This window comes from Leptopilina boulardi, unplaced genomic scaffold, assembly GCF_019393585.1.
Source record: "Leptopilina boulardi isolate dan_hultmark-lab unplaced genomic scaffold, ZJU_Lbou_2.1 LbouV2_29, whole genome shotgun sequence".
Lineage (NCBI taxonomy): Eukaryota > Metazoa > Arthropoda > Insecta > Hymenoptera > Figitidae > Leptopilina > Leptopilina boulardi.
This window is the reverse complement of record NW_026137851.1, coordinates 68,816-140,904: the sequence shown is the minus strand read 5'-3', so window position 1 is coordinate 140,904 and position 72,089 is coordinate 68,816. Positions and strand designations below refer to the sequence as shown.

The 72,089-nt window shown below is 34.1% G+C and overlaps 3 protein-coding genes across 3 annotated transcripts; 1 reads left to right on the top strand and 2 right to left on the bottom strand.

The window, feature by feature from the left end:
• The first annotated feature begins 37,278 nt into the window (after positions 1–37,278).
• Positions 37,279–41,268, top strand: LOC127282185 (uncharacterized). Its single transcript, XM_051306303.1, has 3 exons — positions 37,279–37,606; positions 40,305–40,616; positions 41,210–41,268. The coding sequence occupies exons 1-3, from the start codon at positions 37,279–37,281 to the stop codon at positions 41,266–41,268; spliced, it is 699 nt and encodes a 232-aa protein (XP_051162260.1).
• A 4,334-nt stretch (positions 41,269–45,602) lies between these two features.
• LOC127282184 (uncharacterized protein K02A2.6-like) lies at positions 45,603–46,532 on the bottom strand. The gene has a single exon (XM_051306302.1). The coding sequence runs from the start codon at positions 46,530–46,532 to the stop codon at positions 45,603–45,605; it is 930 nt and encodes a 309-aa protein (XP_051162259.1).
• A 9,365-nt stretch (positions 46,533–55,897) lies between these two features.
• Positions 55,898–57,748, bottom strand: LOC127282182 (uncharacterized). Its single transcript, XM_051306301.1, has 2 exons — positions 57,260–57,748; positions 55,898–56,711 (listed from the first exon to the last, which is right to left on the bottom strand). Exons 1-2 carry the CDS (start codon positions 57,662–57,664, stop codon positions 56,052–56,054), a joined length of 1,065 nt encoding a protein of 354 aa, XP_051162258.1. The 5' UTR covers positions 57,665–57,748; the 3' UTR covers positions 55,898–56,051.
• Between the last annotated feature and the right edge of the window lie 14,341 nt (positions 57,749–72,089).

Here is a 72,089-nt window from a genome sequence, read left to right as displayed (position 1 = left end):
TATGGCGAAGTATGGGAGGCAAAAAAAACACTTTTTTTAAATTTTCGAACTATGGGCCAAGTATGGCGAAGTATGGGAGGCGAAAAAAACACCTTTTTTAAAATTTTGAACTATGGGCGAACTATGGGCCAAATATGACGAAGTATGGGAGGCGAAAAAAACACTTTTTTTAAATTTTTAAACTATGGGCGAACTATGGGCCAAGTATAGCGAAGTATGGGAGGCGAAAAAAACACTTTTTGTTTAAATTTTTGAACTATGGGGGAACTATTGAAGGCGAAGTATGGGAGGCGAAAAAAACACTTTTTTTAAATTTTCGAACTATGGGCAAACTATGGGCAAAGTATGGCGAAGTATAGGAGGCGAAAAAAAAACTTTTTTTAAATTTTTGAACTATGGGCGAACTATGGGCCAAGTATGGCGAAGTATGAGAGGCGAAAAAAACACTTTTTTTTAAATTTTTGAACTATGGGCGAACTATGGGCCAAGTATGGCGAAGTATGGGAGGCGAAAAAAACACTTTTTTTTAAATTTTTGAACTATGGGCGAACTATGGGCCAAGTATGGCGAAGTATGGGAGGCGAAAAAAAAACTTTTTTTTAAATTTTCGAACTATGGGGGAACCATGGAAGGCGAAGTATGGGAGGCGAAAAAAACACTTTTTTTAAATTTTTGAACTATGGGCGAACTATGGGCAAAGTATGGCGAAGTATTGGAGGCAAAAAAAACACTTTTTTTAAATTTTCGAACTATGGGCCAAGTATGGCGAAGTATGGGAGGCGAAAAAAACACTTTTTTTTAAATTTTCGAACTATGGGCGAACTATGGGCAAAGTATGGCGAAGTAAGGGAGGCGAAAAAAACACTTTTTTTAAATTTTTGAACTATGGGCGAACTATGGGCAAAGTATGGCGAAGTATGGGAGGCGAAAAAAACACTTTTTTTTAAATTTTTGAACTATGGGCGAACTATGGGCCAAGTATGGCGAAGTATGGGAGGCGAAAAAAATACTTTTTTTAAAATTTTTGAACTATGGGCGAACTATGGGCCAAGTATGGCGAAGTATGGGAGGCGAAAAAAACACTTTTTTTAAATTTTTAAACTATGGGCGAACTACGGGCCAAGTATAGCGAAGTATGGGAGGCGAAAAAAACACTTTTTTTTAAATTTTTGAACTATGGGGAACTATTGAAGGCGAAGTATGGGAGGCGAAAAAAACACTTTTTTTAAATTTTCGAACTATGGGCAAACTATGGGCAAAGTATGGCGAAGTATAGGAGGCGAAAAAAAAACTTTTTTTAAATTTTTAAACTATGGGGGAGCTATGGGCCAAGTATGGCGAAGTATGGGAGGCGAAAAAAACACTTTTTTTCAATTTTTGAACTATGGGCGAACTATGGGCAAAGTATGGCGAAGTATAGGAGGCGAAAAAAAAACTTTTTTTAAATTTTTAAACTATGGGCGAACCATGGGCAAAGTATGGCGAAGTATGGGAGGCGAAAAAAACACTTTTTTTAATTTTTGAACTATGGGCGAACTATGGGCCAAGTATGGCGAAGTATGGGAGGAGAAAAAAACAATTTTTTTTAAATCTTCGAACTATGGGCGAACTATGGGCAAAGTATGGCGAAGTACGGGAGGCGAAAAAAACACTTTTTTTAAATTTTTGAACTATGGGCGAACTATGGGCCAAGTATGGCGAAGTATGGGAGGCGAAAAAAACACTTTTTTTAAATTTTTAAACTATGGGCGAACTACGGGCCAAGTATAGCGAAGTATGGGAGGCGAAAAAAACACTTTTTGTTTAAATTTTTGAACTATGGGGGAACTATGGAAGGCGAAGTATGGGAGGCGAAAAAAACACTTTTTTTAAATTTTTGAACTATGGGCAAACTATGGGCAAAGTATGGCGAAGTATGGGAGGCGAAAAAAACACTTTTTTTTAAATTTTTGAACTATGGGGGAACTATGGGCCAAGTAGGCGAAGTATGGGAGGCGAAAAAAACACTTTTTTTAAATTTTTGAACTATGGGCGAACTATGGGCAAAGTATGGCGAAGTATGGGAGGCGAAAAAAACACTTTTTTTTAAATTTTTGAACTATGGGGGAACTATTGAAGGCGAAGTATGGGAGGCGAAAAAAACACTTTTTTTAAATTTTCGAACTATGGGCAAACTATGGGCAAAGTATGGCGAAGTATAGGAGGCGAAAAAAAAACTTTTTTTAAATTTTTAAACTATGGGCGAACTATGGGCCAAGTATGGCGAAGTATGGGAGGCGAAAAAAACACTTTTTTTTAAATTTTTGAACTATGGGGGAACTATTGAAGGCGAAGTATGGGAGGCGAAAAAAACACTTTTTTTAAATTTTCGAACTATGGGCAAACTATGGGCAAAGTATGGTGAAGTATAGGAGGCGAAAAAAAAACTTTTTTTAAATTTTTAAACTATGGGCGAACTATGGGCCAAGTATTGCGAAGTATGAGAGGCGAAAAAAACACTTTTTTTTAAATTTTTGAACTATGGGCGAACTATGGGCCAAGTATGGCGAAGTATGGGAGGCGAAAAAAACACTTTTTTTTAAATTTTTAAACTATGGGCGAACTATGGGCCAAGTATGGCGAAGTATGGGAGGCGAAAAAAACACTTTTTTTTAAATTTTTGAACTGTGGGGGAACTATTGAAGGCGAAGTATGGGAGGCGAAAAAAACACTTTTTTTAAATTTTCGAACTATGGGCAAACTATGGGCAAAGTATGGCGAAGTATAGGAGGCAAAAAAAACACTTTTTTTAAATTTTCGAACTATGGGCCAAGTATGGCGAAGTATGGGAGGCGAAAAAAACACTTTTTTTTAAATTTTTGAACTATGGGCGAACTATGGGCCAAGTATGGCGAAGTATGGGAGGCGAAAAAAACACTTTTTTTTAAATTTTCGAACTATGGGGGAACCATGGAAGGCGAAGTATGGGAGGCGAAAAAAACACTTTTTTTAAATTTTTAAACTATGGGCGAACTATGGGCCAAGTATGGCGAAGTATGGGAGGCGAAAAAAACACTTTTTTTTAAATTTTTGAACTATGGGGGAACTATTGAAGGCGAAGTATGGGAGGCGAAAAAAACACTTTTTTTAAATTTTCGAACTATGGGCAAACTATGGGCAAAGTATGGCGAAGTATAGGAGGCGAAAAAAAAACTTTTTTTAAATTTTTAAACTATGGGCGAACTATGGGCCAAGTATTGCGAAGTATGAGAGGCGAAAAAAACACTTTTTTTTAAATTTTTGAACTATGGGCGAACTATGGGCCAAGTATGGCGAAGTATGGGAGGCGAAAAAAACACTTTTTTTTAAATTTTTGAACTATGGGCGAACTATGGGCCAAGTATGGCGAAGTATGGGAGGCGAAAAAAACACTTTTTTTTAAATTTTCGAACTATGGGGGAACCATGGAAGGCGAAGTATGGGAGGCGAAAAAAACACTTTTTTTAAATTTTTGAACTATGGGCGAACTATGGGCCAAGTATGGCGAAGTATGGGAGGCAAAAAAAACACTTTTTTTAAATTTTCGAACTATGGGCTAAGTATGGCGAAGTATGGGAGGCGAAAAAAACACTTTTTTTTAAATTTTCGAAATATGGGCGAACTATGGGCAAAGTATGGCGAAGTAAGGGAGGCGAAAAAAACATTTTTTTAAATTTTTGAACTATGGGCGAACTATGGGCAAAGTATGGCGAAGTATGGGAGGCGAAAAAAACACTTTTTTTTAAATTTTTGAACTATGGGCGAACTATGGGCCAAGTATGGCGAAGTATGGGAGGCGAAAAAAATACTTTTTTTAAAATTTTTGAACTATTGGCGAACTATGGGCCAAGTATGGCGAAGTATGGGAGGCGAAAAAAACACTTTTTTTAAATTTTTAAACTATGGGCGAACTATGGGCCAAGTATGGCGAAGTATGGGAGGCGAAAAGAACACTTTTTTTTAAATTTTTTGAACTATGGGGAACTATTGAAGGCGAAGTATGGGAGGCGAAAATAAACACTTTTTTTAAATTTTCGAACTATGGGCAAACTATGGGCAAAGTATGGCGAAGTATAGGAGGCGAAAAAAAAACTTTTTTTAAATTTTTAAACTATGGGGGAGCTATGGGCCAAGTATGGCGAAGTATGGGAGGCGAAAAAAACACTTTTTTTCAATTTTTGAACTATGGGCGAACTATGGGCAAAGTATGGCGAAGTATGGGAGGCGAAAAAAACAATTTTTTTAAATTTTTGAACTATGGGCGAACCATGGGCAAAGTATGGCGAAGTATGGGAGGCGAAAAAAACACTTTTTTTAATTTTTGAACTATGGGCGAACTATGGGCCAAGTATGGCGAAGTATGGGAGGAGAAAAAAACAATTTTTTTTAAATCTTCGAACTATGGGCGAACTATGGGCAAAGTATGGCGAAGTACGGGAGGCGAAAAAAACACTTTTTTTAAATTTTTGAACTATGGGCGAACTATGGGCCAAGTATGGCGAAGTATGGGAGGCGAAAAAAACACTTTTTTTAAATTTTTAAACTATGGGCGAACTATGGGCCAAGTATAGCGAGGTATGGGAGGCGAAAAAAACACTTTTTGTTTAAATTTTTGAACTATGGGGGAACTATTGAAGGCGAAGTATGGGAGGCGAAAAAAACACTTTTTTTAAATTTTTGAACTATGGGCAAACTATGGGCAAAGTATGGCGAAGTATGGGAGGCGAAAAAAACACTTTTTTTTAAATTTTTGAACTATGGGGGAACTATGGGCCAAGTAGGCGAAGTATGGGAGGCGAAAAAAACACTTTTTTTAAATTTTTAAACTATGGGCGATCTACGGGCCAAGTATAGCGAAGTATGGGAGGCGAAAAAAACACTTTTTGTTTAAATTTTTTGAACTATGGGCGAACTATTGATGGCGAAGTATGGGAGGCGAAAAAAACACTTTTTTTAAATTTTCGAACTATGGGCAAACTATGGGCAAAGTATGGCGAAGTATAGGAGGCGAAAAAAAAACTTTTTTTAAATTTTTAAACTATGGGCGTACTATGGGCCAAGTATTGCGAAGTATGAGAGGCGAAAAAAACACTTTTTGTTTAAATTTTTTGAACTATGGGGGAACTATTGAAGGCGAAGTATGGGAGGCGAAAAAAACACTTTTTTTAAATTTTCGAACTATGGGCAAACTATGGGCAAAGTATGGTGAAGTATAGGAGGCGAAAAAAAAACTTTTTTTAAATTTTTAAACTATGGGCGTACTATGGGCCAAGTATTGCGAAGTATGAGAGGCGAAAAAAACACTTTTTTTTAAATTTTTGAACTATGGGCGAACTATGGGCCAAGTATGGCGAAGTATGGGAGGCGAAAGAAACACTTTTTTTTAAATTTTTAAACTATGGGCGAACTATGGGCCAAGTATAGCGAAGTATGGGAGGCGAAAAAAACACTTTTTGTTTAAATTTTTGAACTGTGGGGGAACTATTGAAGGCGAAGTATGGGAGGCGAAAAAAACACTTTTTTTAATTTTTCGATCTATGGGCAAACTATGGGCAAAGTATGGCGAAGTATAGGAGGCAAAAAAAACACTTTTTTTAAATTTTCGAACTATGGGCCAAGTATGGCGAAGTATGGGAGGCGAAAGAAACACTTTTTTTTAAATTTTTGAACTATGGGCGAACTATGGGCCAAGTATGGCGAAGTATGGGAGGCGAAAAAAACACTTTTTTTTAAATTTTCGAACTATGGGGGAACCATGGAAGGCGAAGTATGGGAGGCGAAAAAAACACTTTTTTTAAATTTTTAAACTATGGGCGAACTATGGGCCAAGTATGGCGAAGTATGGGAGGCGAGAAAAACACTTTTTTTAAATTTTTGAACTATGGGGGAACTATGGGCCAAGTATGGCGATGTATGGGAGGCGAAAAAAACACTTTTTTTAAATTTTTGAACCATAAGCGAACTATGGGCCAAGTATGGCGAAGTATGGGTGGCGAAAAAAACACTTTTTTTTAAATTTTCGAACTATGGTGGAACAATGGGCCAAGTATGGCGAAGTATGGGAGGCGAAAAAAACACTTTTTTTTAAATTTTCAAACTATGGGCAAACTATGGGCAAAGTATGGCGAAGTATGGGTGGCGAAAAAAACACTTTTTTTTAATTTTGGAACCATGGGCGAACTATGAGCCAAGTATGGCGAAGTATGGGAGGCGAAAAAAACAATTTTTTTTAAATTTTCGAACTATGGGCAAACTATGGGCAAAGTATGGCGAAGTATAGGAGGCGAAAAAAAAACTTTTTTTAAATTTTTGAACTATGGGCGAACTATGGGCCAAGTATGGCGAAGTATTAGAGGCGAAAAAAACACTTTTTTTTAAATTTTTGAACTATGGGGGAACTATGGGCCAAGTATGGCGATGTATGGGAGGCGAAAAAAACACTTTTTTTAAATTTTTGAACCATGGGCGAACTATGGGCCAAGTATGGCGAAGTATGGGAGGCGAAAAAAACACTTTTTTTTAAATTTTCGAACTATGGTGGAACTATGGGCCAAGTATGGCGAAGTATGGGAGGCGAAAAAAACACTTTTTTTTAAATTTTCAAACTATGGGCAAACTATGGGCAAAGTATGGCGAAGTATAGGAGGCGAAAAAAAAAACTTTTCTTTAATTTTTGAACTATGGGCGAACTATGGGCCAAGTATAGCGAAGTATGGGAGGCGAAAAAAACACTTTTTTTAAATTTTCAAACTATGGGCAAACTATGGGCAAAGTATGGCGAAGTATAGGAGGCGAAAAAAAAACTTTTCTTTAATTTTTGAACTATGGGCGAACTATGGGCAAAGTATGGAGAAGTATGGGAGGCGAAAAAAACAATTTTTTTAAATTTTTGAACTATGGGGGAACTATGGGCCAAGTATGGCGAAGTATGGGAGGCGAAAAAAACACTTTTTTTTAATTTTGGAACCATGGGCGAACTATGGGCCAAGTATGGCGAAGTATGGGAGGCGAAAAAAACAATTTTTTTTAAATTTTCGAACTATGGGCAAACTATGGGCAAAGTATGGCGAAGTATAGGAGGCGAAAAAAAAACTTTTTTTAAATTTTTGAACTATGGGCGAACTATGGGCCAAGTATGGCGAAGTATGGGAGGCGAAAAAAAAACTTTTCTTTAATTTTTGAACTATGGGCAAACTATGGGCAAAGTATGGCGAAGTATGGGTGGCGAAAAAAACACTTTTTTTAAATTTTCGAAATATGGGCGAACTATGGGCAAAGTATGGAGAAGTATGGGAGGCGAAAAAAACAATTTTTTTAAATTTTCGAACTATGGGCAAACTATGGGCAAAGTATGGCGAAGTATAGGAGGCGAAAAAAACACTTTTTTAAAATTTTTAAACTATTGGCGAACTATGGGCCAAGTATAGCGAAGTATGGGAGGCGAAAAAAATAATTTTTTTTAAATCTTCGAACTATGGGCGAACTATGGGCAAGTATGGCGAAGTACGGGAGGCGAAAAAAACACTTTTTTTAAATTTTTGAACTATGGGCGAACTATGGGCCAAGTATGGCGAAGTATGGGAGGCGAAAAAAACACTTTTTTAAAATTTTTAAACTATGGGCAAACAATGGCCCAAGTATAGCGAAGTATGGGAGGCGAAAAAAACACTTTTTGTTTAAATTTTTGAACTATGGGGGAACTATTGAAGGCGAAGTATGGGAAGCGAAAAAAACACTTTTTTTTAAATTTTTGAACTATGGGCGAACTATGGGCTACGTATGGCGAAGTATGGGAGGCGAAAAAAAAATTTTTTTAAATTTTCGAACTATGGGGGAACTATGGGCCCAGTTTGGCGAAGTATGGGAGGCGAAAAAAACACTTTTTTTAAATTTTTGAACCATGGGCGAACTATGGGCCAAGTATGGCGAAGTATGGGAGGCGAGAAAAACACTTTTTTTAAATTTTTAAACTATGGGCGAACTATGGGCCAAGTATGGCGAAGTATGGGTGGCGAAAAATACACTTTTTTTTAAATTTTCGAACTATGGTGGAACTATGGGCCAAGTATGGCGAAGTATGAGAGGCGAAAAAAACACTTTTTTTTAAATTTTCAAACTATGGGCAAACTATGGGCAAAGTATGGCGAAGTATGGGTGGCGAAAAAAACACTTTTTTTAAATTTTCGAAATATGGGGGAACTATGGGCCAAGTATGGCGAAGTATGGGAGGCGAAAAAAACACTTTTTTTTAATTTTGGAACCATGGGCGAACTATGGGCCAAGTATGGCGAAGTATGGGAGGCGAAAAAAACATTTTTTTTAAATTTTCGAACTATGGGCAAACTATGGGCAAAGTATGACGAAGAATAGGAGGCGAAAAAAACACTTTTTTTAAATTTTTGAACCATGGGCGAACTATGGGCCAAGTATGGCGAAGTATGGGTGGCGAAAAATACACTTTTTTTTAAATTTTCGAACTATGGTGGAACTATGGGCCAAGTATGGCGAAGTATGGGAGGCGAAAAAAACACTTTTTTTTAAATTTTCAAACTATGGGCAAACTATGGGCAAAGTATGGCGAAGTATAGGAGGCGAAAAAAAAAACTTTTCTTTAATTTTTGAACTATGGGCGAACTATGGGCCAAGTATGGCGAAGTATGGGAGGCGAAAAAAACACTTTTTTTAAATTTTCGAAATATGGGCGAACTATGGGCAAAGTATGGAGAAGTATGGGAGGCGAAAAAAACAATTTTTTTAAATTTTCGAACTATGGGCAAACTATGGGCAAAGTATGGCGAAGTATAGGAGGCGAAAAAAAAACTTTTTTTAAATTTTTAAACTATGGGCGAACTATGGGCCAAGTATGGCGAAGTATGGGAGGCGAAAAAAACAATTTTTTTTAAATCTTCGAACTATGGGCGAACTATGGGCAAAGTATGGCGAAGTACGGGAGGCGAAAAAAACACTTTTTTTAAATTTTTTAACCATGGGCGAACTATGGGCCAAGTATAGTGAAGTATGGGAGGCGAAAAAAACACTTTTTGTTTAAATTTTTGAACTATGGGGGAACTATTGAAGGCGAAGTATGGGAAGCGAATAAAACAATTTTTTTTAAATTTTCGAACTATGGGGGAACCATGGAAGGCGAAATATAGGAGGCGAAAAAAATACTTTTTTTATATTTTTGAACTATGGGCGAACTATAGGCCAAGTATGGCGAAGTATGGGAGGCGAAAAAAACACTTTTTTTTAAATTTTCGAACTATGGGCAAACTATGGGCAAAGTATGGCGAAGTATAGGAGGCGAAAAAAACACTTTTTTAAAATTTTTAAACTATTGGCGAACTATGGGCCAAGTATGGCGAAGTATGGGAGGCGAAAAAAACACTTTTTTTAAATTTTTAAACTATGGGCAAACAATGGCCCAAGTATAGCGAAGTATGGGAGGCGAAAAAAACACTTTTTGTTTAAATTTTTGAACTATGGGGGAACTATTGAAGGCGAAGTATGGGAAGCGAAAAAAACACTTTTTTTAAATTTTTGAACTATGGGCGAACTATGGGCTACGTATGGCGAAGTATGGGAGGCGAAAAAAATTTTTTTTTAAATTTTCGAACTATGGGGGAACTATGGGCCCAGTTTGGCGAAGTATGGGAGGCGAAAAAAACACTTTTTTTAAATTTTTGAACCATGGGCGAACTATGGGCCAAGTATGGCGAAGTATGGGAGGCGAAAAAAACACTTTTTTTAAATTTTTAAACTATGGGCGAACTATGGGCCAAGTATGGCGAAGTATGGGTGGCGAAAAATACACTTTTTTTTAAATTTTCGAACTATGGTGGAACTATGGGCCAAGTATGGCGAAGTATGGGAGGCGAAAAAAACACTTTTTTTTAAATTTTCAAACTATGGGCAAACTATGGGCAAAGTATGGCGAAGTATGGCGAAGTATGGGAGGCGAAAAAAACACTTTTTTTAAATTTTGGAACCATGGGCGAACTATGGGCCAAGTATGGCGAAGTATGGGAGGCGAAAAAAACAATTTTTTTTAAATTTTTAAACTATGGGCGAACTATGGGCCAAGTATGGCGAAGTATGGGTGGCGAAAAATACACTTTTTTTTAAATTTTCGAACTATGGTGGAACTATGGGCCAAGTATGGCGAAGTATGGGAGGCGAAAAAAACACTTTTTTTTAAATTTTCAAACTATGGGCAAACTATGGGCAAAGTATGGCGAAGTATGGGTGGCGAAAAAAACACTTTTTTTAAATTTTCGAAATATGGGGGAACTATGGGCCAAGTATGGCGAAGTATGGGAGGCGAAAAAAACACTTTTTTTTAATTTTGGAACCATGGGCGAACTATGGGCCAAGTATGGCGAAGTATGGGAGGCGAAAAAAACAATTTTTTTTAAATTTTCGAACTATGGGCAAACTATGGGCCAAGTATGGCGATGTATGGGAGGCGAAAAAAACACTTTTTTTAAATTTTTGAACCATGGGCGAACTATGGGCCAAGTATGGCGAAGTATGGGTGGCGAAAAATACACTTTTTTTTAAATTTTCGAACTATGGTGGAACTATGGGCCAAGTATGGCGAAGTATGGAAGGCGAAAAAAACACTTTTTTTTAAATTTTCAAACTATGGGCAAACTATGGGCAAAGTATGGCGAAGTATAGGAGGGGAAAAAAAAACTTTTCTTTAATTTTTGAACTATGGGTGAACTATGGGCCAAGTATGGCGAAGTATGGGAGGCGAAAAAAACACTTTTTTTAAATTTTCAAACTATGGGCAAACTATGGGCAAAGTATGGCGAAGTATAGGAGGCGAAAAAAAAAACTTTTCTTTAATTTTTGAACTATGGGCGAACTATGGGCCAAGTATGGAGAAGTATGGGAGGCGAAAAAAACAATTTTTTTTAAATTTTTGAACTATGGGGGAACTATGGGCCAAGTATGGCGAAGTATGGGAGGCGAAAAAAACACTTTTTTTTAATTTTGGAACCATGGGCGAACTATGGGCCAAGTATGGCGAAGTATGGGAGGCGAAAAAAACAATTTTTTTTAAATTTTCGAACTATGGGCAAACTATGGGCCAAGTATGGCGAAGTATGGGAGGCGAAAAAAAAAACTTTTCTTTAATTTTTGAACTATGGGCGAACTATGGGCCAAGTATGGCGAAGTATGGGAGGCGAAAAAAAACAATTTTCTTTAAATCTTCGAACTATGGGCGAACTATGGGCAAAGTATGGCGAAGTACGGGAGGCGAAAAAAATACTTTTTTTAAATTTTTTAACCATGGGCGAACTATGGGCCAAGTATAGCGAAGTGTGGGAGGCGAAAAAAACACTTTTTGTTTAAATTTTTGAACTATGGGGGAACTATTGAAGGCGAAGTATGGGAAGCGAATAAAACAATTTTTTTTAAATTTTCGAACTATGGGGGAACCATGGAAGGCGAAATATGGGAGGCGAAAAAAACACTTTTTTTATATTTTTGAACTATGGGCGAACTATAGGCCAAGTATGGCGAAGTATGGGAGGCGAAAAAAACACTTTTTTTTAAATTTTCGAACTATGGGCAAACTATGGGCAAAGTATGGCGAAGTATAGGAGGCGAAAAAAACACTTTTTTAAAATTTTTAAACTATTGGCGAACTATGGGCCAAGTATGGCGAAGTATGGGAGGCGAAAAAAATAATTTTTTTTAAATCTTCGAACTATGGGCGAACTATGGGCAGAGTATGGAGAAGTATGGGAGGCGAAAAAAACAATTTTTTTAAATTTTTGAACTATGGGGGAACTATGGGCCAAGTATGGCGAAGTATGGGAGGCGAAAAAAACACTTTTTTTTAATTTTGGAACCATGGGCGAACTATGGGCCAAGTATGGCGAAGTATGGGAGGCGAAAAAAACAATTTTTTTTTAAATTTTCGAACTATGGGCAAACTATGGGCAAAGTATGGCGAAGTATAGGAGGCGAAAAAAAAACTTTTTTTAAATTTTTGAACTATGGGCGAACTATGGGCCAAGTATGGCGAAGTATGGGAGGCGAAAAAAAAAACTTTTCTTTAATTTTTGAACTATGGGCGAACTATGGGCCAAGTATGGCGAAGTATGGGAGGCGAAAAAAACACTTTTTTTAAATTTTCGAAATATGGGCGAACTATGGGCAAAGTATGGAGAAGTATGGGAGGCGAAAAAAACAATTTTTTTAAATTTTCGAACTATGGGCAAACTATGGGCAAAGTATGGCGAAGTATAGGAGGCGAAAAAAAAACTTTTTTTAAATTTTTAAACTATGGGCGAACTATGGGCCAAGTATGGCGAAGTATGGGAGGCGAAAAAAACAATTTTTTTTAAATCTTCGAACTATGGGCGAACTATGGGCAAAGTATGGCGAAGTACGGGAGGCGAAAAAAACACTTTTTTTAAATTTTTTAACCATGGGCGAACTATGGGCCAAGTATAGCGAAGTATGGGAGGCGAAAAAAACACTTTCTGTTTAAATTTTTGAACTATGGGGGAACTATTGAAGGCGAAGTATGGGAAGCGAATAAAACAATTTTTTTTAAATTTTCGAACTATGGGGGAACCATGGAAGGCGAAATATAGGAGGCGAAAAAAATACTTTTTTTATATTTTTGAACTATGGGCGAACTATAGGCCAAGTATGGCGAAGTATGGGAGGCGAAAAAAACACTTTTTTTTAAATTTTCGAACTATGGGCAAACTATGGGCAAAGTATGGCGAAGTATAGGAGGCGAAAAAAACACTTTTTTAAAATTTTTAAACTATTGGCGAACTATGGGCCAAGTATGGCGAAGTATGGGAGGCGAAAAAAACACTTTTTTTAAATTTTTAAACTATGGGCAAACAATGGCCCAAGTATAGCGAAGTATGGGAGGCGAAAAAAACACTTTTTGTTTAAATTTTTGAACTATGGGGGAACTATTGAAGGCGAAGTATGGGAAGCGAAAAAAACACTTTTTTTAAATTTTTGAACTATGGGCGAACTATGGGCTACGTATGGCGAAGTATGGGAGGCGAAAAAAATTTTTTTTTAAATTTTCGAACTATGGGGGAACTATGGGCCCAGTTTGGCGAAGTATGGGAGGCGAAAAAAACACTTTTTTTTAAATTTTCGAACTATGGTGGAACTATGGGCCAAGTATGGCGAAGTATGGGAGGCGAAAAAAACAATTTTTTTTAAATTTTCAAACTATGGGCAAACTATGGGCAAAGTATGGCGAAGTATGGGTGGCGAAAAAAACACTTTTTTTAAATTTTCGAAATATGGGGGAACTATGGGCCAAGTATGGCGAAGTATGGGAGGCGAAAAAAACACTTTTTTTTAATTTTGGAACCATGGGCGAACTATGGGCCAAGTATGGCGAAGTATGGGAGGCGAAAAAAACAATTTTTTTTAAATTTTCGAACTATGGGCAAACTATGGGCCAAGTATGGCGATGTATGGGAGGCGAAAAAAACACTTTTTTTAAATTTTTGAACCATGGGCGAACTATGGGCCAAGTATGGCGAAGTATGGGTGGCGAAAAATACACTTTTTTTTAAATTTTCGAACTATGGTGGAACTATGGGCCAAGTATGGCGAAGTATGGAAGGCGAAAAAAACACTTTTTTTTAAATTTTCAAACTATGGGCAAACTATGGGCAAAGTATGGCGAAGTATAGGAGGCGAAAAAAAAAACTTTTCTTTAATTTTTGAACTATGGGCGAACTATGGGCCAAGTATGGAGAAGTATGGGAGGCGAAAAAAACAATTTTTTTAAATTTTTGAACTATGGGGGAACTATGGGCCAAGTATGGCGAAGTATGGGAGGCGAAAAAAACACTTTTTTTTAATTTTGGAACCATGGGCGAACTATGGGCCAAGTATGGCGAAGTATGGGAGGCGAAAAAAACAATTTTTTTTAAATTTTCGAACTATGGGCAAACTATGGGCAAAGTATGGCAAAGTATAGGAGGCGAAAAAAAATTTTTTTTAAATTTTCGAACTATGGGCGAACTATGGGCCAAGTATGGCGAAGTATGGGAGGCGAAAAAAACAATTTTTTTTAAATCTTCGAACTATGGGCGAACTATGGGGAAAGTATGGCGAAGTACGGGAGGCGAAAAAAACACTTTTTTTAAATTTTTAAACTATGGGCGAACTATGGACCAAGTATAGCGAAGTATGGGAGGCGAAAAAAACACTTTTTGTTTAAATTTTTGAACTATGGGGGAACTATGGTCCAAGTTTAGCGAAGTATGGGAGGCGAAATAAACACTTTTTGTTTAAATTTTTGAACTATGTGGGAACTATTGAAGGCGAAGTATGGGAAGCGAAAAAAACACTTTTTTTAAATTTTTGAACTATGGGCGAACTATGGGCTACGTATGGCGAAGTATGTGAGGCGAAAAAAAAATTTTTTTAAATTTTCGAACTATGGGGGAACTATGGGCCCAGTTTGGCGAAGTATGGGAGGCGAAAAAAACACTTTTTTTAAATTTTTGAACCATGGGCGAACTATGGGCCAAGTATGGCGAAGTATGGGAGGCGAGAAAAACACTTTTTTTAAATTTTTAAACTATGGGCGAACTATGGGCCAAGTATGGCGAAGTATGGGTGGCGAAAAATACACTTTTTTTTAAATTTTCGAACTATGGTGGAACTATGGGCCAAGTATGGCGAAGTATGGGAGGCGAAAAAAACACTTTTTTTTAAATTTTCAAACTATGGGCAAACTATGGGCAAAGTATGGAGAAGTATGGGAGGCGAAAAAAACAATTTTTTTAAATTTTTGAACTATGGGGGAACTATGGGCCAAGTATGGCGAAGTATGGGAGGCGAAAAAAACACTTTTTTTTAATTTTGGAACCATGGGCGAACTATGGGCCAAGTATGGCGAAGTATGGGAGGCGAAAAAAACAATTTTTTTTAAATTTTCGAACTATGGGCAAACTATGGGCAAAGTATGGCGAAGTATAGGAGGCGAAAAAAAAACTTTTTTTAAATTTTTGAACTATGGGCGAACTATGGGCCAAGTATGGCGAAGTATGGGTGGCGAAAAAAACACTTTTTTTAAATTTTCGAAATATGGGGGAACTATGGGCCAAGTATGGCGAAGTATGGGAGGCGAAAAAAACAATTTTTTTTAAATTTTCGAACTATGGGCAAACTATGGGCAAAGTATGGCGAAGTATAGGAGGCGAAAAAAAAACTTTTTTTAAATTTTTGAACTATGGGCGAACTATGGGCCAAGTATGGCGATGTATGGGAGGCGAAAAAAACACTTTTTTTAAATTTTTGAACTATGGGCGAACTATGGGCTACGTATGGCGAAGTATAGGAGGCGAAAAAAAAACTTTTCTTTAATTTTTGAACTATGGGCAAAGTATGGAGAAGTATGGCGAAGTATAGGAGGCGAAAAAAAAACTTTTTTTAAATTTTTGAACTATGGGCGAACTATGGGCCAAGTATGGCGAAGTATAGGAGGCGAAAAAAAAACTTTTTTTAAATTTTTAAACTATGGGCGAACTATGGGCCAAGTATGGCGAAGTATGGGAGGCGAAAAAAACAATTTTTTTTAAATCTTCGAACTATGGGCGAACTATGGGCTACGTATGGCGAAGTATGGGAGGCGAAAAAAATTTTTTTTTAAATTTTCGAACTATGGGGGAACTATGGGCCCAGTTTGGCGAAGTATGGGAGGCGAAAAAAACACTTTTTTTAAATTTTTGAACCATGGGCGAACTATGGGCCAAGTATGGCGAAGTATGGGAGGCGGGAAAAACACTTTTTTTAAATTTTTAAACTATGGGCGAACTATGGGCCAAGTATGGCGAAGTATGGGTGGCGAAAAATACACTTTTTTTTAAATTTTCGAACTATGGTGGAACTATGGGCCAAGTATGGCGAAGTATGGGAGGCGAAAAAAACACTTTTTTTTAAATTTTCAAACTATGGGCAAACTATGGGCAAAGTATGGCGAAGTATGGGTGGCGAAAAAAACACTTTTTTTAAATTTTCGAAATATGGGGGAACTATGGGCCAAGTATGGCGAAGTATGGGAGGCGAAAAAAACACTTTTTTTTAATTTTGGAACCATGGGCGAACTATGGGCCAAGTATGGCGAAGTATGGGAGGCGAAAAAAACAATTTTTTTTAAATTTTCGAACTATGGGCAAACTATGGGCCAAGTATGGCGATGTATGGGAGGCGAAAAAAACACTTTTTTTAAATTTTTGAACCATGGGCGAACTATGGGCCAAGTATGGCGAAGTATGGGTGGCGAAAAATACACTTTTTTTAAAATTTTCGAACTATGGTGGAACTATGGGCCAAGTATTGCGAAGTATGGTAGGCGAAAAAAACACTTTTTTTTAAATTTTCAAACTATGGGCAAACTATGGGCAAAGTATGGCGAAGTATAGGAGGCGAAAAAAAAACTTTTCTTTAATTTTTGAACTATGGGCGAACTATGGGCCAAGTATGGCGAAGTATGGGAGGCGAAAAAAAAACTTTTTTTGAATTTTCGAAATATGGGCGAACTATGGGCAAAGTATGGAGAAGTATGGGAGGCGAAAAAAAAATTTTTTTAAATTTTTGAACTATGGGGGAACTATGGGCCAAGTATGGCGAAGTATGGGAGGCGAAAAAAACACTTTTTTTTAATTTTGGAACCATGGGCGAACTATGGGCCAAGTATGGCGAAGTATGGGAGGCGAAAAAAACAATTTTTTTCAAATTTTCGAACTATGGGCAAATTATGGGCAAAGTATGGCGAAGTATAGGAGGCGAAAAAAAAACTTTTTTTAAATTTTTGAACTATGGGCGAACTATGGGCCAAGTATGGCGAAGTATGGGAGGCGAAAAAAACAATTTTTTTTAAATCTTCGAACTATGGGCGAACTATGGGGAAAGTATGGCGAAGTACGGGAGGCGAAAAAAACACTTTTTTTAAATTTTTAAACTATGGGCGAACTATGGACCAAGTATAGCGAAGTATGGGAGGCGAAAAAAACACTTTTTGTTTAAATTTTTGAACTATGGGGGAACTATGGGCCAAGTTTAGCGAAGTATGGGAGGCGAAAAAAACACTTTTTGTTTAAATTTTTGAACTATGGGGGAACTATTGAAGGCGAAGTATGGGAGGCGAAAAAAACACTTTTTTTAAATTTTTGAACTATGGGGGAACTATGGGTCAAGTATGGCGAAGTATGGGAGGCGAAAAAAACACTTTTTTTAAATTTTTGAACTATGGCGAACTATGGGCCAAGTATGGCGAAGTATGGGAGTCGAAAAAAACACTTTTTTTAAATTTTTAAACTATGGGCGAACTATGGGCCAAGTATAGCGAAGTATGGGAGGCGAAAAAAACACTTTTTGTTTAAATTTTTGAACTATGGTGGAACTATGGGCCAAGTATTGCGAAGTATGGTAGGCGAAAAAAACACTTTTTTTTAAATTTTCAAACTATGGGCAAACTATGGGCAAAGTATGGCGAAGTATAGGAGGCGAAAAAAAAAACTTTTCTTTAATTTTTGAACTATGGGCGAACTATGGGCCAAGTATGGCGAAGTATGGGAGGCGAAAAAAACACTTTTTTTAAATTTTCGAAATATGGGCGAACTATGGGCAAAGTATGGAGAAGTATGGGAGGCGAAAAAAACAATTTTTTTAATTTTTTGAACTATGGGCGAACTATGGGCTACGTATGGCGAAGTATAGGAGGCGAAAAAAAAACTTTTCTTTAATTTTTGAACTATGGGCAAAGTATGGAGAAGTATGGCGAAGTATAGGAGGCGAAAAAAAAACTTTTTTTAAATTTTTGAACTATGGGCGAACTATGGGCCAAGTATGGCGAAGTATAGGAGGCGAAAAAAAAACTTTTTTTAAATTTTTAAACTATGGGCGAACTATGGGCCAAGTATGGCGAAGTATGGGAGGCGAAAAAAACAATTTTTTTTAAATCTTCGAACTATGGGCGAACTATGGGCTACGTATGGCGAAGTATGGGAGGCGAAAAAAATTTTTTTTTAAATTTTCGAACTATGGGGGAACTATGGGCCCAGTTTGGCGAAGTATGGGAGGCGAAAAAAACACTTTTTTTAAATTTTTGAACCATGGGCGAACTATGGGCCAAGTATGGCGAAGTATGGGAGGCGGGAAAAACACTTTTTTTAAATTTTTAAACTATGGGCGAACTATGGGCCAAGTATGGCGAAGTATGGGTGGCGAAAAATACACTTTTTTTTAAATTTTCGAACTATGGTGGAACTATGGGCCAAGTATGGCGAAGTATGGGAGGCGAAAAAAACACTTTTTTTTAAATTTTCAAACTATGGGCAAACTATGGGCAAAGTATGGCGAAGTATGGGTGGCGAAAAAAACACTTTTTTTAAATTTTCGAAATATGGGGGAACTATGGGCCAAGTATGGCGAAGTATGGGAGGCGAAAAAAACACTTTTTTTTAATTTTGGAACCATGGGCGAACTATGGGCCAAGTATGGCGCAGTATGGGAGGCGAAAAAAACAATTTTTTTTAAATTTTCGAACTATGGGCAAACTATGGGCCAAGTATGGCGATGTATGGGAGGCGAAAAAAACACTTTTTTTAAATTTTTGAACCATGGGCGAACTATGGGCCAAGTATGGCGAAGTATGGGTGGCGAAAAATACACTTTTTTTAAAATTTTCGAACTATGGTGGAACTATGGGCCAAGTATTGCGAAGTATGGTAGGCGAAAAAAACACTTTTTTTTAAATTTTCAAACTATGGGCAAACTATGGGCAAAGTATGGCGAAGTATAGGAGGCGAAAAAAAAACTTTTCTTTAATTTTTGAACTATGGGCGAACTATGGGCCAAGTATGGCGAAGTATGGGAGGCGAAAAAAAAACTTTTTTTGAATTTTCGAAATATGGGCGAACTATGGGCAAAGTATGGAGAAGTATGGGAGGCGAAAAAAACAATTTTTTTAAATTTTTGAACTATGGGGGAACTATGGGCCAAGTATGGCGAAGTATGGGAGGCGAAAAAAACACTTTTTTTTAATTTTGGAACCATGGGCGAACTATGGGCCAAGTATGGCGAAGTATGGGAGGCGAAAAAAACAATTTTTTTCAAATTTTCGAACTATGGGCAAATTATGGGCAAAGTATGGCGAAGTATAGGAGGCGAAAAAAAAACTTTTTTTAAATTTTTGAACTATGGGCGAACTATGGGCCAAGTATGGCGAAGTATGGGAGGCGAAAAAAACAATTTTTTTTAAATCTTCGAACTATGGGCGAACTATGGGGAAAGTATGGCGAAGTACGGGAGGCGAAAAAAACACTTTTTTTAAATTTTTAAACTATGGGCGAACTATGGACCAAGTATAGCGAAGTATGGGAGGCGAAAAAAACACTTTTTGTTTAAATTTTTGAACTATGGGGGAACTATGGGCCAAGTTTAGCGAAGTATGGGAGGCGAAAAAAACACTTTTTGTTTAAATTTTTGAACTATGGGGGAACTATTGAAGGCGAAGTATGGGAGGCGAAAAAAACACTTTTTTTAAATTTTTGAACTATGGGGGAACTATGGGTCAAGTATGGCGAAGTATGGGAGGCGAAAAAAACACTTTTTTTAAATTTTTGAACTATGGCGAACTATGGGCCAAGTATGGCGAAGTATGGGAGGCGAAAAAAACACTTTTTTTAAATTTTTAAACTATGGGCGAACTATGGGCCAAGTATAGCGAAGTATGGGAGGCGAAAAAAACACTTTTTGTTTAAATTTTTGAACTATGGTGGAACTATGGGCCAAGTATTGCGAAGTATGGTAGGCGAAAAAAACACTTTTTTTTAAATTTTCAAACTATGGGCAAACTATGGGCAAAGTATGGCGAAGTATAGGAGGCGAAAAAAAAAACTTTTCTTTAATTTTTGAACTATGGGCGAACTATGGGCCAAGTATGGCGAAGTATGGGAGGCGAAAAAAACACTTTTTTTAAATTTTCGAAATATGGGCGAACTATGGGCAAAGTATGGAGAAGTATGGGAGGCGAAAAAAACAATTTTTTTAATTTTTTGAACTATGGGGGAACTATGGGCCAAGTATGGCGAAGTATGGGAGGCGAAAAAAACACTTTTTTTAAATTTTCGAAATATGGGCGAACTATGGGCCAAGTATGGCGAAGTATGGGAGGCGAAAAAAACAATTTTTTTTAAATTTTCGAACTATGGGCAAACTATGGGCAAAGTATGGCGAAGTATAGGAGGCGAAAAAAAAACTTTTTTTAAATTTTTGAACTATGGGCGAACTATGGGCCAAGTATGGCGATGTATGGGAGGCGAAAAAAACACTTTTTTTAAATTTTTGAACTATGGGCGAACTATGGGCTACGTATGGCGAAGTATGGGAGGCGAAAAAATTTTTTTTTTAAATTTTCGAACTATGGGGGAACTATGGGCCCAGTTTGGCGAAGTATGGGAGGCGAAAAAAACACTTTTTTTAAATTTTTGAACCATGGGCGAACTATGGGCCAAGTATGGCGAAGTATGGGTGGCGAAAAAAACACTTTTTTTAAATTTTCGAAATATGGGGGAACTATGGGCCAAGTATGGCGAAGTATGGGAGGCGAAAAAAACACTTTTTTTTAATTTTGGAACCATGGGCGAACTATGGGCCAAGTATGGCGAAGTATGGGAGGCGAAAAAAACAATTTTTTTTAAATTTTCGAACTATGGGCAAACTATGGGCCAAGTATGGCGATGTATGGGAGGCGAAAAAAACACTTTTTTTAAATTTTTGAACCATGGGCGAACTATGGGCCAAGTATGGCGAAGTATGGGTGGCGAAAAATACACTTTTTTTAAAATTTTCGAACTATGGTGGAACTATGGGCCAAGTATTGCGAAGTATGGGAGGCGAAAAAAACAATTTTTTTTAAATTTTCGAACTATGGGCAAACTATGGGCAAAGTATGGCGAAGTATAGGAGGCGAAAAAAAAACTTTTTTTAAATTTTTGAACTATGGGCGAACTATGGGCCAAGTATGGCGATGTATGGGAGGCGAAAAAAACACTTTTTTTAAATTTTTGAACTATGGGCGAACTATGGGCTACGTATGGCGAAGTATGGGAGGCGAAAAAATTTTTTTTTTAAATTTTCGAACTATGGGGGAACTATGGGCCAAGTATGGCGAAGTATGGGAGGCGAAAAAAACACTTTTTTTTAAATTTTCAAACTATGGGCAAACTATGGGCAAAGTATGGCGAAGTATGGGTGGCGAAAAAAACACTTTTTTTAAATTTTCGAAATATGGGGGAACTATGGGCCAAGTATGGCGAAGTATGGGAGGCGAAAAAAACACTTTTTTTTAATTTTGGAACCATGGGCGAACTATGGGCCAAGTATGGCGAAGTATGGGAGGCGAAAAAAACAATTTTTTTTAAATTTTCGAACTATGGGCAAACTATGGGCCAAGTATGGCGATGTATGGGAGGCGAAAAAAACACTTTTTTTAAATTTTTGAACCATGGGCGAACTATGGGCCAAGTATGGCGAAGTATGGGTGGCGAAAAATACACTTTTTTTAAAATTTTCGAACTATGGTGGAACTATGGGCCAAGTATTGCGAAGTATGGTAGGCGAAAAAAACACTTTTTTTTAAATTTTCAAACTATGGGCAAACTATGGGCAAAGTATGGCGAAGTATAGGAGGCGAAAAAAAAACTTTTCTTTAATTTTTGAACTATGGGCGAACTATGGGCCAAGTATGGCGAAGTATGGGAGGCGAAAAAAAAACTTTTTTTGAATTTTCGAAATATGGGCGAACTATGGGCAAAGTATGGAGAAGTATGGGAGGCGAAAAAAACAATTTTTTTAAATTTTTGAACTATGGGGGAACTATGGGCCAAGTATGGCGAAGTATGGGAGGCGAAAAAAACACTTTTTTTTAATTTTGGAACCATGGGCGAACTATGGGCCAAGTATGGCGAAGTATGGGAGGCGAAAAAAACAATTTTTTTCAAATTTTCGAACTATGGGCAAATTATGGGCAAAGTATGGCGAAGTATAGGAGGCGAAAAAAAAACTTTTTTTAAATTTTTGAACTATGGGCGAACTATGGGCCAAGTATGGCGAAGTATGGGAGGCGAAAAAAACAATTTTTTTTAAATCTTCGAACTATGGGCGAACTATGGGGAAAGTATGGCGAAGTACGGGAGGCGAAAAAAACACTTTTTTTAAATTTTTAAACTATGGGCGAACTATGGACCAAGTATAGCGAAGTATGGGAGGCGAAAAAAACACTTTTTGTTTAAATTTTTGAACTATGGGGGAACTATGGGCCAAGTTTAGCGAAGTATGGGAGGCGAAAAAAACACTTTTTGTTTAAATTTTTGAACTATGGAAGAACTATTGAAGGCGAAGTATGGGAGGCGAAAAAAACACTTTTTTTAAATTTTTGAACTATGGGGGAACTATGGGTCAAGTATGGCGAAGTATGGGAGGCGAAAAAAACACTTTTTTTAAATTTTTGAACTATGGCGAACTATGGGCCAAGTATGGCGAAGTATGGGAGGCGAAAAAAACACTTTTTTTAAATTTTTAAACTATGGGCGAACTATGGGCCAAGTATAGCGAAGTATGGGAGGCGAAAAAAACACTTTTTGTTTAAATTTTTGAACTATGGTGGAACTATGGGCCAAGTATTGCGAAGTATGGTAGGCGAAAAAAACACTTTTTTTTAAATTTTCAAACTATGGGCAAACTATGGGCAAAGTATGGCGAAGTATAGGAGGCGAAAAAAAAAACTTTTCTTTAATTTTTGAACTATGGGCGAACTATGGGCCAAGTATGGCGAAGTATGGGAGGCGAAAAAAACACTTTTTTTAAATTTTCGAAATATGGGCGAACTATGGGCAAAGTATGGAGAAGTATGGGAGGCGAAAAAAACAATTTTTTTAATTTTTTGAACTATGGGGGAACTATGGGCCAAGTATGGCGAAGTATGGGTGGCGAAAAAAACACTTTTTTTAAATTTTCGAAATATGGGGGAACTATGGGCCAAGTATGGCGAAGTATGGGAGGCGAAAAAAACAATTTTTTTTAAATTTTCGAACTATGGGCAAACTATGGGCAAAGTATGGCGAAGTATAGGAGGCGAAAAAAAAACTTTTTTTAAATTTTTGAACTATGGGCGAACTATGGGCCAAGTATGGCGATGTATGGGAGGCGAAAAAAACACTTTTTTTAAATTTTTGAACTATGGGCGAACTATGGGCTACGTATGGCGAAGTATGGGAGGCGAAAAAATTTTTTTTTAAATTTTCGAACTATGGGGGAACTATGGGCCCAGTTTGGCGAAGTATGGGAGGCGAAAAAAACACTTTTTTTAAATTTTTGAACCATGGGCGAACTATGGGCCAAGTATGGCGAAGTATGGGAGGCGAGAAAAACACTTTTTTTAAATTTTTAAACTATGGGCGAACTATGGGCCAAGTATGGCGAAGTATGGGTGGCGAAAAATACACTTTTTTTTAAATTTTCGAACTATGGTGGAACTATGGGCCAAGTATGGCGAAGTATGGGAGGCGAAAAAAACACTTTTTTTTAAATTTTCAAACTATGGGCAAACTATGGGCAAAGTATGGCGAAGTATGGGTGGCGAAAAAAACACTTTTTTTAAATTTTCGAAATATGGGGGAACTATGGGCCAAGTATGGCGAAGTATGGGAGGCGAAAAAAACACTTTTTTTTAATTTTGGAACCATGGGCGAACTATGGGCCAAGTATGGCGAAGTATGGGAGGCGAAAAAAACAATTTTTTTTAAATTTTCGAACTATGGGCAAACTATGGGCCAAGTATGGCGATGTATGGGAGGCGAAAAAAACACTTTTTTTAAATTTTTGAACCATGGGCGAACTATGGGCCAAGTATGGCGAAGTATGGGTGGCGAAAAATACACTTTTTTTTAAATTTTCGAACTATGGTGGAACTATGGGCCAAGTATTGCGAAGTATGGTAGGCGAAAAAAACACTTTTTTTTAAATTTTCAAACTATGGGCAAACTATGGGCAAAGTATGGCGAAGTATAGGAGGCGAAAAAAAAAACTTTTCTTTAATTTTTGAACTATGGGCGAACTATGGGCCAAGTATGGCGAAGTATGGGAGGCGAAAAAAATACTTTTTTTAAATTTTCGAAATATGGGCGAACTATGGGCAAAGTATGGAGAAGTATGGGAGGCGAAAAAAACAATTTTTTTAAATTTTTGAACTATGGGGGAACTATGGACCAAGTATGGCGAAGTATGGGAGGCGAAAAAAACACTTTTTTTTAATTTTGGAACCATGGGCGAACTATGGGCCAAGTATGGCGAAGTATGGGAGGCGAAAAAAACAATTTTTTTTAAATTTTCGAACTATGGGCAAACTATGGGCAAAGTATGGCGAAGTATAGGAGGCGAAAAAAAAACTTTTTTTAAATTTTTGAACTATGGGCGAACTATGGGCCAAGTATGGCGAAGTATGGGAGGCGAAAAAAACAATTTTTTTTAAATCTTCGAACTATGGGCGAACTATGGGGAAAGTATGGCGAAGTACGGGAGGCGAAAAAAACACTTTTTTTAAATTTTTAAACTATGGGCGAACTATGGACCAAGTATAGCGAAGTATGGGAGGCGAAAAAAACACTTTTTGTTTAAATTTTTGAACTATGGGGGAACTATGGGCCAAGTTTAGCGAAGTATGGGAGGCGAAAAAAACACTTTTTGTTTAAATTTTTGAACTATGGGGGAACTATTGAAGGCGAAGTATGGGAGGCGAAAAAAACACTTTTTTTAAATTTTTGAACTATGGGGGAACTATGGGTCAAGTATGGCGAAGTATGGGAGGCGAAAAAAACACTTTTTTTAAATTTTTGAACTATGGCGAACTATGGGCCAAGTATGGCGAAGTATGGGAGGCGAAAAAAACACTTTTTTTAAATTTTTAAACTATGGGCGAACTATGGGCCAAGTATAGCGAAGTATGGGAGGCGAAAAAAACACTTTTTGTTTAAATTTTTGAACTATGGGGGAACTATTGAATGCGAAGTATGGGAGGAGAAAAAAACACTTTTCCTAAATTTTTGAACTATGGGGGAACTATGGGCCAAGTATGGCGAAGTATGGGAGGCAAAAAAAACAATTTTTTTTAAATTTTTGAACTATGGGCGAACTATGGGCCAAGTATGGCGAAGTATGCGAGGCGAATAAAACACTTTTTTTTTAATTTTTGAACTATGGGCGAACTATGGGCCAAGTATCGTGAATCGTGAATCAAGTACGAGTGTTAAACTATCAAGAGTTTGAAAAGTAATTTGATACTTTTCTGTAACATTTTATTTATTATTATTCTGGTGAGTTGCTCTAAATATCCATACATTAATTGAAACATATAGAATCTTAAAAGAAATTCAAACATTATCACACACATTTTAAACATACAAATTGTTTTCTTATTATTGGAAATTTCTTTTATTTGTTCTCTTTGTTTTGCTTGCAACAATGTATTCTTGTGAGACTTGATTTTCAGTCAAGTAACTTAACGTAAATGTTATTTTAATTGTAAACATTTTATTAATGATCACTAGTTTTTTCTAACTATGTTAGCGAAGAGCAATTTACGCTTTACCTATGAGCGGAATTGTTAATAGTAAAAATTAGTATTATTTCTAACTTTATTATTTTCTCTTTAAATTAGTTTTTTTATTTTTATTAATTAACTTCCGTTTTTAACAAGCATCATGCCAAAAAGATTGCTACTTTTGTAATACTCCTAAGTTTGAATTTGTCCGGTTAAGGGTGTTTTTTTCGATTTAAAACAAATCAGAAGGTGCTAGATCAGTTCTGGTTTTATTTTTAAGTTAGTGTAGCAAAAATAAGGTAATTTTTAAGGTTCTGTTTATTAAAAAAGTCTGTTATATAATTTATTTACCTCCTAAGTTTGAATTTGGCCGATTAAGGGTGTTTTTCCAATTAAAAAAAAATCAATGGGGTGCTGGATCAGTTCTGGCTTTCTTTTTGTGTTATTCTAGCAAAAATACGTAGGTGTAAATTTCTCTTCATTAAAAAAATCTGTTATTTAATTTTTTTATCTCCTAATTTTCAGTTTGTCCGATTAAGGGTGGTTTTTCATTTAAAAAAAGTTTAGAGGGTGCTGAATCAGTTCTGGCTTTGTTTTCAGCGGGCCAAAATACTATAGAAATGTTATGTCTAGTTCAAGAAACAGACAACTTTTTTTTTGTGTACTTGTGTAATTATTCTAGTCAAAATTCTTTTTGTAGATATCTCTTTTTCCTAATTTACAATTCATATAGCTTTTATTAATCATTCTAACTCATTATTGTAATTTTTAATAATATACTATACTTTTAAATGATACCGATAAATTTATTTTGTAATACAGTAGTAGAAAATAATGTCATTTTTATCACTTCATCCTCTCTTACTATTGGTTTTTTGTAAAAATAATTATTATAATGTCAAATTTTACAAACTACACTGAGAAATGAGCACAATTGATTCAATAGTGCCGATGTTATTGAAATCAATTTTTTTTAAACAATAACATATTTTTTGAATCAAATTAAAATATATTAAAATAGAACAATTCATGATTTTAAACTAAAAGTTTTCTATAGAAACATTTTCAGTAGTTGTGATGAAAGTAGAATTTATTTTATCAAAGAAACATTATTTGATTTCAAATAACTGTACTCATTAATTAAATAAAAAAGTTGTATTAAAAAATAGTGTTTTTAATTTGTATAAAAGTATATTTGATACAATACAAAATGCTTTCTATTCAATAGCACATGCTGTTGTTATAACAAACGGCATATTCACACTCAAGTAGCACGATATATTAACCAGATGTCACGGTGATATCACCGGGGAATGTCACCGTGACATCAGGAAAATGTCAGAATGTAATGTAATTAATGAAAATCCCCTATTGAAAATCTCCACATGGGAACCCACATGGAAAACTACATAGGAACCTATGTCAAAAACCATGTAAAGACCACTTCCATAAAGGAAACCATATGGTTTCCCATGTAAATCCATATGGGAAATTCCGACAGGATTTCAGGTAGGAATGTCAATTCCCTTAATTAAGCCCTATAAAAAACCTAAATATTTCTTTGACAAAATTTTTAGCACATACTTTCCATATTAAATCCCATGTCAAATCCTTTTTCAATTTTTTAATATAATTTCCCCAAATCAATCCCCAAGTGAAATCGTTTATCATTTTTTGGAAAAATTTTCCCATATCAAATCCTATACCCAAGCAGCACAGTATATCCCCTGAATATCTCTTGAATACCACCGTGGAATATTCCCATGATCTTCCAGGAAAATCAAAATGTCCGCATCATGGGAATATTCCACGGTGACATTCAGGGAATATTTCAGTGACCTTGAAGGTAATATTAAAGGAATATTCCAGTGATATTGAGGGAATATTCCACGGTTATATTAAATTTTTTTAAGTGTTGAAATAATAAAAATGTGTTATAAATTGCTATTTAAATAAGCAGGAAGATTAAAAACACTTTTAAAAAAAAATTCAATATAACCGTGGAATATTCTCTCAATATCACTGGAATAGTCCCTCAATATCACCTGCATATCCCGTTAATGTCACTGGAATATTCCATGAATGTCACCAAGGAATATTCCCTCAATGTTACTGGAATATAACCTGAATGTCACTGTGGAATATTCCCATGATGCGGACATTTTGATTTTCCTAGAAGATCATGAGAATATTCCACTGTGGTACTCAAGGGATATTCAGGGAATTTACCGTGCTGCTTGGGTATCAAATCCCATGTCAAATACTTTTTCAATTTTTTAATATAATTTTCCCAAATAAATCCCCAAGTGAAATCCGTTTTCATTTTTTGGAAAAAATTTCCCATATTAAATCCTATATCAAATCCCGGGTCAAATCCTCTTTCGCTTCATTGTAAATCCCTACATGGGAATCTACATAGGAACTGAAACACGATTTCATATGATTACATATGGATTTGAACGTAGGAAATCATATGGGATTTTTGACCCATGTAGGATTCAATATCAGAAGATTTGATATGGAAAGTATGTGTTAAAAATTTTGTCAAGGAAATATTTAGGTTTTTTTATAGGGTTTAATTAGGGGAATTGACGTATGAAATTGACAGGGAGGAAAACTTGAAGAATTTCACTTAGGAATTTATATGGTTTTCTTCATAGGAGAACGTTTTGAATTTCTCATGTCTTTTTCTACCTCAAATCATGTCTCTATTTCCCTCATGGATTTACATGGGAAACCATATGGTTTCCTTTATATGGAAGTGGGGTTTTACATGGTTTTTCACATACGTTCCTATGTAGTTTTTCATGTGGGGATTTTCAATAGGGTATAATTTTTTATATTTGAGATCTAATAGCAATTACCAGTTAAGTAGTTATTGTAAACTTATTATTTTTAATTGTTTAAACAATTTAGGAACAATTTGTTTTAGAAACCTCAGGGAACGTATTTTAATCGACTTAAAATTTTTGGTTGGCCAAACTCTGGTTGGTGGTTGGCCCGACGGTTGGCCTAATTTAGAAAAACGTAATTTAATCGACTTAAAATTTTTGATTAGCGAAACATTTTTAGGAGCGTATTCCGAGGAATTGAAATTTTAGATAATAAATTAGGTTTTCTATGTCTTGCAATCCACTGCGTTAGATTTTAGTAGCGTATTCAAAGGAATAGGACTTTATGAGGATTGATTAAACATTTATATTTATTTATATTTATATTTTAAAATTTTTTCAATATGTAAAATCAAAAATGTTACGACAGTATAAGTTTTATAGCAAAAATTATTTTCTTCACTAATTTTTAGAAAAATGTTTTAGGGTTCCGTACACCTTCGGTGTACCGACGAAACCCTTATGAAAAGACTCTTGCATCCGTCCCAGCTTTGTGCCCCCCCCCCTTAACTTCTACATTTTTGTATATGAAGAACTGCAATTTAGTACACATACGTATTTTCACATGTAGATTACAAGAAAAAAAAACATGAGTAGAAATTTGTCAGCAGTCACGGTTGAGCTCACGATAAGTTCGACTGGCCCTTGCGGATATGCAATAATTTCTGAATAGGTACTAAGCAGGCAGTCACGGTTGAGCTTGTGATAAGTTCGACTAAGACTTGTGAATATGATATACTTAATGAGTAGAAACACAGAAAATTAAAAGGCATTAAAACAATCTGCAACGCTTATTATTTTAATCCATTTTGTTATGAAAATAAGCAAAATTGGATTAAAATAATAAGCGTTGCAGCTTATTTTAATGCCTTTTAATTTTCTGTGAATTTGTCAGCAGTCACGGTTGAGCTCACGATAAGTTCGACTGGGCCTTGTGAAAATGATATACTTCATGAGTATATGTTTAGCAGGCAGTCACGGTTGAGCTGACGGTAAGTTCGACTGTAGCTTGCATATATGCAATAATTAGTGAGTAAATATTTTGCCATGTTATTTATTGAGACACGTGATCATACGAAACAATATTTTTGGCAAAAAATTGTAACAGAAATTTCACATTCAGTGAAAGTATCAAAAATAAAAGTTATACAAAGTAGATATTTAAATGTGTTTCTTTATTTATATATCTTTATTTATTATAGATATAAAAAGAGTTTATTATTGTTGGTGTACGGAACCCTTGAATTAATGCGAGTGTAACTCGCAGTTGTCCGATTTTTTAAAATCGTGTAGTTCTAGTTTCACATTTAATACCCGCTTTTGAAAAAATCTAAGTTCCCGGTAAGAAGCGAGAAATGGAGAAAGATTGAAATTTTGCATATATTAAGCATAAGTTGATCATTTTCTATTATTCTGAATAGGCGAATTTACGTTTTTACCCAATTCCACAGTGAACATCTAAAAATCAAAAAAATGAATTCTTTTCAATCCCCAGTACAGATAAGTCAATAGAAAAGAATTAAAACTTCTTATTTTTCTTAATGCGCAAAGTTTTTTATTTTCAAACTTTTTGGCAGCGAATAGAAAAAAATTAAATGTTTGGAGAGTAAATTTTAAATGTCTATTCCTTTCAATTGCTTCAAAATTTCCAAAGCGTGTTGAAAGGAATAAGAAATTTGAAAAGTGATGTAGATGTGGTTATTTCTATAAATAATTGTATTATTATTATTGTTCTTTATGTAATAAATAATTAAAATAATAATTATTTTGTGGAGATCGGTTCCAAAAAGATTGTCAAATTTGTAATAGAATTATAATTATTGGAAGAATAATACCACTTTATTAATAAATTATCGGAAATTACAAATATATACTTAAAAAAATTTTTGGTATAATGCTTATTGCATAATTTTTTCAGATGTAGGAACTTTTATAAACATAAACTAAAAACAGATATGTTTTCTGTTCTGAAAAATTATTCAAAATCTTCACTCCAAGGATTTTCGAGATGATCTTTGATGGTTACGAGTGATGCGTTTCCTTCCTCTTTCGACTCTGTATTTTGGATATTCAAAGAACTTAGATCGACTAAATCATCATCCAACCATTCCGCCTCATTTTGATTTTCATATCTCATAATTATAGCTTATATTTCCTTCTGGCGCCGAACAGCAACCATAGTTGGACGTATTTTCGGAATAAAAACTGGCACACCGCAGAATTTTGTATGATTTTGCAGAATAGTCTATGATGCCATATAGACACCACAATCAGGGCAAATTCTTCTGCTAACCTCTTCAGATAGCATTGATGGACAAGTGACGTCATACGGGAATTTCGTGAAGTGTTTAAAGTTTTCTTCATAAACAGTATTAATCATAGATTGTAAAACAAATAAAGATGGATATTTTCCATTTTCTCTGTCTATATGAAGTTCTCTTTCTTCATTATTGCTTGCCGAAATTGGTAAAGGTGGTGGTAAAAATCGATTTGGCAAAACAGAAAAAATCGAACTTCGAGGAATCGAACAGCAATTTCGATTATTGCACTTTACTATTTGCAAGCAATATTGACTGCTGCGTACATGTATTTCCCTCCATTTTTCTGATTTTGAAAGTAGCTGCTCTTCATCGAATTCGGAATTCTCGGGTTTTACATATTCACTCACTACAAGATGCTGATCAATTACCATATTACCTCAAATTTCTGATAACGTATTTCCAGCATACTCGAAATTTTTAATCTCTTTCTCATCGTCGATTGTTACTCCGGAATCATTTAAGTGACTCCCATAATGTTCGTGAGGGAGAATAACACCAGCTAGATCTTTTGAAAGCGGAGCCATTCTCCTCTCACATGGATTGAATGCACTTCTTCCGCGAGCGTTACATGCGATAATTAATGCATCCAAATTGTACTTCAAGAAATGGTGAATTTCTACACTGATGACTTTTGTGTAGCGGGGATTTTCGTCCGGACTTCCATCCACATTAAAAATAACGACTGGTTTAACATTTCCGCTTGGATCTTTAGTAATGTTATCAAATTCTGATAATTCGAAAAGTCTTTCAATATCAACGCAGTGTGAATACGCATTTGACGACGAATGTTTTGCAGAACGAATAGCTATGTATGTTGGACCAGTATATCCAACAGCCTCTTTATTTCCTAAACCGTTATTTTTAATTTCTAGCCCCGCGTATACAGATGGAATTAGTTTATGGGCCTTTGCAACAACCCAATCATGATCAGGCAGAGAGACGCGGTAATCCACATGCATGAGAAGAGGACTTTGTTTTTTAGCAGCCGTGATTCCCAACGCAACTCGAGCTTTATCATCTTGACTGATAAAAGCAACTTCACAAGGTCCCAAAATTGATGCTAATTCTTTCAAATGACACATCGTAGATGTTGCAAACTTCGAATCAATATGGCTTTTGTGGAAATCAGTTTGAGCTTTAGTAAGTTTGACAGGAACAGTCTGAACGTGTCTTTTTCCTTCGATTGTGTTAAATCTGCGTGGAATAAGTCTCAAATACGTTGTGCTCCGGCTAATTTTAAAGCCGTACTCAGACTCAAGAACTTCAGATAATTGATCTTAGGTTTTTACAGATCTAATACCTTCAGTACGTCTCCTTTCATCGGCAGCTCCTCCATGAGTTGCTATTTCAATAATTATTTTCAACAAGTCCGGTTGATCTTCTTCAATTCTCGGTCGTCCAGTTTTATGTCTTAGTTTTAATTTTTTGGCATATTCAGGATTTTCGTTACTTATATTCTCCAGTATCTTACGTTTTCTAATTCTGTAAACTTGGTTTCTTTCTGTATGTTTTTGTATCAAATCTTTTCTAGCCTTTTTGATCTCTACTTTTTTAGCCTTAAGAGATTTTGCTTCATCGTCAGTCAACAAATTTACATCATCTCGTCTCTTTAAAAGAGATATTTCCTGATCCAAGATAACAATTTTCCCTTTTAACAAATTTTGTGCTGGAGTATCATATTTTTTTCTGAAGACACAGAATTTTCTAAAATGAGATTGGATTCTGAATTCGAATTTTCGGGTACAGCATTAGATCTATTCTCTGAAACTGAGTCATCTTTGTTTAAAGAATCTGTAGTTTCTGCAGCAGTTGAAGTACTTCGTAACTAAAAAATGTAATAAGAAATTTTAAATAATTTTATTCATTTATTTTTAATTTATTTTTAAATAAGAAATTTTATTTGCATAGTTTTAGTCAAAATTGTAAAAAAATAGATACCATATTTGATCAAACTTACATTACTCCAGTAATTCAATAATTTACTCTTCTTTTTGAATTTTATGTTTGTTAAGTCCGCTATTTTATTTTTAAATAATTCTTCGTAGTTGTCTTCACATTTCATTGAGTTCCAAATTTTGTTTACCTCCGTTTGAGCCTCATTACCTTTTTTGTCAGGAAACGCTTCTTGATAATTTTTGTATAAAAGTTTATAATCTTTAGATTTATCCATATCTATAAAGCACTAAAAATAGAAAGAAATTGAAGTAAATTAAAAATGTTTAAAAATTCTATACACGGAAAAAAAAATTCAGTAAATTTTCCAAAACTTTTCTGGACTAGCGAATACAGCCGTTTCCGAAACTGAGTACTGTAAAATGTGGTAAACATTACAGATAAATTCTGGAACTTTTTAGTATTTTTACTAAACTTTTCATTATTTCTACTAAACTTTTCTAGAGTTTATCTTTAATGTTCACCACATTTTACAGAACTCAGTTTCGGAAACTGAGTAAAAAAATTTAGTGAATTTATTTTTTCCGTGTGAGAAAACTATACACTTGAAAATTCTACACAATTGTCGTTTATTATTTAAAATACGTTACTCTTTTGTCTTCTGAAAAATGAGACTTAATTGCTTCGTTACTAAGGAGTCAAAAGGAAATAAAATAACAAATGACATTTGTGCATTTAATGAGAAAAAATATTTTGTGGGCTATTAATTTGTTCTTATATATCGACTTTATCAAAAACTTGCAAACCATTCACTCGGCAAAAATGAGTATTTTTCCTGTTTGACATTTTTAGTACAGATATTCACAAATTTCTTATTAAAAGTTATAAAACAGTACTTACCGAAATAATACTAAAAAAATTCAAAACATTTCAAATTTCCTTATAAAATACAGAAACATACACCCAAGATATTATACACGAAGTTTTGAACGCATAATCTATATTTTGTCCACAACAACAATAATAGCCTTGAAGTGAATCGCGATAAGCAGTGTCACCAATCGTTAAAAATTAAACTCTCCAAAAAAAAGCGCGAAATTTTAAAATAATATTATTTAAAATATTGTAATTTTTAATCATTTTAATATTACAAATTAGTATTTTGTTGAAAGGAACGATTTTTTTCAAGAATAATTATATCTCGTGACGAGAGGTCAATAGCCCCCCCTCCCACCCGTGATAAACCATGATGTTTCTTTAAACCCTCCCCCCTAACAATATCACATGCTTTATGGACGACCCCAGTATTTAATATTATTTTGCTCATGAAGTGGCTTTATTTTCAACTTTGGTGGAGTCATAGTGTTGTGCCTAATTTTGAATCCAACTGTTTTTAAATATTAAAAGATGAATCGCTTCTAAAAATATTTTTTCATCACACATGCACGATTTAGTCAGTTTTACGCCCCACCGAGTGAGCTTAAACTCCAGCTTTTCGAGCGGCGTGCGCGGGTGCGTTTAAATTAAAAATTTACAATCTAGGGAGTAAAAACGTGACGTCACACACATGAAACAAATCATTTACACACACTTTTCAGTCTTTCGTTGTTGCTGTGCGCATGCTCCATACCGGCGCACGCAGGTCAATGTTTTCTGTGAGAGAGTACCTGCATGTCTGCTAGATATACTAATCGGGATGTCATTGGCACCGACTCAAAAACCTGAAGTTTAAACTCGCTGGACGGGGCACAAAACTGTCGAAATCGTGCATTCGTAATAAAAAATATGTTGCATGACATGGAGAAGGACCGATTTACGGAGAGGACTGAATTTTTAGCACTTGACGAGCACTGCGAATCACTCAGCCTTCAACCTCGCGCCTTCGGCGCTTGTGCTACGGCTTCGTTCATCTCAGTGCTCGACTCGTGCTAAAAACATTTGCCCTCTCCGTAAATGGGTCTGTCTTCCCCATTTTAAGCAATATACTATTTTAAGCGTTCAGGGAACAATTTCTCTGTTGCTCTTTAATTATTTTTGCAATTTTTGGTAGACTATTGTGCACGTGGTTTACATAACCTCAAAGTGACTCTTGACTAACCTCACAAACTTTTTTTTGGAGTTGAATGAAAATCTGTGCCTGCTACGCTTTTTAAGGATCATGAATGCTGAATTGTCGCTGCTTTTTTACCTTGCATTGATATTTTATACTTTGCAGTTTTGTGCAACAGTTAATTCAAGCCCAATTGAACCTGCTGCTTGGACTGCAACGTATTCTTAAGAATCGCACTGCTTGGCTGCATGCTTGCGCTTCATAATCACATTAATTTAAATTGCTTTTTCAATTAAACCTTTTTCCAATTTTCCAGTTTTTTTATAATTAAATTAATTGTAAAGATTGCAATTTGAGCTTTATAACTACTTAATTATTTTATCTCAATCTCTTTCTCTAGTATTTGCTTATTTCTATTTAAATTTTTCTAATTAAACTCAAATTTTTTTTTATTTTTAACTTAGTAGTTTTATTTAATTATTTTATTAATTATTTTAAATATCTATTTTTCACATTATTATTATTTATTTTGAAAGCCTCAAATTTAAAATTTTCTAGGAAGATGGCTGATCTGAAGAGAATGCAGGAAGAAGAGTCCAGGAATAATGATTCGAATGATTCTTTTGCGCCGTTGATTGACTTTGATATGGAGACTTCAAATGCGAACCCTGCTCAAGTGCCTCCATCTTCGTTTTTAATGTTGTTAGCGAATGCTGCCAATGTTGCCAAGCCGGCTGGATTTGCCTTTATTGATGGGAATTCCGGGGGTAAACTAAAAAATTTTCATACCCTCCCCTCTTTCTCTGCTTTTGGAGATTCTAGTAAGAAGAGACCTCGAGAACTTGATCACTTACGAGAATCTGGTTCATCTGATTCCTCCTCAAGTGGTTTAAATCACCCTGTTGGAAAAAATCCTTGATTTTTCATCCTGAATTGGAGATTGGATCTGGCTCTGCAGTTGTTGCTAGGGTCAATTTGGATGGAGCTTTGCCTCGTCCTCCTATTCCTTCTGGCTCTGGATTGAATCCCCAGTTTACAACGGGTGCAAGGAATGCTAGTCTAAAAAATGGTGTAGACTCCTTGGTTCAGACGAACAACGATAATACCTGGTTTAATGATAGTTTGCGTAACATCTCAAAAAAATATAATCCTTCAAGTTCTCGACCATTTGTTGTCCTCATGGAGAGTACTATTCCAGGTCGCAATGTGGGAAAGTTGGATCCAATTTGCGTCCTAAATTTACTTAATCCTCTTATTGATGGTGGCAAATCGATCTCGAGAAACGGCATAAACCAGTTGAAAATTGTTTGTGATAATTGAGTGCCAATAGTCTTATCGATGTTAGAGACCTTTCTTTGGCAGGCTTTAAATGTTTCATTCCGAATTCCTTTTTAGGTAGAAAGTGTTTACTACTTTGTTCCCTGTGAACAGAACAATCTCGGAAATTGTTTCTTTCTTTAATGATTCTGTTCTGAGAAGTATCATCTCTATCAAGAGGATCTTTAATAGTCAAATTGCCACAGAGCGGATTGAGTTTAATTTTTATTCCAAGGTAGTTCAGAGCAGTCTTTCAATAAGTGCCCTACTGAAAATCCCTGTATAAGATCTTGTACAATTTCCTGTACTGGATCAGCAACTGAACTTGTACAAGTTCTGACCAGTTCCTGTACAGGAAAATGTATACGAATTTGGAACAAGTTCATGTGTGAGATCTTATACAAGATCTGGTGCAAGATCTTGTACAAGAAAGATACTTGTACAAGAAAATGTACATGATCTTGTACAATTTCATGTATAAGTACTTGTACATGAACACGTTCATGTTCTTGCACATGTATAGTTGTAAAAATTTTTTTTTTAATAAAATTTGAGATTTTGATAATTTTTAACCACTAAGATTCGTAACCCATGTATGCTAAAAACTATTGCGCAGCTGTAAAGGTTAAAGTAAACTATTGCGCAGCCTTTAAAGTTTTTAATTTTTAGTAAAGAAAAACATGAATTAACATGTGCAAGAACATGGACGTGTTCATGTACAAGATCATGTACATTTTCTTGTACAAGTATCTTTCTTGTACAAGATCTTGCACCAGATCTTGTACAAGATCTCACACATGAAGTTGTTCTAAATTCGTATGCATTTTCCTGTACAGGAACTGGTCAGAACTTGCACAAGTTCAGTTGCTCATCTAGTACAGGAAATTGTACAAGATCTTGTACAGGGATTTTCAGTAGGGTGGATATCATTTGCAACTCACTCCAGCGATTCCGAGGCCAAGAAGATGCTTTAAGTTTCAAAGATTTTGTCACACTGCAAATCGATGCTGTTCCACATTTCTTTCATGTGAATTTTGTGCAGGGAGAGACCTCACGAACCTATGTTCTAATATAAATGGCAGAGATAGTTGTAAAAATTGCAATGGTGCTCACTTTGCTTCCTCAAGTAATTGCCCAATTTATAAATTCGGATTCAACATACTTAAATTTACAATGACAATCGGTTGCTCTAGGGAGGAAGCTAAGATCATGATCCGCTCTGAGAATCCTGATCCAATGAGTGAAGTCTTACCCAGAGATGATAACTCCTACATAGACTCATTCAATGATGACCCTGCAGCACTTAATGAAGAAAATCCGACAGCATCTTTGAATAATAATCCTCCTACATCTACCCCAGTGGCTGAATTCGTTAGAATGAATGATGATGCAGGCCAGGGTGCAAAGGGTTGCTCATCCCTCTCTAAGATTGCTAAGTCTGTTGGTGACAGCGGATTGTCTGAGAAATTGGTCGTTGTCGATGAGCTGTCTGAGCTTGGCCGTTCTAAGTTGGATCTTATAGATTCTTTACGAAAAAACTTGTCTTTTTAACTCTTATGTAACTTTATTTAAAAATTTTTTTTTATATTTATTTTTATTTTATTTATTTTTACTTTTAAATTTTTAATTGTTCCCTGAACGCTTTTTAAATCTGGTTATTTTAATCCTGTTGTGCATTTTCTTATTTTATCTCGTTACATTTCTTTGGCAGAATTTTTTTTCTTTTTTTTTTGTTCTCGTTAATATGAATATTTTTAAGTATGGTACCTGGAATGCTCGTAGTGTTGTAAATAAAAAAGCTGAAATTGAATCAATCCTTAACTTATATGATTTGGATGTTCTAGCCATATCTGAGACTTGGCTTTCGTTAAGGTGTCCGGTTTGGCAGATTTCTGGGTGTTATACTTACAGGAAGGATCGAAACGATCAACATGTTGGTGGTGGTTCTTTATTATTAATTAGAAATTCATTATTGATTACCCCTATAAATATAAACAAGAATGTTTTGTCACAGATCGATGTTGTAGGTGTCTCTGTAGGTACTGATTTTGGACAGTTGCAGTTTCTGTCAGTGTATGTCCCGCCAGGTGCTCGTGTGCCCAAATTTATTAGGTCATCTACTAATAGAATTAATACTAAAAATGTTGATTGGCTTAAATTTTCTAAAACTATTGATAATAAGTGTGTAACTCTCTTAGGTGATTTGGATGGAGATGCTGATCCAATCAGCATTTATGATTAATTTACGAGTCAAATTAGGGACGTCTTGCATGATTGTGGTGCTTATGTCCCATCAAATCTGCCAGGCAGGAGAAAGGCTAAACCACTTTGGTGGGACTCTGAATGCGATGATGCAAGTGGTTCCTTCGTCAGAAGAAAAAATCTTCCTTTATTAAGTTCTGTGTCCTAACTCTGACGTTTTTAGGAAACTCCAGGAAGAGTTAGCTCAGGAGAATGTTCCTATCGTTGATCTACCCCTAATCCCTGATCGTAATGTTCTGGACGAATTGAATAAATTCTTTACTTATTTACAGTTCCATTCTGCGATTGTCCAATGCAAGAAAATTCCTCTTCTGGTCTTGATTCGATTTCAAATGAAATTATTCAAAAGTTGCCCTCCCTCAGTAGGAGGCTCTTATTTCGTCTCTTCAATGATTTTTTTGCTGGGTCTATATATCCTGATAATTGGAAAAATGCTAGAGTGATATTTATCCCTAAGCCAGGTGGAGTTGGCTTTAGACCAATCTCATTAACTTCCAATATTTGTAAACTCTTTGAAAAAATGGTGCACAAAAGATTGGAACATATGTTGAATCTGTCAATGCGATACCTAGATTCCAATTTGGTTTTCGACGTGGCCTTTCATCGATGGACTGTGTTTCGACCTTGGCTACCGATATTCATATTGCTTTTTCCAACAGGGGGCATACTTTCGCTCTGGCAATTGATATTAAGGGAGCATTCAATAATATCACTCCAATATCGGTATATAATCGCTTGACAGAATTGGGAGCTCCTTCTAAGATAAGAAATTTTGTCTCTTTTCTTACAAGTTCGCGGAGGTTGTTCTTTTCTGCAAATTCTGATAAATTCAAGCTTTCAGGCATTAGTGTTCCACAGGGTGGAGTTTTATCGCCTCTTTTATTTAATCTTGCTCTCAGTGGTATGGTATACTCCTGTACACCACATGATATCAAATGGCTAATGTTTGCTGATGACTTGATTCTGTATATTAGGACGAAGAATTCAATTCTGGGAGTGAGAAAATTGGAAGAAACTAATTAATTGATTTCACGATGGCTGGCTGATTTCAGTCTTACAGTTTCACTCCCTAAATCCCAGTTGATTGCATTCTCTAGAACGAATCAGGATTTAAGTCAATTGTATATCAAGATAGAAGATTGTAGGATTGAGGTTGGTGGCTCCATAAAATATCTGGGAGTGGTTCTGGACAGGAGATTGTCGTGGCTTCCTCATTTGAAGGATATTGCTGGCAAAGCAACGAGAGCGATTAATTGTCATTAAGGCCTTGTCGAGGGTTTCGTGGGGTGCTAATCCTTCAGTGCTGTTAAATGTTTATCGCGGCCTAGTTAGATCCCATCTGGAGTGGGGATGTCAATTATTTTCCTTAGCTGCTAAATCCAATTTAGCTATCTTGGATAGAATCCAGTTTTCTGCTTTGAGATTGGTCCTTGGATGCATGCGATCAACTCCTACTTCAATTTTATTGTCTGAATCTGATGAGCCCCCTTTATACATTAGGAGAGCGATGCTATGTAGAAGACGTGTAATTAGGAATATATATTGGTCTCGAAATCCTCTTTTTCCTAACTTGATGTTGCTGGATGAGTCTCTATTTCAGAGATAGGGTGCCCCTAATGATGAGGTTTTGAAATCAACAAAGTTTTCTTTACTTGAGGCATTTACGGATATAGAGGTTATGGTTAATAAATGTGTCAGAACAAAGAAGTCTTGATTTTTTGACTTTTCCTGGAGGGAGCTTACAAGCGAGCTTTCAGTTGATATTGATCTGGGTTTGGAAATAAAATCTAGCGTCAATCCTTGCGAGTCTTTTGATACTCTACTAAAAACATCTTTTAAGGACCACGTTGGAGTTTTTACTGATGGGTCACATAATCCAATCAAAGGTCTTTCTGGTGCTAGCTATTGTGTTCTTTCTATGAACCTTGATTTTTCAGTCAAACTTAGTGGTGTTATGACTGCCGAATCGTGCGAACTATACAGTATCTTATCTGCGTTGAAGTTTATGAGAGCCTCTCAATTGAGTAAGGTTATCATTGTATCTGATTCGAGATCTTCGTTAAGTTGTATTAAAGATAGATTTCTGGGTATGAAACCACATCCTACCATACTCAAGATAGTTAGAATCACTCTTGAATTGATTAATGAGGGTCGCCTTGTTCAATTTTTGTGGGTTCCGTCACATAAGGGTATCAAGGGTAATGAGATAGCTGATAAATTGGCCAAGGAAGCCTATAAATTACCTATTGGTAATTTTGTGGGGGCTCCCATGAGGGATTTTTATTCATTGCTGAGATCTGACCTGAAATCATGGACAATTAAAATATGGCCCTACTTTGGAGCTAACATTTCTCGAAATTCTTATTATGATAAAGTGAATATGTCAAAATTGTAAGGCCTTAGTTTGGTGGCACTGATGTTTCGAGAAAGTTTATTAATTTGATTACTAGATTGAGATCTAAACACATTTGTACAGGGAAACATTTTTCTAGAATGAACTGGACTCTTCTTCTGGATTGCGCATGTGGCGAGGAGTTTAAGAGTCTTCGTCATTTGTTGAGTTATTGCCCATTACTATCTCCTGGCAGACCTGCCTTTTTCTCTTACTTATCTTCCAAACTTTTAAATTTTGATCCGGATAATTTCAGTTTAGACACTCTGATTTTTGATCCAACCTTAAATTCTGTTATTGAAATTGGAAAATTTTTTTCTTGAAGTGGAATAATTTCATAAATCAATACACTTGTTGTTGGCTTTTTTTTCTTTCTTTTCTTTTTTAACTGCAATCTATTTCATCTCATTATACTGAAATTGTAAATTTCCCTCTTTCCTTTCCATATAGCTGCAGTTATGCAAACACTGAGTGTTACTCGTAAATCTGTTCTCCTATTGGGTTTATGATTGGAATCTGGACATTATTGAACTCAACTGTTACGAACCGAAAAAATATTAATTATAAAAATTATTATTTCTTATGTCCTGGAGGCACCAAGCTGCCGAAATTAAACAAAATTCCGTTTATTTTTATGGGATCGTGTATCCTATTTTAAAAGAAACTGCCAAGTTACGTTATTCGAAAATGAATTTAAGGGATAAACACAATAAAACAATTAAGACCCTTTTATACATTTATTTTATAAAAGAAATTTCGACTTTAAAATAATGAAATGATACAGTAAGATAAGAAGATGGAACGATACATGTTTAAAAACTTACTTTACTGCTTATTATACCGTCGCAAGCTAACGAGGGCGAGGCGTCGAGCTGCTATCCGACGGGCGGAAAAATATGCACACTTATCGAAGCGCGAAAATGTCAATTGGTAGCGCACAAGAATGCACTCACGGGTCCACCGAATCTAAACAGCGCAGGCACTACACGTGCGGACTGGCAGGTCAAAAAGACAAAAATTTAATAATTTGATTTTATCCAAATTACCAATTTTAATCACTATCTATGTAGTGGATTGTGAAAATTGAAAATCCGACTCACGGACGGGCGTCTCAAAATCGTTTTTATGCCTCTGAAAAATTTTAGAGCTGACTCGCGAATGAGAGTTGTACTGCAAATAATTGACTTCCGCGATGTTCTTTTATATGAACGTTTAGAGACTTCAGGTGGGAAAATTTTGTGGACTAAGGGTTTTTAACACGTGATAAAGGCGTGAGCTCTGGGCCTGTTACTATGCCAATAATGCTGAGTTTCTATTTTCTTTTAATGGTATAGCCAAATATAATAATATGCACTTGATAAAATCAAGCATAAATTATCATTGAAAGACTTGTTGTCTTTTTGGATTTATTTTATGAATTCTCCTTGTTGGAAAATGTTTTGATTTTGGGTATTTTTACCCCTTTTTCATTTGCGACAATTACAACTTTGATGTTGTGTTGTCAAGGGCATGTAAAATTGTTAGGCCCAGAATACGTAATAAAAAGGGGTGAAATAAGAAAGGATCGGAAGCTGAAGAATTACGTTCAAAGAAAAGCTCATCGCGTAGATTTGTTTTAACTATCATTTCCCATAATTCGTGAGAAGTCCAATTTCTAATGTGATTTCTACGCCTATCTATACTCATTTAAGACCCGCAAGCGATAATAGCGAACCGTACATGAGTAAAATACTTATTGTCGTTATTTGTAATCAATAGCTTTCATATTTTTATCTTAAGAACATTGTTTGAACGCCAAACGCACCCAAGGCACTGCCGCAATGTTCATTAACGTACTCGCAACATTCCCATTCACTAACTTCTACAATTTTGGTTTGGGAATATTGCCGCAACGTATTAAACGCGGTTACAATGTTCATTAACACACTTGTAACAATTACAGTACTAAAATTAAAGATTTTCAATTATCCATGTGAATATAATTTTCCTTTTTCAATGTTATATTTAATTATGAAAGCTCGTAGAAATAATATTAGAATATATGCACATATTCCTTTTTGTGACATTTTGTTTTAGATATTTGTAATAATAATAATATGTGCATATATGACATTTATTTCAAGAACAAGGCCCGAGTCCGTTCCCATCGCATTATGCTGACAATTGAGTTTTATTATCAAAGTATTGTATTAAAATTCACAAGAAGTAAATTTTACCACAATAAAACAAAACTCAAAATTTAAACTTTTTAGGTACCACCGTGACACAACCAATAATATTTTCCTGTCGAAATTTATTATTATGTGAGGTCTAGAGAAGTGCACTTTTCTACATCGAAACTGGACAAGTTGCATATTTCAGATTAAATACCGTATATTGTGATTGGTGACTTTATGGTCAGAACGCAATTGTGTGGACATTATGATGAAAACGCAATTGAGTGCACATTATGAACCCTACTTTACTTTACTTTACTTAACAATACAAACTTATAGACACCCTACACTTAACAGATTAATCTCATACCTAATTATCTTAAGTTTTCTCTGAGAAATCAATTTCTTCCCGGTTGTGTCCTTTAGTACTGGCTATTTGTTGCTACAAGAGGCCATTTAAACAAAACAAACAAACTTATTGACAGTTGGTTCTAGCATTGATTCCTGTATTATCTACACTATGAAAACTGTCAAAATAATTATTTTCAATTGTCGATGGTTGATTTTCATACTTAGCATGAATTTCTGCAGTACATACACTTTTTTACATAATACGCACAATACATATAATACGCTTACATATAATCTAACCAAACCTAACACACATACAACACAATACTATTTTCGCTCACAGTTACATTGAACAAAATGATTTGAACTGTCCTTATATATCAAGTGGCAGAAAAATTCACAACTTGTGAGAAACGCTTGTAAAGTGAATAAATGATTTATTTTACTTTTATAATATTATATTAATTTAAAATAAAAAAAATATGAAAAAAATATTAATCTATTTAAAAAAACAGAATAAAAATAAAGTTAAAAATTATTTAGCAGAAGAACTAATAATTTATTTTTTATTGTAATAAATAACTAAATAGAATATAAATTATATTGAAATTTATAGAATAACAGATTTTTTCATGTGAATAAGACAAACATAAAAAGCAAAGTTTTAAAATAAATGTTTTTCAATTTTCAAATAAACAATAATAAACTAATAATAATAAAATATATAAAATATTTAACATTAAATGAAAAGACTTATTATGAAATCCCATTTTTTAATGTGATAGGTTCAGGTGAGTAATAAAAAAACTTGGCGCCCTGTTAAAATATATATGGTTTTATAATCTATAATTGTTGATAATTATTAACTTTTATCTTTTTGAACTACTTTATTAAAAGTAAATGCTTCTAGTAAACTTATATACAAATTTTTAAAAAGTTTTATAAATAATGTTTAAGTAAAAAATTTTTACGGGTGCCTAGAGTTTCACATTCAGTCCTGGCAGAAGTTGCGTGGTGGGGACATATACGTTTTACTCAACTTTTGAACGAACTGTTACACACGCAGACGAATAAGTACCCAAGTAAAGCATAAAGTACTACCAAAAGTAAATCAGTTTATGATCAAATGCATTCTATAGTTTAGTCTAACATTTGTTTTAATCTTTACACTACTGTTTGAACCTACTTTAAGAAATATATTTTAATAAACATACAAGAGAATTTTAAATATTAGAAAAATGCCCATGTGTAGCCATTTTTCCCAACTTTTGACTATACTTTAAACATATCGTTTTCTCAGTGTACGCAGACTTCACTTAATTAAAATTTAAGTTCATATCCATGTCATTCTAAATTAAAATGTCGAAGTAAATAAACTTCACATTAAAATTAGTTATTAAAATTCATATACCATTTTTGTCTTGTAAAGATGGGAAAAATTTGTAATTTTTATTCATTTACGCAATGAATCATTTAAAACTATTTAAATTGACAAAATTATTAATTGGTATCATTAATGTTCATACAAATATATATATACGATAATATACTTTTTGTAATAATGAACATCTGAAAAGCTGTTTGATGACATTACAAAATAATATAAGTATCTGTTTAATGTGTTCGTTATAATGTGGGAAATTTAGGTTGGTATATTCCCAATTACCAAAATAAAGTTAGGCGTCTATAATACTTGATTATTTATTTAAACAATTTGCCATCTGGCTTACCACTCAATACACGTCTTATTACTCTCAAATACGGATCCACAATAATCCCCCGTCGCTCTCCTCACACATACCCGTACGCATTCTCACACACGCGAGAAGGGGAAAAACTAAAGGTTGATTTTCACGCGGACAAAGGCAAACTTTAAGCCAACCGCCACACACTCCCCTCCTAGTGTTAACGATAAAATAAAATAAAAAAAATAATAATAATAAAATAGTTATTTGAGCGACGGTCGTAATGGAAAACAAATAAGTTATTTTTATAATAAAGTCATACGCACCGCATACAGTTCATAACATACAAATATAATATCTTTGTTCCTTGTAATACTTTTTGTTTTGACAAAAATGTCAAGAATAAAATAACATTTCTTAATTCGATGATAACGTTTTTCGATTTGTTACAATAATGATGGCTCTTATTTTACTAAAAATAATTACTCTTCTCTTATACATATACCTACAATGCTTAAAATCTCTATAGATAATTTTCTCGCTTACAGACAATCAGTCTCTTTGAATTAAGAATAAAAATGATAAATGTCTATCAAATTAACAGTACTTATATATTATTCGAAAGTCTTATATAAAAATGCTAATTTTCACTTACAAATTAAATGACACTTTCTTGCGTCTTAAAATATTAGGCACAAATTTCTTAGGTTTAGAGAAAATCACAGGAGTTGGCTTTACAACTGGAGGCTCAACGTGATTTAAAACTTTCGAGTGTTGAGAGAAATTGTTTTCTAAATCAACTATTATTTTAGATTGCTTGCAAATATCGACAGGCTCATCGGATCTCGAAGGAATTATCGAGTTTTTACTTCCGATCTTTTTAAGAGGTTTCAAAGAAATTGTTCGATTAATTATTCTATAAGGTCCAACGTAAGGACATTGCAAGGGCTTTTTCAAAGCTCTGACAATTCTAACAAAAACATGAGAACAGTTCGACATATCTTTATATACAAAAATCCTTCGTTTATGATGGTGAGTGACAGGAACCGGTTTTACTTCGCGCATGTGATTTCTAAATTCACTCAAAAACGAACAAGGCTCAGAAACCAAATTTTCCGGCAACACAAACTCACCCGGTATACGTAACACCTTTCCGTAAACAAATTCCGCAGGAGAGGCTCCACAATCCATAACAGCAGTCCTAAGTCCCAAGAGAACCGTAGAAAGAACACGAGTCCAACTTGAATTGGAGTGACACATGATCGATGCCTTTAGAGTCCTGTGCCAACGCTCTACCATACCGTTGGATGCGGGATGATAGGCGGAGGACCGAACTCTATAGCATCCTGATAACTGAAGCAAGGAGGAAAATAACCTGGACTCGAATTGTGTGCCTTGATCGGTCGTCACCGTTTGGGGCGTTCCAAATCGAGAAATCCAGGCATCGACAAATGCACGAGCAACAGTTATGGCTTCGATGTTTTTAATAGGGACCGCCTCGGGCCACCGACAAAAAGGGTCTATCATGGTCACACAATATCGATACTCTTGATCGACAGGTAGAGGTCCCACAATATCCATATGGACATGATCAAAACGAGATTCAGGGGACACAAATTGAGCAGGAAAGAGAACATTGTGTCTCGAAATCTTTGACCTCTGACAGTCGATGCAAGCCTTACAAAACTGAGAAATCTGTTTGTGCATTTCAGGCCAAATATACCGTTTCCGAATGATTCTATCCATGACACGCGCACTCGGGTGAGACAACGAATGAAACAGTTTCATTACCTTTTCTCGAAGAGAACTCGGAATGAAAACACGCAAATCATCACCAGATGTGTCGCAAAACAATTCAATATTCTCCGGACCAAAAACAAATTTTTTTAAGCGAATGGACCATTCTAAATTTGCAATCGCTTTTTTAAGACTTTCGTCTGATGTTTGAGCGTTAGCAAGCTCGACAAGATCAATTTCAGAAGAGAAAGACACGGATTCCACCCTTTATAATGCGTCTGCAATGATGTTTTCGGGACCAGGCAAATATTCGATCGTCGTCGAATACTGAGAAATAAATGATAGTTGATTTTGTTGGCGAGGTGATGCCTTCTCAGATTTTTGCTTAAATGCAAAGATCAGGGGTTTATGATCAGTAACGATCCGAAACTCACGATCTTCGAGAAAATACTTGAAATATTTAATTGCATCGAAAATGGCAGTCAACTCGCGGTCATATGTACTGTAATTTCTCTGAGCAGGTGTAAACTTTCTCGAAAAGAAAGCCAGAGGTTTCCACGAGCCGGAAATGCGTTGTTCAAGTGCAGCACCCATTCCAAAGTTCGATGCATCGGTAACAAGTCGAGTAACGGCATTAGGTTCAGGATGCGAAAGAAGGGTCGAGTTGGCTATCTCACTTTTTATTCGTTCGAAAGCTGCATCTGCTTCTGAATTCCAGACGATTGGGGTTTTATCGTTATTTTTTGAACTGGTAAGGAAGTTATTCAGAGGCGCTAGAATTTCGGCAGCACCGCGGATACTTCGACGGTAGAAATTTGGAAATCCTAAAAAACGTCGCATTTCAGTCACTGTTTGAGGTTTAGGATAAGAAAGGATCGCTTGAACCTTTTCGGGTGTGGATCGAATGCCTTGACCATTAATAATATGACCGAGGAATTCTAACTCAGTTCGTCCGAATTCACATTTTTCGATGTTGATGCGCAAGCCGAAATCCCTCAGACGGGACAGAACCTCATTGAGATGCTCCTCATGCTCCAAGGAATCCATTGAGGCGATAAGGACATCATCAATGTAAGCGAATACATAATCTAAGCCGTGAAGTGCTTGAGATATGTATCGCTGGAACGTCTGACCAGCATTTCGTAAGCCAAAAATCATCATTGGGAATTCGAATAACCCAAAGGGAGTTATAATAGCTGTTTTAGCAATATCCTCAGGTGCGACAGGAATTTGGTTATAAGCCATGTGAAGATCCAGCTTACTAAAAATCTTCCTACCAGCAAGATTCGCAGAAAAGTCGTGTAAATGAGGGACCGGGTATCGATCGGGCTCAGTGACGGAATTCAGACGGCGGAAGTCGCCACAAGGACGCCATTCGCCATTCTTTTTAAGGACCATATTAAGTGGCGCTGCCCAAGAACTATTGGAACGTCGGCATACTCCAAGCTCCATCCATGTTTGGAATTTAGCTTTTGCGGCTACTAACTTTTCAGGGGAAAGACGACGAGCGCGTTCGGCAAGGGGAGGGCCAGTGGTCAAAATATGATGATGAACGTCACGAGTTTTACTTGAAATACCCTGCTCGGGTCCTGTTACTTCCGGATATTTAGCTAATATTTCAGCAAAAGGGACTTGGTGATTGACAGTACTCACGCTGCATAAGGATACTTTGTGAATTTCGCAATTCGTTATTAAGCTCGTAATTGAGTCAGTCAATCTATGTTGAGAAAGGTCGACAAGGATACCATTATTGGCGAGCAGATCTGCCCCGATGATAGGGTACGGCACTGCAGCCAAGCAAAAGTTCCAATTGATATCTCGTCTAAGTTCTATATCCAATGACATGCGCTTTTCCCCGAATGTTGGAATTTTCGAATTGTTAGCGGCATACAGAAAAGTCTCAGTTGGTTTGAGTTTGGAATTGTTCTGAACGGGAAGAAGAGACAGGTCAGAGCCGGTATCAATTAAAAAGAGTAGTCCCGATCTGCGATCACGAATGTGGAGACGTCTAGAATTTACGCCGAAACCGATAGTCTCCGAACGGGGAGGCGTATCTAGTTTTCCGAATTTTTATTATTATTGTTACCATTTGATTTAGTCAAAAAGGAACATGGTTTTTGGCATTTGGTTGCTTTTTCACCAAATTTGTGGTGATACCAACAATTTGGCTTTTTATTTGCAGAAGAAGAACGACCTCTATCATTGCCCCAATTGTTACGAGATCTAGAACGAGAACGATTATTATTGTTTCGCGAAAATTGTGTGCTCAATGCACTAACTTGAGCGAAAGTTCCTTAATTTGTGTTTCGAAAATCGAGGTTACATTATCATTCAATGCAACGGGTGTCATATTGACGGCAGAGCAAGAACCAGCAATGTTACACTACCGTCCGAAATTGTGCGAACTCTGCTTTTTCAACAACTATAAAACTGTTCAAATCTTCAAAAATATTAAAACTAAAATTTTTTCCTCTTTATTTTATTAAAGCTAATAAAATTCTGAAATAAATGATACCTTGACAAAGAGAATATGTTAATTTTTCAATTAGATATCTAAGAAAAACCCAATTTTCAATGTTTTTACTATTTTTTTTATTTCTCTGGCAAAAATTAATATTTTTAAACGTTCTTAGGCTCATTGAAATCGTATTTTGTTATGCAATTCAAATTATATAAAACAATTCATGTACACATTCTTCCCTAGCGTATGCAAACCGTGAAAGTTGGCTCATAAAATGTCAAAAAATTTAAATTTAATTCTACAATAAAATATAATGTTTAAAAATCAAGTAAATATATCATTCTAAACTTCTCTGATTTATGTAAGTAAATTTAAGATTTATACATTTTACTGATCATTTTTTGTCATATAAATATTAATCACAATTTTTTGACATTTTATGAGCCAACTTTCAGGGTTTGCATACGCTAGCGAAGAATGTGTACATGAATTGTTTTATATAATTTGAATTGCATAACAAAATACGATATCAATAAGCCTAAGAACGTTTAAAAATATTAATTTTTGCCAGAGAAATAAAAAAAATAGTAAAAACATTGAAAATTGGGTTTTTCTTAGATATATAATTGAAAAATTAACATATTCTCTTTGTCAAGGTGTCATTTCTTTCAGAATTTTATTAGCTTTAATAAAATAAAGAGGAAAAAATTTTAGTTTTAATATTTTTGATGATTTGAACAGTTTTATAGTTGTTGAAGAAGCAGAGTTCGCACAATTTCGGACGGTAGTGTAGATGCTTCGAAAACTTTGTCGGCCAGATTGGCCAATTCCTGAAGATCCGCTACATTAGAAGCTGCTAAAATGGCGCGCGATGATGCTGGAAGTTGGTCGAGAAAAACCGATTTTATGACTTCCTCACTACAATGCGCGTCGCCCAAGCTTCGCAAACGAGTCAAAACCAATGAAGGTTTACCATCGGTCGAAATATCTCCTTTAAGGAGTTGTCGGAGGCGAGTTTCCGTTGAAACGGAATAAGTAGAAATCAATCTATTTTTAATTTGGGTAAAAATATCCGCAGGTGTAGGGCGAATTGAAATGATGTCGCGGGCACAAATCAAAATCTCAGGATCGAGATCGGCAATGATATGGTTGGCCTTGGTAGATTCGGTAGTAATGCGATGATTGATAAAAACTGATTCGATCTGCATAAACCAAAAAGCGGGATCGTTCGAAATAAAACGAGGCAACTTCCGCAAATTATCGACTCGGGGCCACTCCTGAAGATTATTAACGCCCTCCGTAACTCTATTAAGTTGTTGTAATTGAATAATTTGTTCGTCGGGTACGACTGCGCCAAGAGTGTCTCCCGGATTACTTATGGTGTCAAATCAAAAAAATAATTTCACGAAAGAAAAGTAAAAATAATAATAACGGGGTACCGGTCACTCACCAAACACGAAAATCGAAAAATAATTTTTTACGATAAAATTGTGAACGAATAATGCGAAAAACAAAAAAAAAGAAAAGAAATATTTTGAAAACAAAATTCAAAACTTTAAAATCCGGTGGAGATTCCCTCGATAAGCGATAAGCCGATCGAGAAGCGTTAAATTTGCAAACACAATTTAATTCGAATTAAGATTCTGCCTTGTCGTATCATAATAATAATAACCCCTTTCGAAAAATGTATTAACCTTTAAAAGTTTTCCGTTAAAATTTATTTCGAATAAAATAAACCCGAGGTTTGACCTTGAAAAATCACGCGATATCGTATCACAACAATGCCACATTCACTCGAAAAACACAACTTTAGAAATTTGTAAAATAAAATTTTAAATCTTTGTCAAGAAATAAAAATACTCGAAATCACGACAACCAATACGTAATTACACACAAACTAAGAACGAATATACCATATGCGATGAGTCTGCTCTCGACGACAATACGAAGTGTGATAGATGTGGAGAACTCGTAGACGCAGGAATCCATGACATGTCAATCAAACGTTGAATAAATTTTCTCGATTCGTTCCATAGAGACAGAGAAAAAGAGGGGCTGAACAGCAAAATATCCCACAATTGTCCTTGAATTGGACGGGAAGCTAGGCACCAGCCAATTTCTCCGCAGGTTGAGAGCATGAAAAAAAGGGCTCACATCAGGCGCGGAAAAAATGTTTCAGATTGAACTGATATATATAAAGAAAAATAACTAGGCATGGAAAGATAACATACCTGTTTGCATGAGCTTAAATTAAAGGCCCCATGCATACCAAAAAAAAGTTTAATTTCAAGGTTGTCTCTGGAACCTGCCAGGTCGAGTCAACGTCACAATTAGATTATCGTCAGAGGCAGCAAACTTGTTGAGTGGTGTCGAGATCCGGGAAGAAATAGCCGCATCCATCAAAGTCAGTGGAAAATGCGGTAGAAAACAGCTGGAGTGGTACAGCGTCAGTGTGTCGAAAATGGCGGCACCATGTGCGAAAATGTGGTTATGTATGGAAAAATCCATAAATCGTTGAAAAACTCTCACAATTGCAAACTTTTCACAGAAAAATGTGAGAAAAAAATTCTTCATCAAAAATGTTTAAAGATGTACATCAGATGTAATTATAAAAATCTGATTTCTTTAGATACGAAAATGATGCCATTAACTGCGCGTTTCGTAGTCACAAAAAAATATGACTAAAATATTCACGTCGATAGTCACCAGTGTGGGAAATTTAGGTTGGTGTATTCCCAATTACCAAAATAAAGTTAGGCATCTATAATACTTGATTATTTATTTAAACAATTTGCCATCTGGCTTACCACTCAATACACGTCTTATTACTCTCAAATACGGATCCACAATAATCCCCCGTCGCTCTCCTCACACATACCCGTACGCATTCTCACACACGCGAGAGGGGGAAAAACTAAAGGTTGATTTTCACGCGGACAAAGGCAAACTTTAAGCCAACCGCCACAATAAGAGACATTTTCTTAAAAATTTTCATAGCCTCCCCTGGTAGAGCGCGTGAAGGCGCTCCCAGTGCGGTTGAGAGCTATGATGGTCTACGGTTCGAGTCTCAGAGCCACCCGTTGGAAAATTTAAGATTGAGTGATGAATACTCATTTTTTTAATAATTTCATTTTGAATATATTAAGCATAAGTTAATCATTTCCAATTATTCTGAATACCTATGCAAATTTACGTTTTTACCCCTTTCCCCAGTGAACATATAAATATAAAAAAAAAGTTCTTTTCTATTCACAGTACAGGGGTGCGATTTTGTAATTTCACTTTGACTGTGACTATGACTTGAAAATTTATAAAACTACTACATTACGTGGATATTAGGGGCCGTCCATAAACTACATTATCTATTTTAGGGGGGAGGGGGTCAAAAAATCTAAAAAATGCATTTAACGCAATGATAATGAACAAATTTAATAATTTAAATGTTTGTAAAATAAGTATTTATTATGTTCTGCCTAACGATTCTTCCTTCTTCAATTTCATTATCTTCATTTACCACTTCGTCATCTAATTCTTCGATTTGAAGATTAGTTTGAAATTGCTCATCTACATTGTATCTTTTTCGAATATTTTGTAGAGCACAACACATGTTTACAATTCTTGCTGTTTAATATAAAAATTTTATATGTAGGTGATATATTAATATATGAGGCAAAATTTCTAAAGTGATCCAATTTAAAAAAAAAAGTTAGTTCGGGCTGTAATTTGCATTACATTTAGTACTATGGGTAAGTACTTTACCCATAAATTATTATTAATTTTTATCAAGAACTGTAGAAGGGGGAGAGGATTAAAATTTTGGTGAAATATGAACAATGAATTTTTTGAAAAATCATGACTATTGTATAACAGGGTGAATAAAATTTTGACCTATATATGATTTTGAAAGGGTTTTTCCTGTTCTTTCGAATGGTGCAAAATTTTTTTAAAATAACTCAAGATTTACCCTTTTTTTAAAAAGTCAAAAATATTTTTGACTTTTTTTTTAATATAGGACCCTTTTTTTCTTCCTCAAAATAAAGCTAAAGATATATACTTTCAATATCAAAAAAAAACTAAACTGTCGTTTTTTTTGTTTTCGAAATATTAATTAATTAACTAATTAATGTTAATAAAAAATGAAATATTTTACGAACAAATAAAGTTACAGTAATTCTGAACTTACCAATTTAAAGTTAACGTAATTCCATATACAACGAGCCTTATATGAAGTATTTTGGATAAGTAGATTGTTAATAAACAATTAGTTAGCATTGCAGTTGTTTAATTTTTTGGTATTAAAAGTATGTATCTTAAGCTGCATTTTGAGTGTAAAAAAAGTGTCCTTTATTAAAAAAAAGTCAAAAATATTTTTGATTTTTTAAAAAAAGGGTAAATCTTGAATTGTTTTAAAAAAAATTTGCACGATTTGAAAGAGCAGGAAAAAACCTTTCGAAATCATAAAAGTCAAAATTTTTTTCACCCTGTTATACAATAGTTATGATTTTTCAAAATCTACAATGCTCACATTTTGGTAATTGGATCACTTCAAGAATTTCGCCCCATATATATATATATATATATATATATATATATATATATATACAGTGCCGCTCAGCAGATTTTGCCCACCTTGGAGAATTTTACGCTTGGCGAAAAGTTTTATATTTCGGTTGCTAATAAAGATATAATAATGAGTGAGGACTTTTTTGAAAGCTTATATCTTCTACTTTTATGATATCTAAAACAGACATTAAAAAAAAATTTTTTTATTGTTTAATTGCTCAAAATAAAAATTCAAAACTGCACTTTTTTTCAACTAGTCATAACTCAAGAACGATTGATTTTTGAAAAAAATTGTTAAAAAGAGAAATGTGCCTTTTTATGTATAGAATTAGAAAAAAATATTTAGACATAAAAAAAAAAATTTTTTTTTTTTGACATATTTTGATTTTTTTGAAAATCAGCACTTTTTGTAATTAGTAATAAGTCGAGAACGGTTAGCTTTAGAAAAAAATTTTCAAGATAAAAAATGCCTATTTTTATGTATAGAATTAGAAAAAAAATATTTCGAATTAAAAAAAAAATTTTTTTTACATATTTTGAGTTTTTTTGAAAAACAAAATTTTTTAAATTACTAATAAGTCGAGAACGGTTAGCTTTTGAAAAAAATTCTTAGTATAAAAAATGTGTATTTTTAGGTTTAGAATTGAGAAAAAAATATTACGAATAAAAAATTTGTAATCTTGAAAATTTTTTTCTAAAGCTAACCGTTCTCGACTTATTACTAATTACAAAAAGTGCTGATTTTCAAAAAAATCAAAATATGTCAAAAAAAAAAAAAATTTTTTTTATGTCTAAATATTTTTTTTCTAATTCTATACATAAAAAGGCACATTTTTCTTCTCAACAAATTTTTTCAAAAATCAATCGTTCTTGAGTTATGACTAGTTGAAAAAAAGTGCAGTTTTTTTAAACAATTGCCCATGTCTTGTTACAAATTATCGTATTTTAGTTTACAAGGAATCATTTTAAAGGTGATAAAATTAGCTTTCATATGGCTTATCAACGATTAAAATGTGATGACTGGTTTAAAAACTGCAGCGATTTTAAAATTACAAAAAAAACCGGAAATTTTGAATTTTTATTTTGAGCAATTAACAATAAAAAAATTTTTTTTTAATGTCTGTTTTAGATATCATAAAAGTAGAAGATATAAGCTTTCAAAAAAGTCCTCACTCATTATTATATCTTTATCAGCAACCGAAATATAAAACTTTTCGCCAAGCGTAAAATTCTCCAAGGTGGGCAAAATCTGCTGAGCGGCACTGTATATGACACGCTCACAAGAAAGGTTCCTTAAAAGCAAGAAATGTTTATGTCATGTTTTTTGTTTTTGAAGTAAAAATACAGAAAGAGAAACAATGACTATTAATAGTTATTTGTGTGGCAAGGGCGCAAAAGTAGGGGAATCGAGACTCGTGTGAAGATTGCCGCACGAGCGAAGCGAGTGCGGCAATCACACGAGTCGACATTCCCCTATTGCGCCCGCGCCACACATCCTATTTTCTGTAACATTTGCGTTAAAAACGAGACATCAAGTTTGTCACAAAACTAGTGTCAAATGGACACACATAGTTGATAACGTGGGGGGGTCCGGGGGGGGCTTGCCCCCCGGCGGGGTCTGGGGCGGAGCCCCAGCGGGGTCCAGGGGCGGAGCCCCGGTGGGGGGTTCGGGGGGCGAAGCCCCCAGACTAAAAAAAAACCAAACTCAAAATATTAATTAAATCTACAATTTACATTTTTAATAAAGCCTCGTTGTGAAGCCCCTAGCGAGCGGACGCTTAGGGGGGCGAAGCCCCACGCAAGGAAATCGCGTATGGAAAATTATGAAAATTATTTATGAATAAAATAAATCAACTTTTAAATTTATAAAAAAAGGAATTTTCATATTATTTTCGTTAATTACAAATTGAAATTAAATGTAATTATTTTAAAGAAATTAAATTATATTAAATTAAATTATTTAAATTTAAAATAAATTAAATTAAAATATTTAAATGTAATTATTTTTAAAGAAAATAAAAACTGGAATAATTGCATCGAAATTTATTTTATTTATTTATTAAATTTTATTTTATTTATTTATTAAATTTTATTTATTCGTAGAACAATAATAATTCTTAAAAAGTAAAACAATAAGTAATCTTAAGCAATTATTTCTTTTTGGTTAATTTTATGCTTTGGAACGTAGACTGAAATACAAAATATTCTTATATACAAAATAATTCTTAAAAAGTAAAACAATAAGTAATCTTAAGCAATTATTTCTTTTTGGTTAATTTTATGCTTTGGAACGTAGACTGAAATACAAAATATTCATTTTTTTTACTTCGCTGACAATATCAATCGTTATTTTTAGTTTCGCCGATAATATTTATTGTAATATTTTGACAATTCGATATGTGAAGCATATCCGATTTGGGAAGATTTATAGTCGATGAGCTTGAATGTGAGGTTGCTGTATTTGGAACATCCAAATTTTCATTGTGCGAAGGATTCAAGATTGAATCAGAAATCAATTTGCTGATTTTCCTCTTACCCTGCAAGGAATCATCAATGTAGCTTTCAGCTACTTGATTGGACTTCCATCCAGCGTGCCGTTTGAGTGTTGTCAATGTGACTCCAGCGTCGGCGAGGAGGGTAGTGGAAGTTCTCCTGAAGCAGTGTCCTGTGTAAAGATGAGCATCCCGAAGATTTAAATATTTTGCGACCATTTTTGGCATACTGCCAAATTTGTTGAGCCCAATGACTTGTCTCGTACATTTTCCGTTTTGCCAATTTAAAAAAAAGCTGGGAGTGGCCACATCTTTCGGACGTTTCGAGGCATAATTTTTGACGATGTGATACAATTGCCCTTCGACAACAAACTTCCGAATAATATTCGTTTTCGTCTTCGGAAGTGTAATTTCATAGCGAGATCCATTGTCAGCAAAATCTTGTAACTTCATATTGTATAGCTCTTCTCGTCGGCAAGCTCCTTCTACTCCAAGTATTAAAGCAACCTGTAATTAAAATTATAAATATATTATAAATGTAAATATTTTTGTGCACGTTTTTATTATTTTCTTTATAATTTGTAAATATAGTATTTTAAAAAATTAAAATTTGTAAATATAATTGTAAATAATTAAAATTTGTAAATATAATTGTAAATAATTAAAATTTGTAAATATAATTGTAAATAATTAAAATTTGTAAATATAATTGTAAATAATTAAAATTTGTAAATATAATTGTAAATAATTAAAATTTGTAAATATAATTGTAAATAATTAAAATTTGTAAATATAATTGTAAATAATTAAAATTTGTAAATATAATTGTAAATAATTAAAATTTGTAAATATAATTGTAAATAATTAAAATTTGTAAATATAATTGTAAATAATTAAAATTTGTAAATATAATTGTAAATAATTAAACAAAATTTATAAATTGTATATCTAATTGTAAATAATTATTGTAATTTAGGGTAAAAGTAAAAATCAATGTAGATTTTTTATTATTATAGTTTGTAATTTGTAAACATAGTTATAAAATTACAACTTACCTTCGTGGCTAAGTGTTTCAGATCTGGGGCTTCAAATAAAAACTTGTGAATCTGTTCAGGAGTAAGAGTTTTTGCTTTCTTACTTTGAAAGTTTTTGTTTCCGATTTTTAAATAATTTATTAAATTTACATATTTACTTATATCAATTTCATGATTTTGTAGTATCATTTTTTTGATCATAGAGTAAGTCGACCATAAAGTCGATGAAGCTTTTGTTTCCGATAAATGCTCAAAATAGGCCATTAACGTTTCTTCTGTTATCGACGCACAATTGTTTTTTAGCCATGTGGAAAAATTGTCATAGGAGGTTAAGTACACTGACTTAGACTTCTCCGGTATCAATTTTTGCTTTGCACTCTCGGCTAATTGCCGTACACTTTTACTAGAATTTTCTTCTTCGGCCATAGTTTTCCACAATTATTAACAACACAGCAACAAAAGTTAATCGAGAACTGATAAAAAGTAAAAACTAACGGGAAAAAGTGAACTAATGCGCTACGCCATTTTCTATAAAGGACTTTAGGCCGCTTTCAGAATGAGCTCGACACATCGCAAATGCGCAGACTCCGTTGTGTCGTCAGTCGAATTCATTCTAAAAGGGGCCTAAGGTCTCGGGAAATTTTGTGATTCAAAGTTGGTAGCGCTGTTCAAGTATAGTGTTGGTGGGGAGAACTGTGCCTTAAAAGTACATTTCCCCTCCTTTTAAATACACGTGTGTTTAAAAGTCGAGTTTTTAACGCACAGTGTTACAGAAATTAAATTAAATTTTCGGAAGGAGATTCTCTTGGTGAGTGATTGAGAATGGGAGTGATAAGAGTAGGACTTAAACTGTATATTTAAATATAATTTTGAAACCATTTTTATAAAATTTTAATAATTGAAGCTCATTTGATCAATTTCGTTCTTAGGAGAATGTATAGCAACATGTGTTCCGTCTACTACTCCGATCACGTTGGGAAAATGTAATTTATCAAAGAATCTATAAAAGAAAAATATATAATTAAACAAGAAGAAATGATCTTCTGTAAGATAATACAATGTATTTGTTGTATTCTTGCGTATAGAATTAGTGGTTGCCATCTGTGATATAACTGGGATTAAAAAAATATATCTTTTTACACAAACCTTATTAATTTTATATTGACACGAAATTTATGAAAATTTCAAAAATTAATTGTTTGAAAAATGACCACGAGTTAATAAAAAAGTGAATGAATCAATTTTTAATAAACTTTCTTAGTCTAGATTTAAAGAAAGGTAAGTAATTATAAATGTTTATTAGATTTTGCAAAGAATATAATTAAATAAGTAATGTACGCGATGACACGATATTTGATAAAAAATACCAGAATTCTCTAGGCTCAAAGCAAGAAAAAGGCAGAAATTTAAATAAAAATAAAAACTTTCTCTTTTGCTACAGCAAGATGAAGACTAGTATATTGATAGGAATCAAAAATTTCCCTTAGCACACAGCGAAATGATCGCTATAGAATCTTATTAAGAACAAAGCCTTTTCTTTATTTCACAGATTTTTAAGGATCTCAAATTGAGGAAAGTTTAACGTTAAATATTTAATTAATCAGGACTCTTAAATATTTATTTAATTTTCACTAAACTTTACATTTGATTATTCCAAACTTTGCAAGTAAATATTTAATAAATATTAAGAAAAGTTTCGGTGAAGTGGAGGAGAATATATGAGAATGTAATTTACAACCTTTGTTTCATGTTTTCAATTTCTCCAGGTGTTTGCGAAAACCTAATTAAGTCTGATAGAACTCTATCAACAGCATTAAGCGTGTTATGTAGACTAACGCTAATTGAAGTTGACTTGAAATATTATTGTATTTCACTAAATAATTAGAAAAAAAGTTAATATTTTTTTTTATTTAGATACTGTAAAATAGGGTAAAGTCAGCGATTTTTTAAAGTTTTTCTTAAAAAAACTGTGAGAAAAACATAAAATACAACTTTAATAATTTTGATATATAAAGTTTCACTCCTCTTCTTTAATATTATTACATAAAAAAAATTTATTTATTTTTTAAAAAAAAAATATTAATTAAGTAAAATCAAGTTTTGGAAGTAAGTATAAATTGTATAAACACTTATATTTCACTAAAATTATCCACTGAATATGAATGAAAGTATGAAACAAATGTCAAAGTAATGTTTGAAGTCCATACAAACAAAAGTAATCATAACACAGCCCCACAAAAAAAAAAAGTGTCATGTACTTTTGACCGGAATACGGACTCCGTTTTTGGACCTCTCCGTGAATGGACGTCCTTGCTTTCTGTGTTTCATTATACTTAATTGTTCTTGTTTTTCGATTTTGTGATTTCCGAGTAAATTGATGAAGTAAAAATTCTTCATCTATCATCTAAATTGAAAATTTGGAAGCTAATTTCCTAAATTTGAGTGCTATCTATTATTGTTTTAATTTTCCCCTGTGCAGTTATTGATTTTGGTTATTGAAAACAATTTTAATCCAAATACATCGCCTCATCATTGCTAAACTTTTGTCAAACTAAGTTAATTATTTAAATAAATCAACACAAAAATGAGTTATTTTGTGATATTTCTGATGATATCATAAAAGTGCATACAAGATCTACATTTCAACCTGACCACATGTGTTGACATAACCTCAATATTTTTTGTGATGAAACTTAATGGAAAAAGAATAATTCTTCTCTTCTCTGGAAATTTTGGATACCATGTGCGGACATAACCTCAAGTGAGCTGACAATTTTCTGTTTAATTATGTTGCTTTTCTATTGATCTTATATGCTTTCTGCTCCCTAAAAAGTAAAACATAAAAGAAAAGAGAAAAAAAAAAAAAAGAATTTTTTTTTTTGATATTTTTCTTTTATTGAATGTTATATATTAATAATTATTTAGCTATTTTTTTTTCTTTGCCTGTTTTGATAGCTAGATTATAATGATACAGTGAATGGTTTTTCAAGTAAGTTTGATTGCTTTTTCTTTTTTTTTGCCTAGCTGTCATTGCTTATATTTTATTTTGTTTTTTTTTTAGTTATTGTTTGAGTTGAAAAGAGATTGAGCTGGTGAGTGAGAGAAAGTAAAGAAGAAAAGAGGAAAAAGAGAAAAAAAAAATTTTACTTTTTGGCATAACAAATTTTTACTATTCCCTTTTTTCTCAGATCTCAATATTTAAAATTGCTAATTGAGTAAGAGCCTAATTTTCGTTCAAATTTTAATAATGATTAATTTCAATTTGGTGCTCTTAAATTGATGAATTTTTTTTTCTTTTTTTATGTTATTGTTTATTTTGTTTACTTGCTACAATTATTGCATACTACTATCAGTGTTTGTTCCTTTAAACTTACACACATAATCTTAGATTGAGTTGGTATGAGCAGTCGGCCTCTGGCGAATTACTTTTCTGATTGGATATTAATTTATTAATTTTTTTTTTTGTTTAGTTGCATAAGATTTGTTTAGAGAAAGTGTGTGATAGGTGATTTTAATTGCTTTGGTGGCTGATTTTGGGATCAACTGAGAGTTTTATATTATTCTAAAATCATAAACTTTTTTTTAGCTAACAATCAATATGTCAACGGAGGATCAGAGGAGTGTTCCTACTGTGGAGGGCCTGCCGGATGTGGATTTATCTCAGCCTGGTCATTCATGGGATGATGAAGCGAGGCCCGCCCCGGGTTGCTTGGTTACGATGCTGGAGGGTTTAACTAGCCCCAATCCATCACCTGAGACAGACCCCAATCTTAATCTTGATTTATTAACGGGTAACCACTCTCAGGTCACGAACCAACATGACGGTCTTACCCTCCTTTCCCCCTTTGTTCCAGGTGGTAAGAGAACGAGAACTGAAAGAATGTGCGCGAATTCATCGAATGATAGCTCTTCAGTGGGGTCAGTTGTACATTCTTCTAAAAAGGCCTCTTTGGCGGTCGATAGATTCCCTCCTGTTCATGAAAAAGAGTTGTTGAATCCACCTAACTCTCTCAATGGAGTACAAGTGCCCGGTCAATTTAGGGAGGAAATTATTCGTGACAAAAATGATTTGGAATGGTATAATAAATCGGTGTCTTCTCTATATTCAGCAAGTAGTCCATCACCTTATATTGTTCTAATTGAAAGCTCGATTAGGGGGAGAAATATCGGAAAATTGGATCCTATTTGCGTTATTGATATGTTGACTCCAATTATTCAAGGTAAGAAGCTAATCACCAGAAATGGAAAAAACCAGATCAAGGTTAACTGTGATTTTTGGCAGAGTGCCAACGACCTTGTACAATCTCGCGACTTTGCAACTGCTGGGTATAGGGCATTTATTCCGGACTCTTTCCTTAGGAAGAAAGGTTTTACTACTTGGTTCCCTTCTGACAGATCTGTTAAGGATATTGTTAGGGTATGCTCTGCGAGTGATTTGGAAAATATAGCCAGTATCAAAAGAATTGTCAATGATGATAAAACAATTCTGGACAAAATTGAATTTACTTTTAATTCTCCTACAATACCTAGACATATCCAGATTGGGGAATTTCTAATTCAGATTACTCCATCCATTCAGCGACCGAGGCGATGTTTTCGATGTCAGAGATTTTGTCATGACGCAAATCAGTGTAGGTCAACTTATCCTTCCTGTGAATTTTATTCAGGAAAACATCTATCAAATCTGTGTCCCAATGGTCATTTGAGACCTAAGTGCAAGAACTGCAAAGGTGAACATATTGCGTCGTCCTCTGATTGTCCGGTGTTCAAATTTGAATTTGGAATCCTCAGGCATCGTTATAATACAAATTGCAATAGAGAGGAGGCTAAGTTGATGTTTTTTACGGAGAATCCTGACTTGGCTAATAGAGTTACAGTAAGGACTGATTCCCCTCCTTCGTCTCCTCATATTGCTCATGGTGGGGCACTGGGTCAGCCACTAAACATGGTTACTCACCCCGACCCTCAATCTATTCAAGGAGGTCTTCGCGATCCGCTCCTGGAGATATCTAAGGCTATGAATGAGCATAAAATTGCAGAAAAAATTTCAGTGGTCAATTCACTTATTGACCTCAATCAATCCCGGTCTGCAATTCTGGATTCTTTACAGGAATCATTAATCCCTTCTTTACAACAAATTCAGGGTTCTTCTACTCCTCTATCTAAAAAACAATGATCTGCATTGTTCTTTCTTTTTTTTGTTATGTTTTTAGTTTTTTATATATTATTGCTAATTAATGGGTGGTGGCTATAAGGAAGAAGAAAAATGAAATGAAGGGATTAAAAGGGCAAGTGTATGTGTATATATGTGTATATATGTTTACATGTATATATGTATGTATGCATGCATGTGTATGCATGTATGTATTTATGGATAGCTTTGAGCTCGGCTGCTTATGATCTAAGAAAGAGAGGATAAAATTATCTATTCGACCTATATTAAATTTTTAAACTGATTTTTTTTGTTTTTGTTGTTGTTTAAGGTTGTTTTTATTATAAATGTTCGGCAAGTTGAGTTAAATAGTTGTTTATGTTATTCTTAAACTGAATAATTGTTTGCTTTATAGATATCTGTTGTATTTTGTTCATTATTAAAAGATAATAAATTAAAATGATGCCCCCCAATAATAAAATGATTAAGTATGGAACTTGGAATGCACATAGCGTTATTAATAAACGTGCTGAAATTGAATCACTTCTTTACATCCATGATTTGGATGTTCTTTCAATCACTGAGACGTGGTTGAATGCCTCTATCACCACTTGGCAGCTTCCTGGTCATATGACTTACAGATGCGACCGATCGAATTCACGTCATGGGGGGGGCCTTGCTTTTGGTAAGAAATAATCTTACAGTTAATCCATTTAAAATTTCAAATTATATACGTTCACATGTTGACGCAGTTGGCGTCACTGTTTCGTCAAGTCTTGGAGGGATTCACTTTTTGTCGGTGTACGCTCCTCCAGCGGTAAAAATTCCCTCACATATTTGGAAGCAACTAATTGAAAGTTGTCCCTCAAGTGATTCAGTTATTATGTGCGGTGATTTTAATTCTCACTCATGGGTGTGGGGCTCGACTTGTTGCAGTAGTCGTAGTAATCATCTGGCGGAGGCGATTGATGAGGCTGACTTGGTTCCACTTAATGAGAGTGATCCAACGTATGTTAGTGGAAGTGGTAGAATTGGTGGAAATATTGACCTTATATTTGTATCTGCTAATCTTCTTAATATATCTATGGCTGAAGTCTCTTCAGAGACCTATTCGTCTGATCATTTTCTTGTCACTGCTCAAACTGACGCGACTGCGAAATTTCAAAAAGCTACAGTGAATCGCTTAAATATTAAAAAGGTGGATTGGGCGAAATTTATGATTGGTATTAATGTTGGGGTGGAGCCATTATTTCGGAAGGTTGAACTCAAGGAACCATTGGCTGAAATATATGATGAATTCCTATGCGAGATAAGGGATGAATTGATTGCTGCTGGAGCTTTCTATCAATCATCCCTTTCAGGTAAGAGAAAGGCAAAGCCTCTTTGGTGGGATCAAGAATGTGAGGATGCTCTTGATCGGAGGAGGACGGCTAGGAAGGAATTTCTGAAATATCAATCTCCCTCCCTTAGAGTCCGATTTGTTGAGACTGATAACGAAGTAAAGTGGTTCCTAAGGAATAAAAAAAAACGTCATTTGAAAGGTTTTGTAACTCTGTCGATCCTTCTATGGGTTCTAAGCAGATATGGTCTAAGGTGAAGGCATTTGCTACGTCCTCTCAACCCCTTCGTACAAATATCTGTAATGATCAGAATTTGGAAATTTTCAAAGATCTTCAAAAAAACCTAATCAAGGAAAACGTTCCTCCAGCCAACTTGCCCCTGATTGATGGGGTGAATGTTGACGAAAAGATGAACTATCCTTTTTCTGAGTCGGAGTTTAGGGCTGCTTTGATGAGCAATAAAAAGGATTCAGCACCAGGTTTGGATGTTATATCCAATTCTATTCTGAGACAATTGCCTCTTCGTCCTCAAAAATTGTTGCTTAAAATTTTTAATGAATTTTTCACCACTTCAACCTTTCCAGTAGCCTGGAGGGATACAAGAGTTGTCTTTATTCCCAAACCTGAGGGCAAGGGGTATCGCCCGATTTCTTTAACATCTTGTGTCTGTAAATTGTTTGAGAGAATGGTTCATAAAAGGTTGGAGCACTATATTGAGTCTGTTAATGGAATTCCAAAATGTCAGTATGGATTCCGAAGGGGTAGGTCAACTACCGACTGTGTTTCGGGCTTCGTTACTGACATTCAGCAAGGTTTTCTGCGGGGTGAACATGTGGTTGCTCTTGCGATTGACTTGGTTGGTGCTTTCAGCAATATCCTTCCTCTTGCTATTCACAATAGAGTGATCGAATTACGAGTTCCTGATAAAATAATTAATTTTGTATCGTTCATTACTGAATCTAAAAATTTATTTTTTTCTTCTGATTCTAACGACTTTAAGACATCTTATGTAGGTGTTCCACAGGGGGGAGTTTTGTCTCCACTGCTGTTCAATTTGGCTATCAGTAAAATGGAAATGGTTCTTCCGCAATATGTAAAGAGATCAATGTTTGCTGATGATTTGTTGCTGTATATTGCAAAGGATAATGTTCAAGACGCAATAGAGGCTCTAGAAGGGGCAGTTGTTTCACTGGCGCCCTGGCTTGCTGAGGTTGGGCTGTCTATCTCCCCCGATAAATCACAACTTGCTATTTTTTCCAAATCAAGGAAAAAATTTAATCAGACATATCTGACAATCGACAATAAACTAATTAAGATGCGTGAAGACCTGATATACCTTGGAATCCATTTGGATCGTCGTTTGACCTGGTCTCTTCATATAAATAATATTGTCCAAAGGGCTACCAGATCAATTAATATTATCAAGGCTATGTCCAAAATATCATGGGGGGCGAACCCAAATGCCATGATCATGGTGTATAGAGGCCTAGTTCGGGCACACCTTGAATGGGGCTGTCAGTTCTTTTCTGCTGCCAGTCGATCTAATCTTGAGAAAATTGATAGAGTTCAGTCCTTATCCATCAGGACAATTTTGGGATGTATGAGATCAACTCCAGTGGGAATATTGTTGTCTGAGGCGAACGAACCTTCTTTGGCTCTTAGACGAGCCCATCTTTGTAGAAGACACATGATCAGGAATTTCTCTTGGTCTGAAAATCCACTCATACCTAAATTGCAGCAGTTGTCGGAGAACTGCTTAGTTGATAAGCGATATAAGTTGGATATTTCTCTGTTGAGATTCTCGTTACTGAACTCCTTTAGGGAGGTAGGGGGGATGCTATATAAGGGTACCCAATCTAAAAAGCCCTCAACATTCGACTATTCCTGGAAGGAATTGACTGTTCCAGTTGAGATAGATATTGACTCTGGTTCTGGTATCAAATCTGAATCTGACTCAAATAGCGCGTTCGAAAAACTTATTCAGACTAAATACCAGGGTTTCGTTCGGGTCTTTACTGATGGCTCAAGGGATCTACTTAGGGGGTTATCCGGTGCTAGTTTTGTAGTTCCTCTACTAAATGAAAAGTTTGGGGTAAGATTGAGTGGATTAATGGCCAGCGATTCATGTGAATTATACGCTATCTACTCTGCCTTGAGGTTTGCTTTCCGTTCTAAACTGGATAATACTCTTATAATTTCTGATTCTAGATGGTCTCTGAGTGAACTTAAGAATAGACTTTTCTCCTCTCACCTTCATCCGTTTATTGGTAACATTGTTAAAATGATTGTTTGCATATTGGAGGGGGGTGGACAAGTTCGGTTCCTCTGGGTGCCTTCTCACTCGGGTATTAAGGGTAATGAAAGGGCAGATAAACTGGCTAAAGAAGCTTTGGAATTTCCATTCGGTAACTTCTCCGGCGTTCCTCCGCGTGATCTAATGCAGATTTTCGAGAAGGACTTTGATGCATGGAAGGCGTTAACTTGGCCTTATGCCGATATTTCTAAATCCCGTAATAAATATTATCAGAGGGTGGGTTATAAGACTAAAAGACCTTGGTTTGGTGGTATCGAGGCATCCAGGAAATATATAAACTTAATGACCAGGCTGAGAACTTCTCACATCTGCACGGATGATCACTTCGAAAAGATGCAGTGGAACATTCCTCCTGGTTGTAGATGTGGAGCTGAATTCAAGAGTCTCAGACACCTGCTTTGCTTTTGCCCACTTCTTTCAAGTGGTAGACCTAAGTTTTTTCCTTTCTGTCAGGTAAAATATCTAATTTTAATCCAACTGATTTTGATTTAGAGGAATTAATTTTCAATCCAAATATTGAAATTACAGTTGAGATTGGAAAATTTTTCGCCAGTGGCGAAATGATTGTTTAGTTTGACTAATGTTAGATAAGAGACAAAAGGGAGTAATTGATGAGTAAATAATCCTAATCTTAAATTTAAAAATAATTTTTATAAGATAAAGTGGTGTGAAAGGAGGAAGAGAGAAAAGGGAAAATTTAATAAGAAAATAATTTATTTGTTATTTAAAAAAAAATGGATATATATATAGAATAGATAATCAAATAATTAAAAGAAATAAAATAAATTAAAAAAAAAAAATTTTTTTTAAAGAAATAAATAAAATATATATATGTATATAAAATAAAAAAATGAAAGAGAAAAAGAAATTAAAGAGAACTAAACGAAAGAAAGATTATTATTAGGAATGGGAAAACAGGCAAACTTCAATGTTGTTAAAGTTCCAATAAACTTAATAAAGTATTTTTAAAGAAATCGTAATTGCTTTCGGTTTGTGTTCAAAATTTCGCTCCTTCCCTCTTATCCTTCCTTCAGCAACATTCACCACAACTAAAGGTGACAAAAACACTGCCTTCGAGATAAAGGAGTTTTGTGGATTCAACATTATGAACATTATTACGAGTGAAATATCTTACGTGCATTTACGCACAAATACCGGACGATCTATGTAGTACTGGCTACCTGTTTAAACAAGAGGCCATTTAAACAAAAAGAAGAAGAAGACCGGAATACCCTAACCCTATGTATTTTGACGCGCTGAACACGAATCCGAAGTCCGTTTTGCTCCATCACGTCAGGATTTTTTTCTAACCTCAAAAAACATGTCGGATTTTGAGAAGTAGGCGATTTTTTTAAAAATTGATGTATTAACTTCAAACTAAGTATCTGGGGGTTTTTTGTGTCGCTGATTACGAATCTGAAGTTAGATTTTCAAAATCCAAAATGGCGGATCCAATATGGCGGACGAATTTTGAAAAAATTTTAAAATTTACTTCAAACTTGGTATCTAGGGGTTTTTTGGGTTATTGTGATTACGAATCTGATGTCAGATTTCCGAAATTCGATATGTCTGATTCAATATTAAGGAATTATTTTTAAAAAATTGTCAGATTATTATGAAATTTGGTATCTACAGGTTTTCTAAGTTGCTGACAAGTAACACTAGGGAAGTGCCATACGACGATTTTTCTGAAACTTGGCAGTTTTGTAGTTTTTTAAAAACAATTTGACAAGTATGTTTTTTTTCCCAAAAGCTGATTTATGGGGGGGAACTACCCCTTGAATTTTTTTTGGTAGGGGGACATTATTTTACGAAATTTTTTTAAAAATTAATGTGCAATTTCAATTCCTCATCTCATCTCTCTTGACATTTTTCAACGATTCTTCTTCTTGCCTCTCTTCGAATAGCCATCTTTAGACTATTCCTAACTTCCTGTTCTTGCGAGTTTGCCAGTTCTTGGTTAAGCTTATAGACTTCCTGTCTTTCCACTGCCAATAGATCTATTGGCGGCATGCTCACAAAAACTAGGACGGCACTCGTTGAAACTGTTCTGTAGGCTTCGATTATCCGAGATTCCCTAGTGAAAAAAACACGTATAATGATACGTATTATTATACGTATAATTATACGTGTTTTTTTCAATAGGGTTCCGTATTATCCGAGCCACCGAACACAAAGTGCATGCTCGGATAATACGGAAAAACTCAGATAAAACGGATGGAACCGATATGCATTAACAATAATTATACCCAAAAGTTAACCTACATTCATTAGATTTCAACTATTATATACATTTGTGATTAATTTTCTTTGTAGCACAATAAATACATAAAAAAATGATTAAAATTTTTGAATTTTAGGTATTTATTCCGTGTTATCCGAGTTTTCGCTTGTCCGAGGTGCCTCTTCCCCACATTACCTCGGATAATCGAGATTCTACTGTAATTATATGTTTTGGAAAAGACGAATAAATTGATTTAGAGTATAAATAAAAACAAGTTGTAAATTCAGATGTTCATTACATGAACATTTTGCTTTCTCTTTACGATCAGCAAAAAAATTTGCTTCCTCGTGGAGAAAGCAAAATTTTATTGCCAAAATGTGAATTTTTGATTTTTTAACTTTCATTAAATCTTTAAATTTACCTCAAATGTATACTTTATATATATCGATCGATTAGTCTTGACGTAAGGAATACGATTTTATTATATATAACCTTGAATTTGCCTATTTAAAAATTTTTTCGATTAAAAAAAATTGTTTTGAAAAAAGACGATAAAATTTTTATTTTGGGGTATTTTTCAAAATCCTTTGATCAGATTTAAGATATTAATATGATAAATGAGCCTACCAAATTTGATCTAAATCCATTAAAACCTGTTAAAGTTATCTTCTAAACAAAAAAGGAATCCACACACACACATATATATACATCCGGACAATTGATCAGGATCTCATATAACATGTTTCTATAAAGAAAAAAATTTGTTTTCGCCACTTTGAAAAGCATTATAAACAAAAGGACTACAAAGCTTCCTTTACGAGGAAGCAAAATTAAGTCCCTACTGAGAATTCTCATATAGGATCTTATATAGGATCTCACATAAATTCATATATTAAAATCCACATAAAATCCTATGTGTCATGTAAGAAACTATATAGGATCCTATGAAAAATCATATAGGAAATTGAGACATGATTTGAAGTAGGATTCGATGTAAATTCTTATAAACGTATTCTTAGGTAATAAATTATGTAAATTCCTATGTGAAATCCTACAATTTTTTCTGGTCACATTATTTCCTTTAATTTCTTATGTCAATTTCCTTCGTGTTTTCTCACTAAAAAACATACCAAAATTCATTGCTCAATCCTTAACCAGAAATTTTTCTATATCAAATCATACATCAAATCTTTTTTCGATTCTTGAATAAAAAATTATTACAAATAATCTGACATGAAATCATATTAAAAATCCTCACGTGAGATCATATATATGATTGATTTGAACATAAGAAATCATATAGGATTTCATGTAGATTCTGAAATATTTATATTTAAGATTTCACATAGAATTATATAAAGGAAACAATATAGGATTTCATATAGGAATTTTCAGTTAGCAGACGGCAGCTTATAAAAATTAAAAATTATTTAATTAAAAATCAAATAATATTACTGCAATACATCTGAAAAAAAAGAAATTGTGTTTTGCAATACACCTTCTGAGTTAAAGTCTCAGCTTTTATATCATTGATATCATTTATTTTCAAATAAATCAAAATACTTTGCATATATGCTTTTAGAAAATCTTACAAACTATTTTTATGTAACATCTTTTTTCAATTTTAACCCGAAAAAGGGTTATTTTACAATTTTTTAAGAATTTTTTGATTTTTTCAATTTTTTATTATTTTTTTTATTATTTTTTTTATTATTTATTGTTGTTTTTTCAATTTTTAGTTAGTAACCTATAATATTGTGTCTAATTTTAAGTGTCATTAAAATCAAATGTTTTTAACTTAATAATTTTAACATTTCTTAATTTAAAACGAAACATCTTCTATTATATTAAGTTAACAAATTTCGAAAAACGACACCGACCCCGTGACCTCGACACCGTCCTTGAAAAATCTATTTTCAATTATTTTCAAATAAATCAAAATACTTTGCATATATGCTTCTACAAAATCTTAGAAACTATTTTTATGTAACATCTTTTTTCAATTTTAACCCGAAAAAGGGTTATTTTTCAATTTTAAACCGAAAAAGGGTTATTTTGCAATTTTTTAAGAATTTTTTGTTTTTTTTTAATTTTTTATTATTATTTTTTATTATTTATTGTTGTTTTTTCAATTTTTAGTTAGTAACCTATAATATTGTGTCTAATTTTAAGTGTCATTAAAATCAAATGTTTTTAAATTATTGATTTTAACATTTCTTAATTTATAACGAAACATCTTCTATTATATTAAGTTAACAAATTTCGAAAAACGACACCGACCCCGTGACCTCGACACCGTCCTTGAAAAATCTATTTTCAATTATTTTCAAATAAATCAAAATACTTTGCATATATGCTTTTAGAAAATCTTACAAACTATTTTTATGTAACATCTTTTTTCAATTTTAACCCGAAAAAGGGTTTTTTTGCAATTTTTTATTATTTTTTTTTTATTATTTATTGTTGTTTTTTCAATTTTTAGTTAGTAACCTATAATATTGTGTCTAATTTTAAGTGTCATTAAAATCAAATGTTTTTAACTTAATAATTTTAACATTTTTAATTTAAAACAAAACATCTTCTATTATATTAAGTTAACAAATTTCGAAAAACGACACCGACCCCGTGACCTCGACACCGTCCTTGCAAAATCTATTTTCAATTATTTTCAAATAAATCAAAATTCTTTGCATATATGCTTTTAAAAAATCTTACAAACTATTTTTATGTAACATCTTTTTTCAATTTTAACCCGAAAAAGGGTTATTTTTCAATTTTAAACCGAAAAAGGGTTATTTTGCAATTTTTTAAGAATTTTTTGATTTTTTCAATTTTTTATTATTTTTTTTCTTATTTATTGTTGTTTTTTCAATTTTTAGTTAGTAACCTATAATATTGTGTCTAATTTTAAGTGTCATTAAAATCAAATGTTTTTAAATTATTGATTTTAACATTTCTTAATTTAAAACAAAACATCTTCTATTATATTAAGTTAACAAATTTCGAAAAACGACACCGACCCCGTGACCTCGACACCGTCCTTGCAAAATCTATTTTCAATTATTTTCAAATAAATCAAAATTCTTTGCATATATGCTTTTAGAAAATCTTACAAACTATTTTTATGTAACATCTTTTTTCAATTTTAACCCGAAAAAGGGTTTTTTTGCAATTTTTTGTTTTTTTCAATTTTTTATTATTTTTTTTATTATTTATTGTTGTTTTTTCAATTTTTTGTTAGTAACCTATAATATTGTGTCTAATTTTAAGTGTCATTAAAATCAAATGTTTTTAACTTAATAATTTAACATATCCTTATTTAAAACAAAACATCTTCTATTATATTAAGTTAACAAATTTCGAAAAACGACACCGACCCCGTGACCTCCACACCGTCCTTGCAAAATCTATTTTCAATTATTTTTAAATAAATCAAAATACTTTGCATATATGCTTTTAGAAAATCTTACAAACTATTTTTATGAAACATCTTTTTTCAATTTTAACCCGAAAAAGGGTTATTTTTCAATTTTAAACCGAAAAAGGGTTTTTTTACAATTTTTTAAGAATTTTTTGTTTTTTTCAATTTTTTATTATTTTCTTTTATTATTTATTGTTGTTTTTTCAATTTTTAGTTAGTAACCTATAATATTGTGTCTAATTTTAAGTGTCATTAAAATCAAATGTTTATAACGTAATAATTTTAACATTTCTTAATTTAAAACGAAACATCTTCTATTATATTAAGTTAACAAATTTCGAAAAACGACACCGACCCTGTAACCTCGACACCGTCCTTGCAAAATCTATTTTCAATTATT

Coding starts and splice junctions, on each gene's coding strand:
- LOC127282185 (XM_051306303.1), top strand. CDS start 37,279: ATGACAATCGGTTGCTCTAGGGAGGAAGCTAAGATCATGATCCGCTCT. Junction 37,607..40,304: donor TGAGCTGTCTGAGCTTGGCC/GTTCTAAGTTGG, acceptor TTGATTTTTCAG/TCAAACTTAGTGGTGTTATG. Junction 40,617..41,209: donor AGCCTATAAATTACCTATTG/GTAATTTTGTGG, acceptor CTTTCCATATAG/CTGCAGTTATGCAAACACTG.
- LOC127282184 (XM_051306302.1), bottom strand. CDS start 46,532: ATGGATATTGTGGGACCTCTACCTGTCGATCAAGAGTATCGATATTGT.
- LOC127282182 (XM_051306301.1), bottom strand. CDS start 57,664: ATGGCCGAAGAAGAAAATTCTAGTAAAAGTGTACGGCAATTAGCCGAG. Junction 56,712..57,259: donor TGAAACACTTAGCCACGAAG/GTAAGTTGTAAT, acceptor TTTTAATTACAG/GTTGCTTTAATACTTGGAGT.